Source organism: Falco punctatus, assembly GCF_963210335.1.
Source record: "Falco punctatus genome assembly, chromosome: 3".
NCBI lineage: Eukaryota > Metazoa > Chordata > Aves > Falconiformes > Falconidae > Falco > Falco punctatus.
The window spans coordinates 68,410,050-68,482,138 of record NC_137582.1 but is presented as its reverse complement, the minus strand read 5'-3'; the positions used below and the strand labels follow the sequence as shown (position 1 = coordinate 68,482,138).

The following is a 72,089-nucleotide window of genomic DNA, read 5'->3' as shown; positions in this document are numbered from 1 at the left end:
TTTTTATGTTTCTTTTTTCTTACCTTTTTGTTCTCTTCCTTGTAACCATGCACTAAGTTTCAAATACTGCATGAATTTAAACTATAGCTTCCATAATAAGCCATTATTTAAAAGTACAGTAAAATAAACCTTACAGTTTTAATGAAAATATGTTCAATGAAATGTGAATTTATTATTCAAATCCACTCATAAATTCAACCATGGAGACACCACTTGTCTAAGCAGAGCTCAGTGATTTAGAAAAGCTGTCTATTTAAAATAAAGAATGTATGGCAGGTTTATAGAAACATCACAGTGAATTTTTACATAAATTTAGAACTGCAGCTTATGCATTTTTCTACAAAAATGTTTTTAAATTTTCCACTTAAAATTAAACATAAAAATGAATTGAAAGTGTGATCAGCACAGAAACTAAATCAGATGCTACATCCCTCTGCATCATAACAGCATTACACACTACCTTCCAAAAAGGCTGACCAATTCCAATTCCCATAGCTTATTTCTATAAAAACCTCTTGCTGTTTCTTATTTAGGAATGATCTAATATAAAATGTCTATCCTGAAGCATTATGTAATGCTGAAAGTGGAACTGAATTAAAATGAAATAAACAATTTGGATATTAAACAACTGCAAGGAGGAGGAAGTTAGAACAGCTAATTGTTCTCTCAAACCACCACTGCTTCATTATATAAATTTAAGAACCAATTAGTGGTTACAATTTAGATTAAAGGGAAGGAAATTTCTCTATATGAAACAAAAAGCAGGGTGACTGCGCTTAAAATGTTCTTACATTCTCTGCCCTTTGATCACTGTATTTTCACACCCCTTTAGGTAATTTTGAATTTCACTGGGGGCTCATCAGGCAACATGAATGCCAGTTCATAAGAAATGTTAAAGAGATTAACAAGCAGAAAAAGACCAATGGTATAATTCACTCTGTTTGAAAGAGACCACTTGCAAAGACTGCATTTCCATACCTGTATGGGTACGGATGTGAGCTAGGAAGGCCATGGAATTGCTACTTCTACACATCTTCCCACAATACTTGCAGACATTGCCTTGGTTCTCTTCCCTCTCCCTGTTTATTTGCTCAGTGTCTTCCACAATGTACTTATTCACTTCCCGCAAGAGCTCTTCGTGTTGCTCTTTGATGTGGAGAAACAAGCTCTGCTCTGAATCAAAGGGCTCCGTGCACTTCACACACTTAAAGGTAGCACCTCCTTCAGGCAGCTCCTCCACGCTTGCCTGCTCATTGCGCATGTGCCCGGCACTGGCCAAGTGCTGGTGAAGGTTGCTCTCTGTGTAAAATGATTTTCCACAGAGTAAACAATGAAAATGTTTTTCTTTTGAAGGATGTTTCATGGCTATGTGAACATTTAGTCCGCTCAAACCATCTGCTAGAAAACCACAGTCATCGCAGCGAATACGTGTCGACTCCCCAAGGGAAATTCCTTCTGACTTCTTCTTTTTCCCACCACTTGGGGAAAGCTCTGCTTTCATGGTAAGCTCACTAGCTTTCACTCCACCTGACATCTGTCCTTCAGCAGAATGGTCAGTGGCCTCCCCATCTTGATGGCTTTTTAACCTCACTATAGAAGAATCAAACTTGCCAAAATTTTGCATTGCCTTTCCTTTATCATCAGCACTGATAACTGTTCCTAAAGCCTCATCACTACTTCCTTCCATGCCCTCAGCTGTTGAGCCATCTGCCTCCCAAACACTGTTATTTATAGTTACTTCTACTTCATGTTGTGCTTCCACAAGGGCTTCTTCCTCCTCCCCAGTAGGATCCTCTTTCAAACTTCTGTCACCCTCTAAACTATGTATATTTTGTACCGTTTCTCCAATGTTTCCAGTAAAATTCGATTGCTCTACTGCACTACTTGTTTCTGGAAGAGTTAGCACAAGTGGGTTATTTTTTTTCAGTGATATTTTTTTGAAAATAGATGTGTTTCTGCACTCTACTTCGGGGTTTTCTCTATTTGCATCCAAGTTTTCCTCGCCTTTTCCTGAATTCAGGTTTGTGTTGCTTGATCTATTTTGATTTTCTGCAGTGCAATCATCAGCCGAGTTGAGCAGCTCCTGCCCATGCCTACTTTGCTGCAACTTGTAAGTACCTGTTTCTTTAACTGATGCTTCCTTGTCAAGTTTAACACCTTTATCTTTCTGAAGAGTTTGCTGGAATCCTTCACAAAAAAAGTTTTCTCCTCCATTTTTAGACTCCTCTTCAAGTTCACCTTCTACTGCATTTTGGCAACTGCTGCTTTTAGGCATTCCTGGAGATGCAGTTTCATCTAATACAGTACACTCAGTTAAGCTTTTACTCATATGATCACCTTCTGCTGCATCATTGGCACATTTTGTTTCACCCAAACCAGTTTTCAATTCTCCTGCACTGGGATGGTGCTCCTCTCCAGAAAAAGCAGTGCCTTCTTTAGTGGTATTTGCTGTGCTTGCTTCCTCTCCAGAAGAAGAATAAACATAAGATTCTCTTCTAATTTTATGCTTCTCTGTCGCTGCATGCCTAATCATCTCTCTGCGAGTAACAGCATAGTAGTCACAAGCCATGCAGTAGTATTCAAATTGTTTTGTATGTTTTCGTTTCACATGCAGCTCTAAAGAAGATGAAGAATGAGCAATGAAGCTGCAGTGTATGCACTTGTTGTCATTTGCACCCATTGCTCTTCTCTGGAAACATGGGTCACCATCTGGAGTAACCCTTGCTGGTTCCAGAAATATATGTTGGTTTATATTTAATGGATTGCTAGTATGCTCTAAATCTGGCAGCCTATTGGCATTTACAATTTTTAGTTCTGCATCTCCTTGCTCAACTTCCTGATTGTCTAAGACAGAGTTTTCCAAATCTGATGACTGGCTACCATCCTCAACATGTTCACAGAAGGCAGTCATGGGGCTATTAACCTTCTTGTTCATGGATTCAGAATTACCTCCTTCAGAGCTAACGATGATCTCCGAGTTCTGTTTTCCCCGTCCTTCTATTTCAACACGACTTTTGTGTTTTTTGGTTGCACAATGGCGTTCCATATCTCCTTTGGTTACAGTGTAGTAATTGCAAATCTTACACAAATAGCTGTACTGATGACTGTGCTTTCGTCTGATGTGAACAGTCAAATTTGTGACACTGGAGGCCAAAAGACCACAATGAGTACATGTCCTAGAAATAGTGCCTTTGGGTTTTCCTCTTTTGGGTGCATTAGCTAAAACCAATTCATTTTCACCAATCCTTTGATCAAGTGGAACAAATTCCTTATTTCTCGGTATGTTTTCCACAGAAGAGGATGAAACTTGTATAATTTCTTTATCTAATTCTATATTCCCACTCCCAGAAACTGAAGGATCCACCACTGTTTTAATACCACCAACACCAACACAAACCTTTTCAATACATTCTTCAAAACGTAGTCCAATGTTGTTTTTCCTGGCATTTTCTAGGTGCTTGCTTCTTTTGATATGCTTCTCCATTCCTTCCTTACTCAATGAGTAGAGATTACATGCTTTGCAAAGGAAGTGATACTCCTGTGCATGTCGGAGTTTTATGTGCCTTGTAAGAACTGTGGAAGATCTCGTCTTATAAAAACACTTTTTACATTGAAACTGGGTTTTATTCAGAACAGAATGCTTTAGCTCATTTCTGTGATTTATGAATGAAGATTCTGGAGTTTTTGCTTTCATTGGTGCTTCCACTTCCTTCTCAAGATTTTGACTATTGTTTGATACTGGGTCAGCATAAGTTATCACTTGCAACGTCTGATCACAGTTACTCAATGGAGTAGCTTGCTGAAATAATGAACCATCATGTTTCTCATTTTTTTGATGATTTATCAGGTCTTCTTCTACATGAAAAAAGAGAATGCAAGTTGGACAGCTATGGGACATATTATGTACTTCACTCATATGACTTCGAAGGCCAATCACATTCAGGCTGGCAAATGAACAGAGCTGACAATTAAAGCTACAACCACCCATCTGGTGTTTACTGTCCTGACAGTGTTGCTTCATGTCTTCCCTGACTCCAGAGGAATAACTACACATCTGACAATGAAACTGGATCCTTTTTGTATGAAGCTTTGCAACATGAATTTCCAAACTTCTTCTGTTCTGAAAAACATAACCACAGTTAATGCAAGTATGAAGAAGACCATGATCAGCAGTAAGTTTAACATCAGAATCTTTAGTATCTGTAGTGCTTGAAGAAAGGGTATTTGGCTTATCTTCAGTAAGATCTTGAATTTCTGAAGGAGTATTATAATTACTTTCAGCATCTGCTTCTAATTCTGTATGTGACATAGGGCTTGAATCAACAGGTTCAAGCTGTGTGCTGGAGATATGCTTCATGTGTACTCTCAGAATTTCAGACTTGCCTCTCTTACCCAACAAGCTGTACCTTCTTTTAACCTGCCTTTTTAATCTAAAAGACCTACTTTGTCCAAATGAAGATCTTAACAAGACAACATTTCTTTTATGTTCTCGTCTATCAAATCTCCTTGTCGTGTTTAAACTTCTAACTAGCTTTTTGGTAGTTGGAGGTAGTTCTGTTTTCTTCAAGATATTTTCTGAGGGTCCTGGTATTTCTAGTTTTTCAGTACAAACTTCACAATTTCCTTGTACACTGGAAGAAAGCAACGCTTCTTCGGTCACAGTATCGTCTTTTTGAGTGGGAACATTTGAAGATGGTATCTTTTCAACAAGTTCAGTGCAATCGTTTTGTTTAGACAAGCTTACTTTTGAGCCTTTTGGTGCACTGCAAACACTTAATTCTTTTGCATCAACAGTTCTTGCCCTTAATTTGCTGGTCGCAGGTTTTGCTCTGACATTCCTTTCTTTGGTTGCAGTAGATTGTTGGGTTTTAAATGATTTTTTTGTCAATATCTGTACAAGTCCTCCCCGTGCAGCAAGATTTTGGCGTCGAAGGTGCGTCTTGCCAAGGAAATGAGAATTTAGGAGATTTTCTTCAGCACTCTGAAAACCACAAAGATCACAAGAAAATATCTTGGATTTCTCATGGTCTTGTTTAACATGTGTATGTAATGTTGAACTACATTCAGCTGTGCAACTACAGTGAGGGCATGTTTGCTCTTTGGATTGTTTAGAGGGGCTTTCTCGTTTATGTTTTTCTATATCAGAGCAGGAAGGTAAACAGAGATCACTTATTTTGCCTTTAAGGTCTTTCTCTGTGTTTCCAACTGTATAGCCAACACTGCTTTCTTCTGAAGATGGTAAGTTATCAGGAACAGCAGCTGGCTCCTCTTGTGAATGTTTATTTTCCTTGTGAATTTTCAATATGGCACCATCAGCACATTTGAAATCACAATGTAGGCACAGGAAATTTGCATTAAATATATCATCATCAAGACAACCAGCAAATCCTTCCTTCTTTACAGCTCCAGCTATCACACTACTTGCTTCTTCAGCTATGATTTTGTGCAATTTCCTTTCAGTATCTTTCATGTCTTCTGAAGAACTCCACTTTCTTTTTCTGGAGACATTTTCAGGCTTGCCTACTTCAACAGCATCCAGGTTTGGTGATTCATTTTCAGGCTTGCCTACTTCAACAGCATCCAGGTTTGGTGATTCTGACAGTGCTCTTTTGTTCGTGTCATTCTCTTTTCTTTTCTTTTCAAGGCCCTTGACCACTTCATCTGACATAAGCCTTGTTTTCTGCTGAAATGAAGAGTCACATCCAGCATTTTCTCCTGCTGTGTTTCTCTGGCAATCTTCTGTCAACTCAGTTTGTAAACTCTCATCAACATCATCCCTCTTCTTATTTTCCGCCCCATCCATGCTTAACATTGATATTATCAATTGTAGGTCATTTGGCTTAGTACCTATAAAAGAAAAGAGTTATTATTAGTCTTTTACACACAAGTTAAAAGACTCAAGTAAAAAAAAGAAGCAATACAGCAAATTAAAATCACAGCAGAAAGACAGACACAATGAAAGATACGAGGCTACATTTTCAGCATGGCGTCTAAACTTAAGACGTCTAAAACTCAAACCAACTGCTAGGTACTTGGTTACAGAGCTCTCTCTGTGATAAGCACCGAGTGAGTGAGCACTAGCTTCCATATTTTTCATGTAATCAAGTCATTTACTACATGCTTGAACTTGGGCAGAGAAGCCTAACCTTTGTTTCTGGAAGCGTATTTAGAACATGAAACACTAACAGCTTTCAGGGAACCAGCCATGAGATGTTCAACTCTTCCTGAACTAGAATCCTGGTTCTCAAATTTAAAAGCTCCAAGGAGGAAATGGTCATGACCACAACAACAAGGTTAAACATTGTAAGTATGAAGCTTTTTTTCCTTCCTCTGCTTAAGATTACCTGCTGAAGAGAAAGAGGGAAAACACAGATAGAGCCATGTACTAAAAGAATATGCCTCAAATATAATTCCCCATCATTATTAAAATATCCTCTAAAACTTCATTTCCCAGGTGGAGGAGGGGGGTAATGAAACAGCCACCCAGAGAAGGGCAGCATCTTTGAACCTCAGCACAAACTCTAACCATCCAAATCCAGTTACGAAAAGCTTTTGCTCAACTGCCCAGTGTGACCTTCCTGCTCCCAAAAAGATGTCACCACTAGAAAACCAATGCTCCCAACACAGTTTATAAGAGGGATGGGGGTAGGAAATCAGATCTTGACATTTATTACCTTTTCATTTTGATATGAAGCGATTGAGAATTGAGAATGCATTTCATTTTAACAGATGATTAAATACTAAATGTTTATCTATGTGCTTTAGACTATGATTTAAACATCAATTTGCTGCAGACCCAAGTATCCAGTTTTTTGTTCAGTTACCCATTGAATGAGGCCATGACCACAATTGTAAGTACTTTCTGACAAGATTAAGTAATTGCAGTGTTGATACAGACAACACAGGGTACAAAAAACTATTCAAGTACATGCTAAAAAAAAATGCTTATTTTTGAGGACAAAGTAAGAAAATATTAAATTGAGGAAATACACTCAAATCAGTTGGACTTATTACCTATGGAAGTAAAAAAAAATGCTTTTCTGCTTAATAATTTATGGAAGGCCTATAAGGAATTGAGTGCACAGTTGTTGTATATATTGAACAGTTTTTCAACTGTAGGGCTACTCATAGAGCTAAAGTACTGACCAAACTTATACCAAGCTAGCTATACCTACATAACAAGAGAATAACCACCTCCAGATCACAACAGCCCTTTGGAGGACCCAGATATTGCTTCTCTAACTGTGGTTTTCTGATTCTTATACACTACTGTTTTTCTTTGTTCACTAAACATGATAGAAACTATCACCATTAGTCAGATGTAAAACAATCGGGTCTATATTCTCAGATTGTTTAAGTCAGCATATTGTCAGTATTTTCAAAAATGCTACAGCAATTAATATCAGTGGAAGATGAAGCCTTTGAAGTGCAAGCTTACCCTGAAAAGGTTTATGAGCACTGTTTGGGATACAGAAAGAAAGATCAGATGAAAATTATGTTGTTAAAGTGCAGTACAGCCTTTTTTTATATAACTTGGAAAATATCAATAAATTACTTCTGTGATGAGTGCTATAAGTCCATCCTTAACCGACTGTGTGCAGCAGCTGTGCGTCCTTTGCCTTGCTGCACCTCCCCAGCAGGTTCCCAGCCCACCACGGAGACCTGACCACACTTCCCTTGCATGGCCTGGGGAAGAACAGCAGTTTTTTTCTTTGCTGTACAAGACAATTTTCAATCTCAAACCAGTTCTCCATCTTCTTTATAGGACACTTTCCTCTCAGGCCATCTGATTTATAAGAGAACCTGTCCAGCAGTGAACTAATACCTGCTCTGGAAATTTCCGCTATCAAAGGTTGTATCAGGATAATTAGGGGGTTTTGCATTGATAAAAATTCATACATTCAAGACATATTTATAAGTAGGGGACTGGTGGCTCCACACTATACCCTCTTCTGCCACACTTCATGCCATCCTGTCATTTGATTTAAATGTTAAAGTGCTGTCACACCTAGATCAATCTCTGACAGAAATCACAGGCTACTTCCAGCCAAAGATAAAGTACTCATAGGAGGTGGATGCTCCCCAGCTCTGAGAGGCAGGTATCAGCAGTCTCTGCCACACAAGTGCAGATTCAGCTAATCTCTGCTAGCCTTCCACACACCTCAAAAAAACATGGCTGATTATTTGCGTACAGTATCTGCAGGTTAGCCTTACTTCTCAGCATTTATTCACTAACTCTCCAATAGAAGTTCCTCCTGTTCTGTGCTCCACCAAAAATCTAGGATCACAATCTCAGCTGTGGCATCCAACCTTGTCTTCAACTCAACTGTATTGCACCAATTAGGGTTTTTTTCAAGTGCTTAGAAAAAAAAAAAAAAACTATTTCCCTTACTTTATCTTTGTAAACCATTTGTAGTCACAACTACAAGCTAGTTGCCAGGCAAGTGAAAAATACAAAACACAAATCTCATAGGTGCTGCCAATAATTTCAGTATGAAATTAAAATAGTGATACATGTAATACAAATATGCAAAGAGACCTTATGGCTCAACCTTCTAGACTAATTCCTCCAGCTCTCCAAGTCAACAGTAAATGGAGATACCTATCTCGGTCTTCATTTCATGATAAACTCCTAGCATGCAGACTGAGGATGCACTCCACTTCATTTACAGGCAGTACTCCTAATGAAGTCAACAGCCTCACATCTATCCCCACAACTGATAACAAGTATTACCAAAGCAATGGCTCCTCGGCTGCACAATGTAAGTTAGCTGTAGCAACAATTAACTATACACCTTTATAAGATTCATCTCTACCTCACACCTGAATTTTCATGAAAATCATCTCCCCCTGCAAACCCTTCCTACAGTTAGATTTGCCTCTGTCCCACCTCCATACAAACTGTCAAAATGTCACTACATGGGAGTATGCACCTTCATGAAACCATCACCCAGAAAGAATTTTCTATGCAAGAAAACAACTATGAGTCAGTTCCTGTTGTTTCTCTAAAATTATCCCTATATTAATTAATCTAAGGAATTAAATTGCCTTCAATTTCTTTTAGTTCTCTCTTGAAGTTGCCTTTAGGACAAGAGCAAATCTTCTGAGGTAAGACACTTAATGGCAACTGTCACTACTTTTTGCTGGGACCATGGTCAGCAATTTGCTGAGCTGTGGTCCATTGTCCACATCTCAGACAAGATCTAGACTGCAACATTGAACCACGTCTCTGTTTCTCCCCACTATGGTCTTTGCTCAGGTAACACAGCTGTGTCTCTAACACAATTTCAGTAGCACATGCCTCAGCTTCCTTGATGGGAGAGTACTGCCTCACACCCAAAGGGAGCTGTGGGCAGGCCTCTTCTCAGCTTCCTTGCATGGATTATTGCACAAATGACTATCACTACTTGAAGAACGCATTCAGCATACCATAAGCCTCCTCTAGGAAAAAGGAGCCTCTAGTGCTTTCTCTGCTGTAAGCCCCTTCTCAGATTTGCTATCGGACAGGAGGGCAATGGTAAAGCAACAATCTAGTCACAAATCTGGATGGTCCTAATCCTCAGCCTACATGAGCCAACTCGCCTCTGTTCTCATCAAAGCCACTAGTACTGATTAAGGGCTAGCCTACAGTTGGTATTAATACAGGAACCAATGCTTCAGAGAAGGCATCAACAGCACTCTGAGTTTGCACAGTCCCAGTGACCGCATGACACACAAAGTTAAATGAGTTCCTTTTTGCAAAATTAATCTCGGATCAAACCTTAGTCTGGCACAGGGATTGTCATCAGGAGCAAAGAATCAGCATCTGGAATTTGATTAAATCAACTGGTAACCAAAACCACATTCTAGATGCAACAAGCAACCTTCTGCAGCCACGGCAGCTTAAGCACACACTTAAGTTCAATTCCTATGTATTAGTGTGACTGAGTAAGCCTTTTGATACCAATGTAACGCTGGCAAACTCATACAGCAGCAGCAGCAGGGAAGAAGCTCTTAAACTACCGTAGTCATGGACCAACAGGACTAAAAACGATGTAAGATGCAAGCTCTCATGCCTTTTCTTGTACCTTCACCTTTTAAAGATACCGGTTACATCTTTATAACTAATATCTAAAGTGCAACAAAACCTAACCACTTAATGTATTGCGTAAATAAACACAAACAGATTTATACAGGCTCCAAGGCTTCACTGATGGTATTGCCAGGTACAACACAACAGAATGGCAGAGCCCAGGATCAAGCCCGAGCTAAGCAGACAGCCGTCAAATCTTCAGTATTTCCATAGTTTAAAACCCAATTCTGTCAAACAGCACTCTCTTAACATCATATTTGATGTTCAAAATGAAGCTGTTCTAATTCAAAAGTGGGTTGACTTTTTGTAACATAAATCTTTTGTTAATGTTCATATAAATCAAGTATAGCTGAACAGATTCTTAAAGGATATGACCAAAAATTAATTTGCCACATTAGCTTCAGGTTAACAAATTCTTCTGCTTGGAGACAGTCATACATTACCTAATGCATTTTAAGGTTCTTTGCAGCACACTGCTGTTCCTGAGTTTTGGAAAGAAACCTGTTGTGGCCTCAACATTTTTGCACAGAAAAAGCTAAGCTCAGTAATTCTACTGGAAATAGGAGCTAAGTCTTTAACATAATGCCTTTTTCTTCAATGATTTTCCAAGTATCCAAGAGGTGGAACATGTTTTTAAGATCTTTGAAAGCAAAATGTTTGTCACACGTTACATCTGCATAGGCCAAAATTAAAAATCTTTACAGAATATATGAGGAGATACACACATTTTTAAATCACAAGTGCATAATACACAATACTTCAGCTGTGTCACAGATACAAATATAACTAAAGATTCTCCTCTCTCATTCATTGGGATTTGCAAAGTTAGAATCGTGGAGCTTTTGTTTCAACATTTAATCAAATTTAAAAGATGTTCCACAGTCACAATTCAACACCATCTCACTACCTAGAAAGAAGAAAATGAATACAAAAAATGGGGAAAACACCACTTTTTGAGCTGCTACCACCAATTTTTGAATTCTTCCTGCAAAGCTTTTTTTGTACATTGATATAGTATCTGCTACAGTTCTATACAAAACATCAGTCATTTGTGGACAGATGTTTTCTTTGATGGAAAGAGAAAACATTTTAGTTTAACTTTTTTCAAGTTTTTTTCCTCTGGTCCAAAAAATAGCATAGAATTTCTCTATGCCAAAAGGTGGAGACAGTGCAGTTAAGACATTCAAAGTAAGACGTGTATTGCCCTAATCCTCAGATGAAATTTAGAAAGTAGTAATCATAAATTAAGATCAAAAGGACAAGCAGTTCAGTGATGATCCATAAACCTGTAACGAACTGCAAAGTTCCTTAACTTGATGCTCAATACAATTTTATTTACTTCTCGTTTTGTTCATACGCCAGCTCGCTAAGGGAAGGGGTAGGAATGTGTACAGAAGAACACAAAGAAAGTATATTTTCAAGTACTAAATTCTACCTTGTTTTTTATTTTTTATGCTAATTCTGGCATTAGAATTCTCAAAGTACTTCTCAGTAAGAGTAATATAGTATCCAAGTAATCAATACCTAACCTGCAGTGTTTGTAAAGGGTATGACACATGGAAAACAGAGTTTCTTCTTTTTTTCCAGTAAAAATTCCTCTTTTTCAGACAACTAATTCTTTCAGTGAAATCATGGATACAGTGAGGCAAAATAATTTTAATGAGCCCCTTAAATAGCCTGCACAAAACTGAATGTGAACAACCCATCTCAACATACGACCTTTGTGTCAAATAAACATCTTCTCATTTTCAACGGCATAACATCCTTCCTAAATCAAATCATATGTCTGTCTTATGGCCTTAGGAAGTTACCTCACTTCCTCCACAGAGACCAATCCAAGAGAACAGTCTCCTCAGCAACGGAATACAGAAGACAATACAATTATTTCTTCAAATAGAACAAAGTTAACCTTTATTTTGAGGAGTATTTGATGCTATCCATTACAAACATGTATTTTTCCCTTGCAGCTCAAGAATGCTGGAACTTCAAGCTTTGCATTGTGAGCCTGTTCTTCATACAAAACCACTCATTTTTGTAAAGCACCAGAACCTCCTTGGGAGACTTCTGAACAAGCTATAGGCTTTCAAAGACTAAAGACTGAAATTTCCATATTGATGCTTCTACAATAGTTAAAGTAACAAAATAAAAAGCCCACTGATAAGCCATCACTTGTATAACCCTGAAAACAAGTTATCTACACCCATTAACTTCATTTTCTCGCAAACAGCCAAAAGAACTGTTAACAACATCACAGGAAAACGCATTCTGCCATACTACTAACATGCTTCTTGCTTCTGCTTCCAAACCACTGAAAGTCCTTCTGGATGGGCAGAAATTGCCAACATAAAGGAAGTTCTTACGAATTCCTGATAAAGAATATATTCTTTAATTCACACCAGAAAAATGGCAAGAAGAAGGGTAGGCTCCATAGCTCATCATCCACTCACTTGACAAAGAGCCAAATTCTGCTAAATGCAGCAGTGACCACTGATTTCTTCAGCTTTGAAGAGGAAGTCAAAACGGAAAGACATGGATGCACGCTCATTTCAAGTGCTGTCAGAATCAATAGGTACATCTGTCCAAGATAGTGAATAGGAGGAAATGCACTAGTATCTCCTAAAAATTGTTGAATAACCAATCCTCAATTTTTAAAAATTTAAAAACATCCATATATTTTGAATTGTAAGTTCAAGGAATTTTGACTATTTCCAGAGCTAGCCATACATATAATAGCAATAAAAATATTCAATAGAAACTTCTGAGGATCCAAGAAAGATCGTATTCATATTAGACTGTGACATTTATGATGAAAAGCACTGTTTAAGTATTCTCAAAACACTTTAGAGTTTATCAGGTCCATGAAATAAACTTTCAGGAAAGAAAATGTTCATTTTTCACATACAGTAATGAGTCCCACAGTTTGTGGGAATTCTCAGAATGACATGGTTTCATGCAAGAAGCAATTCTCACCAACTTCACCAATTAAAATAGCGAGAAGCAAAAAGTAAATGCAATTTGAATCTCTTTTCTGCCATAGGCTGTAATACGCTCTTATGTACAGTGGACCACACTGGAGCTCATCAGAAGTACACAGGGACTATCACTGACACCTGAAAAAAAATGTTGGAAGTCTTAACTTGTTCCTGCACTTTGGCAGCAAAAGATAAAACTAAGTTGAAACTGCTGCTACTTACAAACTGGCTCTCAGGAATTTTACCCTAGAAAACCAGTCCTAGAAGTCCTGACTCTTTTCTCCTTTAAAATATAAGGAGTATGAATTTCCTAAGTGGCTATTCTGGTGTTTAACACTTGCCAGGATTTACTAAATTTCCATTAACCTGTGTTCAAAATGAAACCTAAAAGACAAAAAAAGATGGCTTTGTTGGCCCCTTGTTTTAAACTACCATATCATACAAAAAGCAACAAGAGGCCTCCATCATCACAGCCTAGGATGCATTTGTCTACTGACACTGCTTGAGAAGGCTTAAAAGCCAACACAAACAGCTAGCTCTCTGCTGGCTGGGAATCAAGAACCCATTCTTTGAGTTACTTGAACCAAGATGCAGAAGGGAAGTAGAACTAGAAAAAACTGCAATATTTTTCTTGCAGGGAAGAAGGGGGGTAAAAAAAAAGAGATTTTTAATCATTGAAATATTCTCTTCATTTCTTATAAAATAAAAAAAATTAAAATAAGATATTGAGCATTTTTCAGATAATTATTACCCAGGTATTCACTGAGCCATAGCTCACTGAATATAAGAAAAGAACCTAACCTATATCATTTTAAATTGAAGGTAGGCTGCTAAGAGATGGAATGTATTTTATCCACAATTAATGCAAGTATGCCAAAAAATTACAGCTAAATGAAATAATTAAAGTTTTATTTAAAACAACAAGAACATACACATTAAGTGTAAAATCAGGACACCAAAACTCGAGAAAAGGCATTAAGGAGGGAAGATGGTAGGAAGTAGAAAGGGAAATTTAACATATTTTAAATACTAGTATTTTCTGAGTAATCATTTTAATTGCCTTGCCTGTAGCTCTTTAATGACATCCTACTAACGTAAATCAGGCCTACATGGTTTGGTTTACTGTATATATCACCATCTTTTAACTTACTGAGGCAAAGAATGCATGTAGTGGTGCGTGTACGTATGCACATGCTTCTCAGTGTTGCACATCCTGTTTTCCTCTTGTCAGCTGCCCATCCAAGCAGCTCAGCTGAAAGGAGTTGCACGAGTTTTTGGCTGAACAGGTAACATAAGCACTTAAGATTGTGCGGTGGGTTAACAAAGTTTCCAGAGAAAAGTACAAAGTGTACACATGCTTCTACAGAAAAGGAGAAATTAATAAAAATTAAAGTATTCTGATGACACCTGGTGGCCACTTCACACAAGGAAGTAATTGCATTTCATCTGAGAAAAGCAGATCAAACAGAAAAGTGTTACATGTTCTTTTGGTAAGCATATCAACAGAAATGACAGCTGATATTATTATCAATTAGAACATAATCTCATTGGAATATACATGTTTACGTGTCTGTGTATATCAAATTATTGTATTACTGGTATAGACATAATCAAAAATTTAACTATTAAAGACAAAACCTGTTTTTCTGCACAATGAAATAGAAGAAAGCACACTGGAGGTATTTCAGCTCAATCCTACAAGACGTATGAAATCAACTTTCTTTTCAGTTTTGATTTTCCAGCTGGGTTGCTAAAATAAAGCAGAGGGTGATGGTGGAGAAGCATCCTCCTGGTGATGGTGGAACGGGAAGGCTCCTTTGCACCAGGGTGCGTTCAGAAGGGCTCTGTGTGATAGATGCTGCCCCAAATCCCTGCCACAACATGTCAGCCCTCCAGCACACTTCAGCAAAGCCTAAGAACCAGCTTTCAGTTCTTTGCATCACCAGATCTCTAACAAACAGAAATGAATATCCATCACTAGAAATTAAAAAAAGAAAAACAGTACAAAAAGGCGGTATCTGTACACAGATCTCAGCTACAGAGGATAAAGGATAAACGCTTAATATGCAGCAATAAAGCTGCATGTCAAATCACACCTTCTTTCCTTAATGGTTTCTTTTCAGATGTGCAAGCAAATCACAACAGCGCTGCCATCTCCTCCACAACACGTAGGGGGATATTTTTCCCCAATAACCTTAGGTGATCATCACTATGACTTAAAACATGCATGGCTGTGCAAAGCTTGGCTTCCTTCATAATAACTGTTATTTGCTTTCAGGTAAGCAAACCCATGCTTCAGCTGAAGTCACAGAACACCCTTTAAAGCTACATACTTCTGCACTCTGAACAGTTCAGGGGGCTAGCATTGAATTTTATTCTAATTTCTATCAATATCCATGTCAACAGATGGAAACTAATAAAAGACAGCAATGGCATCGTGAGTCCAAGCACCAGCAATATGAGGGGTGATTTCTGTGGTGGCTGATACCACTCAAGAACTACTGTTACAGCACAACATAGACCTTCTTCCCTTCCCCATCCTCAAGCCCTTCACCACACCTAAGCCATGTAGCTACAAAAGGTGCCTTCACTCCAGCCAAAGACAGAAGAGAGGCTGAAGGCTGAGCAGGCTCCCACTTCTCCCCAGCAAAACACATTTTTGGTCAGCAGATGGACAGCGGAGGTGAATGAGGAAGGAGGCAGTGCTATAGCAAAGGGCTCTGTACACCTGGGAGAGAAGGACCAGAGCATGCCACAGCAGCATCTACTTTGTACCACAGCCTGTACAGTGAAACCACATCTCCCCAGAACGGGTCCTAGCCAGCCAGAATTCAAGAGGGGAAGGAACTGAGAAGGGACAGTCCCTTGCTGATACCACTATCACCTATAAAAACCCCATTTACCTCTTGTCCAAAGCATTCACAGTACTGATACTTCGGGAGCAAATACCATGAAGGTTTCAAATGCCACTGCTTATCAATAGCATCCACCTCCCCCCATGTCTATTTGTTTCAATGCAAAAAATGTTGTGCCTACCTAAATCAGTTCTTGAAATTCAGCTACCTTCCAGAACTAGCAATATGCTTAAGCATGTGCACAGTGTCAGCAGGATTCCTCTTAGGCTTGACATGAGACACCTGTCTTCAAGTGCACTCCCAAACAAGGACTCATCTGGCAATTACAATTTTCGTTTTTCCTGCAGGAATGGTTGCAGCAGTGCAACATCAGGAGCAGTTGTACTGTGGGGCTGACCACTCCCATAATACCAACAAAAATTATGCAGCTTCATTCTGTTATAGCTAAGCTTACTAGTTATATCTTGCTTACTAGTTTTCTGTTACTTGGGTATCTAGTGTGCAAAATCCTGTCATTATTTGGAAGCACACCGTGTAGCAGATACATAACGCTACAGTGTATTTCCTTCAGCTGTTGTTTATCACAAACTCAGATTTCTGGTCAGCACCCACACTATCAAACATCTCCCTGGCAAATACCAGCGACAGAGCCCAAGGTGAGGGGAGTCTCCTCCTCCCCTTGGAACCCAGCAGTCACACAGAGCCACTGCTAACCTGGCTGTTGGCTGGTGTGATCAGGGTGGCACCACAGCCCTCCTCGCCCTCCTCCTCCTCCTCCTCCGCAGGCAGGGAAGACATGTGCTGGCCAGCTTGGTGGCCCCAGGTGTTGCCTCCCGCTCCCCAAATCCCTCCTGGGCAGGGAGTGCAGCATGCCGCCAGACCCTTCCCAGATGCAGCTCCTGACATCTAAGAGGGTGGCAGCAGGACCACGTGGCACCTCCTCAGGTGAGGGGACCTCGGGATTTGGGTCAGGGCTGCAACTTGTGCTCGTGTCCTCTGTGTCTCCTCAATACATCACGCTCTCTTGGGAGCACGTTAGGAGAGTGTTATTGCTAAAAGTACTGCTAATTCCCTGAAAAGCACTGAGTTATAATCAATCCCACAAACTTTCCTGAGATCAATAGGTTTTAATGAACACAGAAAACATACTCAGTGGCAACCACGGGCAGGTACCCGGAGACCAAGCTAGAGTAAGAAATTACACCTGCTCCAATGCTTTCCTGGTGGAAAAATTGACATATTACTAAGTAGGCTGCTATTCAGCTCAAACACCCCGAGGATCTGAGGGACCGCAAGCTTACTCTTACGGGTGACCTGCATGGTGATTTCCCCACTCTGGACAGGACAGTTTTGGCACTGCACTCTCAGCTGACCAAGCAACCCAAATCACAGATGCAGCCCACTCTGATGGAGCAATGCGGGCATGGAAAGAGGACTGCAAGCCAAATGGGCTGCTTCCTACAGAAAAGGGTGCAAGCATAGCTTGTTTTACTCTCAGGTGGTAAAAAGATTTAGTGCTGTGTTTCAGTCATCGATAGTCATTTTCCTGGTATTCATCCTGGGAAAACACTTTTAACAAGTGCTACGGGACTTCTTTTCCTAGTTGTAATCATCAATGGAAAAGAGACAATGGTCTAAAATTAAAGCTTACAGATAACAGGAGCAAAAATGTTGTTTTATATCTTTTACAGTGAAACCTAATATTAAGTGTGCTGTGCCATCTTGTATTTTCCGGAAGACTCGAGCATTACATTCTATTTTTCCCAAGCACTATTATTCAGATTTTCACTTTCCAGTAAATTCCATCAGTATTTGATAATCAAATGCAACTTCTGTTTTGTCAGCTCTGCAGTCTTCCTTATTCTAAAGCACAAAATTCTTTTGCTTTTTATGTGAAGCAGGAAAGGAATTCACTTCTAACACAGGCCCTGTAATTCCATTTTGCAATTTAAAATATTGTTTTCTAGTATATGCACCATTTTTCCTGAATCCAATATCTGATATTATTTCTATAAACTAAACAATACAGAAGATTTTACTGGTTAAACCCCTGTAACAGCACAAATCACATATAAATATGCAAAGGTTCTTATTACAACCATTACACTATTCTCATCAAACTCATTCTGAGCTACTGTGCTAAGGAGATCTAAGTATTCTTAGATGTATGTACAATGGAAAAAGTAAATAAACAACCCTTTAATGGCTATGAATTCCTCAAAAAATCCTCTTCCTCCTCCAAATAATAGACCAATAGAATTGTTTAGGTTGGAAAAGACCCTTAGGATCATTGAGTTCAACCATTAACTGCCAAGTCCAGCACCAAGCTATGTCCCTAAGCACCACATCTTTTAAGTATCTCCAGGGATGGTGACTCAATCACCGCCCTGGGCAGCTTCTTCCAATGCTTGACAACCCTTTCAGTGAAGAAAGTTTTTCTAACTTGCAATATAAACCTCCCCTGGTACAACTTGAGGCCATTTCCTCTTGTCCTGTCACTAGTTACCTGGGAGAAGAGACTGACTGCCACCTGCCTACACCCTCCTTTCAGGCAGCTGTAGGCAGCAATAAGGTCCCCCCTGAGCCTCCCTTTCTCCAGGCTGAACAACTCCAGTTCCCTCAGCCGCTTCTCATAAGACTTGTGCTCCAGACCATTCACCAGCCTCATTGCCCTACCGTGGACACACTCCAGCCCCTCAGTGTCCCTCTTGCAGTGAGGGGCCCAGAACTGAACACAGGATACGAAGTGGAGCCTCACCAGTGCCCAGTACAGGGGGACGATCACTGCCCTTGCCCTGCTGGCCACACTGTTTTGGATACAAGCCAGGGTGCTATCGGCCACCTTGGCCACCCGGGCACTCTGCTGGCTCAATTCAGCTGGCTGTCAACTATCAACACCCCCAGGTCCTTTCCCCCCAGGCAGCTTTCCAGCCACCCTTCCCCAAGCCCATAGTGCTGTGCGGGGTTGCTGTGACCCAAGTGCAGGACCCAGCACTTCTTGTTGAACCTCACACAACTGGTCTTGGCCCATTGGTCCAGCCTGTCCAGATCCCTCTGCAGAGCCTTCACGCCCTCCAGCAGATCAGCACTCCTGCCCAACTTGGTGTCACCTGCAAACTTACTGAAGGTGCGTTCGATCCCCTCGTCCAGGTCATTGATAAAGATACTAGACACAACTGGCCCCAGTACTGAGCCCCGGTGAACACCACTTGTGACCAGCTGTCAGCTGGGTTTAACTCCATTCACCACCACTCTTTGGGCCCAGCCAGCCAGGCAGCCAGTTTTTTACCCAAACATTCTAATGCCACTATCTGTATTTTAAATTACTCAAATACCTACAAACATCTAAATCCAACTGAAGTCACTGGGAACAGGGCATTTGAAAGTCAAGATATTTCCTTAGGTGCTTAAAAAGGATTTGGAAAGTAATATCAGATATACAGATTTCACTATTTTATGCCCAAAATTTGTTATTCAGAATTGAATAAAATGACATAAAAACACATTTTTGTAGTTAAAATTAGGGGGTTTTATTTTGAAAGCTCAACAATTAAGAACAGTTAGCTCTATCAATAACACCTTCTCCAGAATGCTTCAAAAGGAAAATTAATTTATATTTGACTATTTTTAATAACTTGTAGATTTTAAAAGTGCTTAATTATAAATGAAAAAAGGGCTACAGAATAAAGGTAGCAAATGCACAAATTCAATGCCATTAAAAGGCAGACACATGAGATCTCATGTATCTTGTGCCATTTGTAAAAAGGTTGTTTTATTATCAGTGTAACTAATCACAATGAAGCCATCTCTTACAATCAAAGACATTATAATGAATTTTCTTTACAGCTACAGAGAAATGGGATTTGCTGTTCCATATCAAACCAGAACAGGCTGTATAAATTCTTCTTCATATTTATTGTTAAATGTAATTTTTATCTATAAAATCAGCCATGAAATATTAAAAACTGAAACAACAGAATTTATATCCTTTACTTAATTTGGTTTAAACGGTCTATTCACTAAAGAGGGGGGAAAAAAGGTTACATATGTATTATAGCACGCCCTCCCCTCTCCCCCCTAACTGTTTCCATTATAAAGCCCCTGGTTTTTGGAATTTATAACTTGGCTGTAAAAATTCACTTCATACTTAGAGTTGGTATACTTTTCCTTTTACAAAAAAAAAAAAATCTGTTCCAGGAGGATGGCAAGAAAGAATGTGAGAAAAGGAGAAAAGCAATCAAACTAAAAACTTAACATAGACACTTAATTCGGTAAACAAGGACCATGCACTGTAACTCAGATCCATCTTCCTCCCCAAGGAATGGGTGGGAGATAGTCAGCTGGCTGCACCGCAGCCCCGGGGCCGATGGGCATCAGGTACTGACCTCCAGCTGCTGCTGACCTGGGCCAAGTCCATGCTGGCCAACTGGGGAAGAAAACCTCCCTATCCTGCTGCTGTTTCCTGGAGTAATCGGTACAACTGGGAATTGGACGAACTGAAAATGAGTAACGGCAAAAAGCATTGAAATCACCTGCATCAGAGAAAAGACAAGACAAAAGAAACCAGCACATCTTAGAAATTAACAACAGACAAAACAACATGTAAAAAAGGGCTTCTCCCAATTAAAAGACCTAAGACTTGAGAGTTCAGGAACTGGAGACTGGACGACAGATAGTGAAATGAAAAATGCAACAGAAAGATAAAGGCAGCCAAAAAACCATCATAAGTTCACAGAAGCCAAAGGATTAAAGGTTATAAAAAGAGCTTTATTTAATACAGCATGGAAAACAATTTATACATAAAAAGGTAAATTCCAAAATGAAGCAAGAAATAAGGCAACAAGACAAGCAACCTATGACCTTAAGGTGCAGGCCACAACCTAGGCTACTGCCTACTACCAATATTTTATTTTCAGCTTTCCCCTAAAGCACAAAAAAAAGCACAAAAGCAAAATGTACCTTAATTTTCAGTGTGTCCATTTTATGGTCTGAAAACAAGAGAAAGAAGTCACAAGGGAGCAAAACCCTGCTTTGGTTCTCATAGTGCAGCTGGTGAGCTGGTGTGGGTGGCAGAAGCAACAACCAAGCTATATTGCATGGCTGCCTGCAGTCACTGTCTCAGGGGTGCAAGGGAAGCTGGCAAAGACCTGAAGTCCAGAGATGCTCACAGCTGCCCCAGGTGATACTGCACTCCTTCGTTTAGAGGAAACCACCATGGCTATGTGTTCAAACAGAGCCTTTATTTACTCTGTAACTATTCATCAGAAAAGGCGCTCTCAGCAATTCTTTAACTGCAGTCCATGAGGCCAACGTACATAGTTTGCAACCCATTCCCAGAACAATACAAATGAGTAGTGTTTACAAATTCATTCATTCTCTACAGTGATTCAGGTTTGGAAGTTGTCATTGTTGAAAAAACAGCCATGAAGATCTCTTGCTGAACTAAATTAATCTGGCATACACAGACAGCGGAGGATACTGATGAAATACACATAAACAAAAAACATGGTAGAAAGATATTCTACACACCCTCCTGCCACACACTCAAAAAAGGTATGTGAGCAAAAAGAACTACAAAGTACAAAAGTTAAGGATCTAGTAGATATTGATTTCATAATTATATCGATATCATAATTTGATTTGCAGCAGAGATGAACAGTGAGGAACAAGAGAAAGAATGAGGAAGGCAGTCCTCTATGAAAAACATATCCTTAAAACAACCATACTCAACATCAAAGGCTGCAACTGTAAAAGAAGTTACCAGTTTAGAAAATTTATGCCAGATCACAAACAGGAAAAAGATGAAGGGGAAGGGAAGGCTGAACCAGGCAACAAGTATGCTCTAAGGGTTTGGGTGGTCCCATGAAACAAAAATCTACACTCTATTCTCAAAACTCAACAGTTCAAAATCACTTAAGCCTGTATCTACCAAGGATGTCGGGCACTACTGAACTGCTCAAAGCCAGGCTTTAAAATGTCTGGATCAGAAAGTGAGATCTGGAGTCCTCGGTTAGGTACTGGTATCTCAGACACAATACACAGACAGGAGGAAAAACCACCAGCTCCTGCTCAACCCACGTGGGACAGCCTCCTCAGTTAAAGGAGAAAGACAAGCAAGCACAAGTCCCAGAAAAGTAGAGCTGCTACACCTAGCAACCTGGAGAAAAGAAAGACGATTCCGACTCCGCAGAGCTCCGACTGTACCATTTACCTCTCACAAATCTGAGAAGGCTTGTTCTTGCACCTACAGCATACCAGCTGTCCCAGCATCCTGAAGCAACCACCTAAGTGCCAGACCCACTGGAACCACTTGATAATGTCATGTCCCCTACTTCTGAAAACAGAGCAGAGCTTCAAGGCTGCATATCTCTTGCGGGGATTAGTAAATTTTCACAATTCAGTAAAATCCTCATTCACTCTAAGAATATTTTTATTTTTCATTTTTAAAAGTGCATACACAATAAGATTATTTCTATTTGAATTCACTATATTTATTAGAAATTATGGTTAAAATATATGAGTTACAAAAACACATACTGAACAAACATGAGCAAACATTTACTAGTTGTTCTAATGGAAGGACACAGAAGTATTCAAACAAGTATCTAAAAGCAAAACCTCAACAATATGGCATTTAATAATAAAGCATATTTTACAAAGTACTGAAATTTGAGGCAGTACTAGTTTTGAAAATGTGCCTTTAAATTACCCCTATTTGGAATGACCAGCATGACTGCATACATTTTTACATTGGCTTTATCCAGCCAGCTCACTAAATCATTAAAAATATACACAGCTGAGCTTCAGTTTGACCTGCAGTGACTCCTATATGTATTCTCAAAATTAACACAAGCACTGAATGCTACTAATCTTCAACTTGTAATAACTGATCAAAGAATACTGCCCTGTAATTCACTACAAGCTAAAATCATAGTGCTGAACTGTGCATTTTCAAACAAGTGGTTTATAGCTCTAGATTTAAAATGCAAAGTTTCCATTATATTTAATAATTAAAATGCATGCTGTGTTATGGTTACATTTGGTGACTGGATTAGTAGTACCCCAACCGAGTTAAACAATGCCTTTTTCCTATTAGAGTTCATATTACCATATTATCTATTTGTTTAAGAAAAGGGAGAAAAAAAGCACAGCAAGGAAGAAGGAATAAAAAAGAAATATGAATATCAAACATACAAGCCAGTGAGGACCAAGACAGTAAGAACACCTGGTATCAGCAAAATCTATGCTAACTGAAAGCAGAAAAACTGAAGTATCTGTGCATTTAAAGTATGAAAACTTTTTAAAGAAGTATATTCTCCCTTTGTCAGGTTCTCGTTCAGAGTCAAGGGTTTAAAGCTCAGTTTGTTTTCCTAGATACAGTCTCTACAAATTTAGGGAATACAGGCATCACTCTCAAAGAGCAGGCTCTCTCAGGCTGTCAACTTCTTAATCAAGGTCTGACTTCACTAGAAAGTGTGAAATTATGTAATTATTTATGCTTGGCAATTCTGGTGGTTTAGACAATTACAGCACTATGAACATCATCTTTTATAAAGCAAAATTCCTACTGCTATTTTATTTTACGGAATATACCATTCTTCTGTGCTTTCTAAGTGGTTTATTCAAACAAATTAAGTATTATGTTAAGTATTTCTCTCCTCCCAAAACAGATACCACTGAGCTTAGAAACATAACTTACAAGGATGAAAAATAATTGAAAAATAGAATCAAAATTAAACTATGGCCAAGGTGACATCAACTGAAGTTTTCTCAGCACTGTCAGTTAGATTTGGTGTCACACCAAACTCTGTAATTACCAGTCTAATGACCTTGGAGTAATATAATATTAGACCCCATAAAAAGACACACTCCTTACATTCCTGCACTTCCATGCAACATTTAAGTATGAACTTCAGAGATTAACTTTGTTTTCATTCCTAGTGTATTTTAATTATCTTGGCATCAGTAGCAGATTTGAAGACAGGCTTGTGTGCCTTAATGCTTGCCTACTGCATCTGTGGTAGCTGGAATGTATCAGCTCTGCCTGTATGCCACCTCCTCAGGTATCTATCACCCGATAGGTTATATACCCTTTGCATACAAAATACAAAGGTACCCATTCTCTGACAAAAAAACAGTTCATTCAGCACTGCACCTCAAAATACAATTTATTGCACACAGCAACACCGAAAATCATGATGATGTCAATGAAGAAAGAGAGAAGGCAACCTCCACATGCAAAGCTCAGCATGCTTCTTACCTAGAAACAGAAACTGAGCAGCCCGCACAGAGCTAGCAAAATGCATTGTCAGGTTTTCACTTGCCCTCTCCAAACAACCTCTACTGCACCTAATAACCTTGTGCCCTGGAAGGATTCTTGGGTTTTGAGAAAAGGAGCTCTTTATATCTCATCAGATGTCCAAGGACGCGCAAAAGGGACACCTCCAACATCAGACCTACATCAGCTTTCTCTTCAGTCTCTTCCTCTCCTTCCTTCCTCAAGTTGCCATCCCTATTGCAAACCCCTTGGGCAACACAAAGAAAATCAGACAGGCAACAGAGCCTACATACACCGTCTGCAGCTATCATCAAAGGCACACACAAAGAAGTAAAAGAAATACTTGTCAAGAATTTTCAAGCTACCCAGATTTAGAATGGCTCTCAAATTCACAAGTCAGTAGTTTTGACAATTAAAATCCAATCAGAAACAACAACAACAAAAGTATGCTTTTTCATACAGCTCACTGCAAAGTTCCTCGTACCAACAACACTGTATTACAAAACTTCTGCTCCTAAACCAACCTCTGTTTTGGGGGGTAAGGTTTGGAAAAAAAATATTAAAAATCTGATTTTATTTCTTTGGGTTTATATGCACAAATTATGAGATGGAGAGCTTGTGTCAGGTTCTGATTTTGATCATTTTGACACAAATTGCAAAAATTCTGTTAAACGAAATGGAGATATTCCAATTTATAGTCAGATAAACAACATCAAATCCTACTCCCAGGTTTTCTTTCCTTCCTGATTAAATTACATTAATGTACACTCAAAACAAAGCAACTACTGCTAGTCCTACTATTCTTTTTTTCAGCAGAATAACTTAACTGTTAGCGAAACACCACATAGACACATACATAAAGTCATAGGGGTTCTTTCATGTGTCTGCCATCTATCTGAAGCCTCACAGCAATGGGGCTTATAGAAACATTACAGTATGTGGGCACCAGCTTACCATCCTACATGTAGGACAGAAGAGAACCTGCTTCCTGTAAGGACCTATAGGCCGCTGGTTTTCCCTGAAATATTTCTTATTAATTTGGTAAGTGTATGAGATATTAAAACCACAACACTCTGTATTCTTACATGGAATGCACCAAGAAAAGATCCAAAAACTAAATATTGTGTCTTCTCATTGTTAAAAGGTTTGACATAGTATTTATTGCCATATTACCCCTAATTAGCTGTTTAAGCTTGTTAACAAAACCAGTTCATTTAAGGTAAACAGGAATTATCCTCCCATTGTATAGGTAAAACTTGTAAACAGGACAGCTCATAAATTCTATGATGAGAGTAACTAGGAAACTATTCATTAAGTCTTGGGTTATAAATTCAAAACATGAAGGATAACATGCTTAAAGAAGGTTTTATTTTTAAAAGCATTCATTAGGCTCTCATCTCCAAGCCTCAGACTTGTGAATAATTTAAAATGAAAATGCGAACAACAGGGAGAAAAGAAACAAATGCAATTCAAATCAGTCCATTGTTGTACAATAAAACTCAAAACAATAGCGAAGAAGTTGGCAGATTTTGAAGACAACATCCAGAAAACATTTTTATGTATAGTATCTTTGAACTTAGACATAATGCTAGCGCTGGATCCAATCCAAAAAAAATTAGCTCTGACTTACAACAATCAGGCTGTGCCCAGTAAAGGATACACATACTAAACTAGTAATTTCTAGTATTCATTGCACTTTATTCTGGAGCTGTCAAAACAAAAACAACAAAAAAAAAAAAAACACAAAAAAAACCCCACAAAAACCAACAAGCTGCAGCTTATTGATGCTTTTAGAATTTTTATTTTTCCATTTTGACTTTTCAGAAATGTAATCCTATTAACAATTTATATGGCATAGGTGAGCACCCTCTTTCCTTTAAAATGTAAGATAAATCTAGGTTTGCCTCACATGGGGACCATGACAAAAACAGCCTTTACTTCACCAGCACTGAAAAACAGCAAGTGAAGAAGACAAAAGTGAAAAATCGAACAAAAAAACAAAACACAAGGATCACTGCTGTCCTTGCTGCATATCCAGTGTCCCAAATCCAGTGTCAATACACCCCTGCAGAACGTGTGTTACACAGCAAGGAACTGGGAGAGAGCAACATTTTGCCTTTGTTGAATTTCTGGAGTTTGCTGTCCTTTTCCCAAGCATTGGAACAATCCAACTTTAACACAAGTCATGATTTCACTTAAACTTTCAGTTGAAGGCAAGCACACAACAGGCATTTCTTTCCCTCTGTTACAACAGACCACATGGAACTGCAAAATGCAGAAGTGCTTTATTTCTATGCCATGGTTCTTTGGAAGATGGGCATGTATGCTGAACATCACATTAATGTCTAGACGTGCTCCTCAGAAGCTTTGAGCTTACCGTCCATCCCCCACATACCAGGAAATACGACACCTTGAGCCACACAGAATTTCCTTTGTGAGTGCAGAATGTGAGCAGTAAACCTGGCAGTTCCAGCGAGCTCTGAGCATACAGCAGGCGTGAGATTCGGCTGCAGCACACACATTACAGCCAGTGAAGTGCTTTCCACAGCCACCAACCCCCCGAGGCAGTACAAGAGCAGCAAAACTGATGTTTCCTCATGTGAACTAGGTCACCCCGGTTCACGGTCCTCCCTCAAGCACGGAAGTGGGTGATGCCAATACGCTACATACCACTGGTACAGGTAAAGTAAGCAAGCCGCCTCCTGCTAATGCATGTCTTAAAACCAGCTCTGGGTGGACTCTCTCATATGTTTATAGCAAATGTTTCTAGCAAACGTGTTCTACTAACTTACCAAAACCACACAAACCATCCACCAACCCACCAAATTGGAAACAGGCACAGGCCACAAGCTCTTCCAGAGCAAGCCCAAGCTTGAAAACCTGCCCTATGAGAGAACTCACAGTACAGAAGTATAAAGCTATACCAGAGCTCTTAAGGCCATCCAAATGGCACCAGAACAGTCTGTTTCTGTCTTTGTTTAAATTAGAATTCTTGTCAGGACCTTCACGCTTGTCATGGTTTAACCCTGGCCAGTAACTAAGCCCCACACAGCCGCTCACTCACTCCCCCAACAGTGGGATAGGGGAGCGAACTGGAAGAGTGAAAGTGAGAAAACTCACTGCAAAAGCTGTGCATGCAAGTAAAGCAAAACAAGGAATTCACCCACCACTTCCCATCGGCAGGGAGGTGTTCAGCCACTCCAGGAAGGCAGGGCTCCATTACACGTAACGATTACTTGGGAAGACAAATGCTGTATCACCGAACATCCCCCCACCCCTTCTTCTTCCCCCAGCTTTATACTCAGTATGCCGTTCAATGGTATGGAATATCCTCCTGGATAGTTTGGATCAGCTGTCCTAGCTGTGTGTTGTCCCCCAGATTCCCACACCTTTCCATTCCTCCCACTGGCAGGGCACGAGAAACCAAGAAGTCCTTGACCTAATAAAAACATTCCCCAGCAACAACCAAACCCATCAGTGTGCTGTCAATATTGTTCTCACACCAAATCCAAAACACAGTGCTGCACCAGCTACTAAGAACAAAACCAACTATATCCCAGCCAAACCAGGACAACACTTTTCAAACTTTTTACTGGAATGTTTTCTACAGAAATATTTGTATACCACACAACTGTATGGATTCCATCATAAAAATATTACATGAAACAATGATTTTCTATAAAATGATGACTTAGTATTTGGGTGAGTTTTGTTATACCTTGTAATTGCAGTGAATTTTAACATTTATATGTATTTTTTACATCTTTGTACCTTTATTTCCAAGACTTTTGAAACACCAAAGATTGAGCTAAGGACAGCAAGAAACTTCAACTACAATGAGACAAATAAATACCAGACAGGAAAGCATCTATGCATGTTCGTAGCAAAACAGTAATCTATAGAGATACATACATCCCGATCTAGACACTGAAATATGCATACCCTAACTACTCTGAATGCCTCCTCCCTGGCTATGACGTGCCACACACACATACAACAGCTTGAATTTGTAGACTCAGGAGAGCAGAGGCATTTAAAATTTATGCCTGTACCACAAAGGACCAACAAAAACTAAGAACATTCACAGCCTCCCAGCCCAGTTAAATATAACCCACACTGTTATTGACAGTAGTTCAGTAGTAGGCCAGGCTACTCAGAAGAAAGGTCAGCCTGCTGTTTAACAAGCAAACAAACCAAAGCAAAGCAAAACATCAGCAATCAACAACTCTGTTAATGCAGGACTGGAAAGCAATCATGAGTCATGCAAACAAGCATTTTACTTTTGGATCACTATTGCCTGTTTCTAAATGGCACTCAGGTTATTTCTTTGCAAAGAAGCATGTGAATTGGCTAGCACTTACTGTAATTTTCCTTTTCATGTAGAGGAAAGAAAGCAACTAGACTTCTTTCTGCTCTAAAGCTATAGATTGCCGCTGGTTTAAGTTTGGGACACAACCTTCTTTCATCTTCACATGTTGAAGTACTGAAATTAAGTAAAATAAGAAAACTTCCACATATATTTAACATAAACGCCCAGAATGTGCTATAGACTCATTTGTAACTACAAACCCTTCACTGGCAGATGGCAGAAACAGGTTCACCAGAATTCATAGCTGCAAGGCAGGAAGGTGGGTATGGTTCTCCTGGAATTTTTGCAGGTAAAAAATTAGAGATTACAAGAACGTCTTTACATTTTTTGCTTCTTCAGTTTTTGTACACATAGGCTAATAAACACTTTGAGCTTATGTCTTAGTACAGGCCAAATGCCAGAAAAAAAAACCAAACTACCCAGTTTAGAAGAAAAGTCAGTATAGGTATATTTCATTTAAACTTTCATACATCTTTGTGTAACATCATAAGAATGTCCACTGCAAAGGCAGACAGGCCAAAGATTAAACCACTCTTATGTTATGGGGGAAATCTTACATTAACTTTGATACCTGGGCCAGGCAACATTTCAGTAGTTTGCAATGCCACCTCCCATGCAGCCCTACGCCTCATTCATTCATTCCAAGACATCCATGGTTAATCCTGTGCCTCTTACTAGCATTAAGCATCAGCAGTGAGACATATTGCCCATTTCCTACAAGCATTTGTGTCTACCAAGAACTGCTATCATTCGTTCTGCTCACTCAAGTTGCTTCCTGGGGAGAAGTAGCACTTCCATGCCTGTGCTGCTGCCAGCCAGGCACTGTATGCAGCCACACCTTGGGCAGCAGTGGCAGCACTGGGCAGCTGTGCTACTACAAGTTAGCAATGCCAACACAAAACAGTACCTTTCTGGAGTAGAAGAATAATCAAGAGTGCTCTGCTAGCCAACTACCATTAATCTGTCAAAATGAAAGTACCGTTTCTGTTTGACTCCTTATATAACACAGAGCATAAAGAACAGAGACCACTACATCTAGTATCCAGTTTTGTGAACAGAGCAGCTATTCTTTCCCCATCACCACAACCTTCGTTAAAAAAAAAAAAAAGTCACTGAAAGAATAGCAGCCACTACATCTGTTAAACCATGTCATCTTGCCTTATGCCCCGCCAAGCCCCTTTTTTTCGTTGTGCTTTCAGAAGAATAATCCATCCTCCAGGATGTGCAATCTAAAAAGTGAACATGGTGATTTTAACATGCACTGGAATACTGCAGCATTAATTTGCATTAATTAGACCAGGCATATCTTAAACCAATGTTTTTATTTGAGTGATGAGATCAGCCATCTACCACAGCCTTTTTGTTTCCCCAATAAAGAGAATATTTAAATTGTAAACCATCTTAGGAAATTTAGATGTAGGATCCACTCAACAATTCCTGTTCAACCACATTTCATATGCCAATCTGTCTGTAAATTTTAGCTCATGCACAAAACCACAATTCTGTATACATTCAAAGGATTTAAAAAAAAATATTAGGCAAAGCAAAGCTATAGTTTTCTTAATGTTGTGCACACTAACACAACAATGCTGTTCTTCATTACAGAAGGGCGGTTTTAATGGAGTATTGTGACTGTCATCTGCTTCACACACATTTTTTCTCCAAGTAATGTACTTCTATAAAAGGAGACAACGCAGCTTAAGCTTTAAAAAAGTTTCTAACAAAGAAAACTTTTGTGCAAGTAAATTAGAAATCTGTGATGCAGTTACTACACAATACTTCCTACAGAAGAATGATAGTAAAGGATTTAACTCAGGTCGTTTGAATTACATTTCCCAAAATCCTAATAAAACTGACATGTTTAAACATACTGAAAAAGTCACAGTCCATCACCATGCTGTCACATCAGTGCATTTGACTTTTTTTAAAATGTATGGATTATACAATTACTGCCAGGCTCCATATTTTATATATAAAAGCTACAATCTGATGCTGAAATAATTTATGAAATAAGGATGGAATGACTGTAATGTTACTTCTATGATGAATGTAACTTGCTGTGAATAGGCTAGGAGATTGCAAGGGAGACCAAACTGAAGCCTGTAATTGTCTTCATCTTTCATGAAGAGGTGTGACATGGGAAAAATATACATCCCAACATCCAAAGCTCCAGCCACATGCAAACATCTTGATTACGATGTTCTGATATAGGTATGGAAAAAGAAAATCTATAGTCTTCATAGGCCACACCTTTAGATTATTAAAGTAAGAATCACAGCAAATTACATCCGATGTTTAAATTAGTTAGTCTGCTATTGTTTTGCACCATCAGGAATTCACTCCTGCCACTGTTACCCTTGCACTTTTGTATTCTCATTATTTATTACTCCTTAGATGTTACCATCATGCTTAGTGTATGATACACGACAAAATCAAGGCCTTGCAAGTCTGCATCAGGACAACTACACAAAGAAGAAAAGAGGGCACAGAAAAACAAGAATTAAAACTGTAACTATATAAATTCTGACATCACCAATAGCTACAGAATACAGATCACAAACTAAATGCTTTTCCCTCTTCTTTCTCCTTAACTAACACATTTAAGATGACAATTTAGTTCACAGGTCACATTATTTCAATGAGCAACAGCAAACTTGTCATAACAAGTCATACGAAACAAGATGATAACTTATCCCTCAAAGGCCACCTGAAAGAGTTATTTTGGTTTAATGATCTTTTCCACTGAAGATGCACACCTCTTGAAAAAAGTATTTTTAAATTGCTACACTATTTATAGGAGCTCGCTTTCCTCACTGCAACCTGGCAGGTCCCCCAAAATTCTGCTAAATCCCTGGAGACCACAAAACCACGCTGAAAATCACAAGATCGTGAGAGTGCACAAGTTGATGGTAACTCGGAGACGGCTATGTTCAGTGATTGAAGCAAAGGGCAAACGGCTACAATTGTTTCTTTACTTGTAAGAACTGGTTACAAAGGAGCTGCGGTCACACGCCTTGTCAGTGACAACGGCACAACTTCTCAAGCCCATCCACACTTACGCTAGTGACCTTCGGCAAAGGAGGGGAAAGTATGAAAAAGTGGCTTTTGAGCAGCAGAAAGCATTGAGGGCAGAACTGAATCACGCCGAAAGTTACGTATTCCGGGCCGCCCGGGGCCAGACCGAGCCCCGGCCCCGCGGGTACGGCACCGTCACACGACGGCGCCCCCGCCCCAGCTCGCCACCGCCCCCCCCCCCCCCCCCACCCCCCCGCTGCGCCTGCGCACATGCCGCAGTGGCGGCAGATCACGCACGCGCACGACTGCCGCGGCGCAGCGGTTAAGGGGCGCTGCCCGGTGCCGTCCCCGCGGGGCTCCGGTTGACCAGACCACTCTCCCCCGCCGCCGTCCCCTCATTGTCCCACCCGCTGAGGGAGGTGCGGGCGGCGGGCGGCGGGCGCCGCAGCCAGCCCCGCCCGGGCTCCCGCAGCGCATGCGCAGCGGCCCCGGCGAGCCCCGCTGGCGCGGGGGTGCCCACAGCACGCGCCAGCCGGAGCCGCAGCCGGCCGCTGTAGCGCGCCCGCGCCCCGCCCGGCCCGGCTCCCCCGGCCCGTCCCGCCGCTCTCCGCTCCTCCTTCCCCCCCCACCCACCCCCCCGGCCGCCTCCGGGAGAAACGGAAGGGAACAGCTGCGGCCCGGCCGGCTGAGGCAGCCAATGGGCGCGCGGGGCGTTCTTCCCGCCCTGGGCGCCCCGGCCACTCGGCGGGCAGCGGGGGAGGAACAAGGGACGGGATTGGCTCGGCGGAGCGCCGCTGGCCGCCCGCCCACCACGACCAAAAAAACGACGGTAGCACAGAGGCCCAAAAAGCCCGAGGGGAGCCGCCGGCCCGGCCGCCGGCGATCCGCGGCCCCGCGGCCCCAAAAGCCTCCCCCGCCAGGGCCCGAAGCGGCAGCCTGCCCCGCGCCGCTGAGAGCGGGGGCGAAGCGGCCGCGGCCCGTGCGGCAATGCTTACCGCGCGGGGGGAGCCGTCCGCCTCCGCTTGTGATGATCTTGGTCACAAGTGGCGCGCCGTAGATTTCGCCGTTTTGCGTCACGCCCGGCGCGGGGAGGGGGGCGGGCGAGGCCCCCTCACGTGACGCGACGCCGGGGCGGGAGCCGGTGAGGCGCTGCTGGAGCGCCCAGCCTCGCGTGCCGCCGCCGGCGCGAGGGGCAGCGCCCAACGGCCGCCGCGCGGGGCGGGCGTGCGCGCGCACGCGGCCGCCATTTTCCCGTGTCCGGGCCTGGCGGCGGCGCCAAAAACCCTGGCACCTCCGGGAGCACCTGTGCCCCGCTGCCGCCCGGTTCTTTCTTCGGGAGGGGCCCAGGGGACGGGCTTTGTGGTGATGAGGGGAGCCTGGAGCCCCGCGGGGTTACCCGGGGTTGGCGCTGACCCTCCCGGCTGAGGGTGAGGGGGCCGGTAAGGCCACAGCTCCGCGTCCCGGGCGGAGCAAGGGCAGCGGTGCTGGCAGGAGCATACACATGCAGTGTTCGATGTGCTCCAATTGCACCTGCCAAAGCCTCTGCCACGGTAGTTCCTGGTGCTGGGTTGCACTATTATAACTCGTGCCATGCAGGGGTGTACGTAAAATAAACTTGTGTTTTACAGTCCTGCTCGGCACGGGCAGTGTAGTGAGAATAGGCTCTAACTCACGGGATAGGTGTTTTGAAGGAGTGTGAAAGAAAGTGGGTGAGGTGAGACCCTGCACAGCACTTCACTAAGGCTGTCATTCGAAGGTGATACAAACTTTCCGAGCTGTGCTTAAAATACTCTTCAGACCATGCAGTTTGGAAGGGAGACTGCTGAACCATGCGAGGGGAGCCACTTTGTAAAACATCTTGTGTGTTACCTTGTGAAGAAACCACAAGTAAAAAAACACTTCCATGTTCTTTCCCCCTTTCTTGAGCTAAATCACATAATTACTATAATACCAGAGGCATAATCTAAAGTCCTTTGACATCTGTGGTGATTGTTAAAATGCAGGTTTACCATATATGTTCTGATTGCACAGTAATTTTTTAGTACACAGTATCTTAATTAAACAACATTTAGCATTCTTCAAGGCTGCTGTGTGGAGATGTTGGAAGAACACCTCATTGTGATTATCTTTGGAGTTCACTGACTGTTTTCCAGTCATACAATGTATATGAGGCAGTGTCAGGCTTCCTAATTACGCCCAACAACTTATGGTTTCATTTAGTCAATTAGTCATTGGCTAGTCTGTTAGCCTTATGTGGGAAAATCACTTTGGGGGCGAATTAGAGAAAACTGGGACATAATAGAAGCATAGTGTTACAGAAAGCTTTTTAGGGTAAAATACAGCTATCACCTTCACAGTGACTGACGTGCACAGAATCTGCCACGGCTCCCTAAGCAACACCCCCTGCCATCTCAGCACCTGCTGGTAGGAGTAACAGAGGGTGGAGCGGAGTGGAGACCCCACAGCCAGGCTCCGTTTTGCTCCCTGCAGGAATGGGAACTTGATGGTACCACACAGCTGGTAAGCCGCATAGCAGTTGTCACATGAAGAACATATGAGAAGATTGCTGCTGAGCCAAGCATTGTGGTGAAATTACTTCCCTCAGATTAAATAATCTCATAATAATACTGATGCACAACTCCATCCCAAAGTTACCTGCCTCCAAGGTGCTACTACACGTCACTGGGCACATGATACCAATCAGTAACAAAAATTGGTATGACTAGAGTCACCCAAGCTCCACCTAAATGCAGAGAAAACGGACTGCTCCTGGACTGAAATAAGTCCAAAGTGGTGGGGGGTAGGGGCAGGACTGTTATCTAAACTCCCGAGTTACCACACACAGATTTAGTGTATATGTGTGCATGAAGTTAGGTCAAGCTGACTCACTCTCTAAAGCTGTTATGAAGGGACTTCCAATCAAGGGAGTCAGCCTGGGAAGGATGAGTGACAAAGAACTGATGATGAAAAGAACACCGTTATCTAAGAAAGGAGTATTCAAGGGAGGAATTTCTGGCTGCAAGAGAAGACAAGCTGATAAGGTGGTGTAATTCCCATACATCAACAGAAAATTGAAATTAGGACAAATTGTGGTAGTGGGAGATCACAACCTCCAACTCAAATAGCCCCTCAAAAGAGGGCAAACCCCCACTTGGGGAGCATGTGTCCTTAGTGAAAAACTTCAGCAGTGCTATCTGAGGGCGCGTGCTCATTTACATTGGAAGCCAGAAACTGGTAACCTCTCCTGTGTATGATAAATGTGCAGTGTACTGTAAAGTATAAAAAGTGGACAACTGAGGGGAGAAGTTAGGGGAGACTCCATCGTAACTCCTGGGATCAGTGGAGGGGCTGAACCTGCCTTCTCCCCCACAGGGACACCTGTTGGGTGAGAACTTTATTCTGTGACTAATCCACGCTAGCTGTTACTAAGTGTAAGTTTGCTTTGCAATCAGTGTATTACCACTGGCAATCTTTGAACCTTACTCTGTCGCAAACCTGTATTTTGTATAATAAAACTCTTCAGCATTTTGTATAAGTCTCAGGAGATTTGAGTAGTTGTGATAAGGGATGTGACTCAGTGACGCTGTCAGCGGGGGTCCCTGGATCGGTCAGTGGAATCGCCCTCCGACACAGTGGGCTGTCAAAACGCACGTAGCGGACAGGCTGGTCAGACACGGGGGTCTCCTCTTTCTTGGTAAACTGACAGGCTGGTCAAATATAAAATGACACCTTATGACACCAAGTTGCGGATGCTGAAGTGGGTTGTAAAGACTAAGAATGTTTTGAGGGTGGAGCAGTCACTACAGCCTGAGCCATTCATTGAATGAAAATGGAGAACTCAGATGAACCAGACTAGAGTATTGGTAAAGACTGACATGAATGAACAATGTTTAAAACATATAAATGTTAGTAGATAAAGTACCACAGAACATAGGTAGGAGAAGAATATCTCTGTCTAGTACCTAAGGGTACTGGACATATTTCAATTGTTCTCTGTATAATAACAAATCTACACAGAGGAAGACTCCTTAATTTGTAGTAAAGATATCTTCACTTTTATATATGTTTACCTTTATAAGGACATTGAAGAACTTTAATAGCATATTGAAAGTCTACAGAAACCATTGGCAGTTTTAAGAACAATCTGATTAAGAACAATCTAATTGTTCTTGGTATTTTTCAGCATGGGAATATAGGTAAAAAAACCTTTTGATGCCTCTCAAGCTCGGTTTCTCTGAGGTTTACAAATGCCTTTCATTTGCCTAAAAATTTTTGTAATTGGGGCCTCAAGTACCACCTGTATTTGAATATTTGTAGTATCCAAGTTAGCATGCCTGGCCCATCAGTTATTTCATCATCTGCTAACTGGGGGGGTAAACATACTGAGGGAGAAGGCATGATCATGACAGCCTGGGTTTTGTGAATTGAAATATTTCTAACACAAAATGGTGAGGCAACATTTTTTAGGAATAGCCTGAAGAGGGAGCCATTGGTATAGGAGAAGCAACAACTGAGGCAGAATCGCCATTAATAGGAGAAAATGTATCTGTAACAAAAATAAATTTTGTAATTTAGCTGTATTTATTAAATGTTTACAGACATACCTACATTTGGTTTTCTGGTTTAGGTAATAATTCTAAAGTCATGCTGAAAAGTTAAATACTTGTTCTTTGTTCTGAAATATTTATACTGATCAAAATATATTAAAATGCAAACTAAATCAATGTTTAATTAGTAAAGCATTAATTAGTTAATAGAATCATTTGTAAAGGGATTGTAAATATGTAATATTTTTATTTTCTAACAGAATATGACATTGGGAATGATTCTGCAGTTGCTTCCACACCAAGATACTGATTTTACTAGAAATGTTGCTCATTTAAAGAGTAGTACCAGCTCTTTACTTAACTGTGTAACTTAAAACTCTGCCTACCTTTCCTAATTAATATTCCATGTTTGTTCACAGGTTTGTGATCATTATTACCAGAAATCAGTCATTTTGCAGGACAAGGGCAGTCACGATAGTCATACTTGCCAACTCTGAATTGCAGGTTTTATTGCACATTAAATTTGTTGAGAAAAATAACCCCATGACTTGCCGATGGTCATGTAGGTAATGTCTCTCACAGGCCCTCCAAAGGGCACTGCATAGCGTCTATAGGATAGTTAAGTAGTCAGCAGTATTGTCCATAGGAGTTTCTTAACTGCCATTATTTTTTCCCAGAGTAGCAAGCTTTTGAAGAAAAGCAGCATATATCTTTATTCTGACAATGCAACTACACCCATAAGAAAACATGAAACAGAATAATTAGGATATAAACACTGAGAACTTTTTTAATATCAATTACCCACGCATATATACAGACATATACCTTCCCATTTTAGTGCAAAATATTTTTTCCCCATTGAAAAGACAATTAACCTTTGAAAAGACTAATCAAGTGGTGGCTTTTCTTTCCATTGAAAAGTGGGACTAAATGTTTTCCTCTCTCTTTAAAAAAAAAAAATGCAGTGCATTAATTATTGGGTGAAATATGTGGTGTATATTGGTGACTCAACAAAAGGGCCTCACTCTTCCCTCCTGGTTCCTGTAAGCGAACACTCTAATAAGTTAATGAGTTAAATGTATGCATTCTTAGATAATCAAACTGAAGGACATGCTAGTCTGAACCACCTACTACTGTGTCACACAAAAAAATCACAGATAGGCCTTGAAAAGTAGAACACTGTTCTCAGGGGCTTTTTTTTTAGGTGCTTGGGCAATGACTGCTGGAAGTGTGGAGGTCTGTGATTTAGGGAGCAAAATGCAATATCCCAGTTTGATCTGCTCGTGCATACCAATGAAACTGATGCAATCTGCCACAGCCTTGTGATCCCGCTCCCTCGTGTACCACCAGCACACCGCTGGTGTGAGTCATGGCTGAGCCGATTCTGGCACTGCCTCGGCAGAAAGGCAACCTGGGGAAAAAAACGGGTGGCTTTGTGGCTGGTGGGGCAGACTCACAAGGGCCACAAAGCCACCAGCATCATTAAGAGTACTGTTTATAGCAGTTAAGTTTATGTGTAGAAGTATTTGAAAAAAATGAGGTAATGCCTCAAGTTCCACCCCTTATCATAAAGCTAATGCTTAGTCGTGAATTCTAACAAAAGAGGGTAGCAGTGCCCGCAAAACCTTTCCTTTGACCCACCAGACACACCACCAGGGCCTGCTCTTCCCAGTAATACCACAAGCTTTCTATTCAGCTCTTGAAGAAATGAAACAACTGGCATTGTTCCACCTTGGTGGATCATGCCAGCCTCTCTTCCAAATGCAAGGAACACAATGTGTGCCTTAGCAGAATTAAAGCCTTAACATTTATCCTTTCTGCTTTTATATTTGGATATCTGAAGACATAATTGTAGCTAAATAAAACATTTCCTATTTCAAAGCAAAGCCAATATTTATGTGGACTTCTCAAGGTCTTTTTTTTTTTCCTAGCAAAATTATGATCTGATGTTATGAGGCTTGGACTGACAACTTACGAAGTTACCAGTGGTGTGTAATTATCTTTGAAGTGCTGATCCTGCAAATGGCCACACAACAAATCCCTGAAGCCTGCAATACAGAAGCACAGGAGCCATGAATATCTACATGTGCACTCAGAGGTGTCTTCACAGAGGCGCTTGAGGAGTCAGACATGATTTTAATTAGATACTGAATAAACTTGAGTTATGTTTCTCTAAAGCCAAGTTACAGTATAGCTGAGAAATGGTAAGAGAAGTGTGTAACAACTGAGATGTAAAAGTCCAGATCAGTAGTCAACTGGCTATCTACTCAGTATCACAGTAGTCAATACCCCCAAAATAAATAGTAATAAATGGCCATATAAAGCAATTGTATACAAGCACAAACAATTAAAATGTTTTGTGTACACAATGCAAAACATGCAAATGAGTGACATCACTTATGTTTCTGTGCATACGGTTTTCTAGGTAAAAACATCAAAGTGTACCAATAAATCAGATCTCATCTTTTCTTTTTTTTTTTTCCCTTGTTGCCAAATATTGAGGTTACTTGAATCAGACAACTGGATTTTTGACCCGTGGACTGTGTCTTTTAAGTCTTCAGGCTGTTCTGTTATGAAAATCCCATTTAAAGATAGACCACTACCTAGAGAGAACTGCAGGGAAAGATCAGTTTATCTTTCCTGGGCCCAACAAGTGTCTGCACTTTATAGTGGCAACTTGGCAAAGGCACTACAGACTGTCATTGCTAGCATTTCACCAGTAATGAAGCTGGCACAACATCTCTTCACCATGGTTTTGTGTGTTTGTTTAAAATATATTTTCTTTCATTCCACTGTTTTTCAATAAAAACTGGTCTATATATAACTAACTTCCAGTATCCAGAACCCCCAAAAAACGTCTTGAGAAAGGATGTACTTGCCAGACCTTATTGGTCCTTCCACTGTGACTAAATGAAACTATCATTTGAAGCAGTCACGGGAATGTCAGGGTTGCTGCCAAAATGGTGGTTAACCCTGCGTACAGAATTTGGTGTCTTGTCAGGAAGGCAATAATGCACAGAAGACAAGTAAAGCACTACCAACACTTGAATTTCTGTAAATGTGAAAAGAGTGATACAAACTTACATGAAATTTGTATGAGAGCTCTGCTATCACTTCTTTCCTCACACCAGGAAGCCTGTGTGTCATGAACAGAAATATTTTCCAGTTTCTGTTATACAAATTACAATTTCAGTTCTAAGTTCAGAGGGAAAAATGTCCCCTTCAGCTCCACAAAAAAAAAAGACAAACCAACAAACAAAAAACACGGCTAACATGATCTTTGAATTATTCTTACAGATATCAAAAGATAATTTAAAAAATTAAAGAAAATTGTAAGTGCATCTAAAGAATGGGAAACATGCAAATGGAAGGCTCTTCATGTTATTTCACAAGAAGAGACCACTGAAATGATCCTGAGACAGGTAGCAACACCAGTATTATTCACACATATGTACAAAATGTCTGTTTTCTTTTAACTACAGCTATATGCAAGCCAGTCTGGAGGCTGACAATGACAAAACTCCAAGGATTTGGTTTTGTTGTACTGTGTTTTTTCAGTAAAAAGGTAATTCATTGCAGTAGAATGAGAGAGATTCATTTATTACCCTCTATTATCTGTTATCTGTGAAGATGTCCAGCTTGCCAGTATTTACAGCTGTGCCACTGTATAATGAATCTCTCACAAATAAAACAAGTTCGTGAAAGACATATATCTCAAATATAAACATCATCTGGTACATTAGTCATCAATACATTAACTTTACGATTTAATGTGGTATCATACCAAATCAGAAAAGAACTTGCAAAGAAAATCACGCTGCATGAAATACAGATTTAATCCTTATTTTTCATCTTCACTAAGTCAGCAGCTTATCCACCTGGCACATGCATCCAAGTCATGTTACAGCTACATCCACTGAAATAAGAACGTGTAAACTGTCAACTTTATGGGAAGAATTTCATAGTTATACACTGAAGTTCTCGATGCTCATTGGTTAAGGAACATGACCATTTTTCTTTGCTGTCAGGATGCACCTTGTACAGTGTGTACTTTGAAGCTGAAGCAAGGTGTTGTTTGGGTTTCCCCCCCCTCCCAAGGGTACAGTTTCTTAGCAAATAGAATCTAAATTCAATGCCCTGTTATGTTTTTGCAAGCACTTTTACTTTTTAATTTGGTTTACTATTTAATTTAAGTCCACAAAGAAGCACAGCCTGCCTTGAGGAGTAAGTGAACATGGCAAGTTTCATGCGAAGAACCTAAGAGGAATTATATAACAAAATGCAAGCATGCTTTCAAGTAGTATTTGCAATTTTTAAAACTCTGTGAGAGCAGATAAACTAGGAACCGCCTCCACCATCCTCCATCTCAAACAACTTATTCCATGCGGGTTGCAGAATCAGCTGAAAAGCTTTGCAGGAACTGCTGATCCTCAGGCAGGACTGGAAGGCCCCGTTACAAGTCAGTGGCTCTTTCGCTTACCTCCTTAGGCAGTAGTGGAGGTACCCTAATGACTTCTAAGTTACCTGAGAAAGAAGATTCACACATGGTGCAATCTCATACCTCAGCTGAAAAAAAGTCTGTAAAGAGCTTGCAAAACTGTATACCACCACATTGCATTGTTAGCAAGTCAGTTTTAATTTTCTGCTCTATTTTTATGTAATTTAATACAGCAGTATTACAGGAAAAACATTTACTACATATTTGTCAAAATGACCTGTAATGTGAAGACATTCTTCAGACATGTTTTCAAACAATGCAATCAAGAAGATCACTGAAATATTTAGCAGTAGAGCTAAGCAGACAAAAATTAACAAAGAACTGTTCATACTTTTATATTGATATATTTCTGTTTAAAATATTTATCTAATGATTTACCTCTTTAAGGACCTGCAGCTCAAAATACAGACATACATGGATGTGTAAGGATTTGGACTTGATGATCCATATGGGTCCCTTACAACTCTAAATATTCTACGATACAAGTTATATCAATTCAATTAATCAATTATCAATTGAAAATCAATTAAGCTTCACCTTGGGGCAATAAGTATTGGCAAAGAACCACACTTTTTCCCTGTAAGAAAGTAACTTGCACCAAAACTATGGTAACATCTGCAGTTCTGACCAATTTCAGTGACAGTATCTTTCTAAAGGAGGAGTCTTCTAAAAAAGGATGTATTGGAGAAAGCAAGTGAAAAGGAGTGAGAAGGGGTGAGAAACCACAAATGTTTTTTTAGGATCTTAGAAAATCCTGTGGTGGAAAATAGCTGGCAGTGAGCGTTTTGGTTAGCAGAGGGGACAGACTCTGGAGGTAGGTGAGGACAAGGGCACAGTTACATACACTTACCCATATGCGAGCTTTGCACACACAGGCACCCCCTCACACCCTAGCAATGAGCAACATGGAGATGAGCCAGGGACACTAAACAACATCCACAAAATGAGAAGATTGTGTTCAGGACTTTTACCATGCATCACTATTTTAACTATACGTGTTACTTGCAGGTGGAAGTTTACAGCAGAAACAAGGGGACTGTAGCTTCTCGCTGACACCAGCTACTGTGGCACAAGCTCCTGTGTCACTGGTAAAGGCACCGTTGCGCAATGCTCCCTGTCCAAACATGGACTATGGACATCCTTAACTAGCAAGGCATTTTATAACATTTTGCCAAACAAGCTAAATGCCGTATTCTGAGAGGAATAATTAGCAGGAGTCAAAGTCAAGCTTCTTGGAGAGTAATGTTACCAAAAAGGAAAACCGTAACTACATGAGTAAGTCCAATCTTCCACTTTCACAAGCTAAGCAGGTGGTGACCTGATTAGTTCTTAGTCTCAGGAGGCTGCTCATCTGTCTATGCTTTCAGGTCCTATTGTCAGCATCTTATTGTTTTACTCATTCTCCATGATTTCAGCTGACTGCCACATTTTTTAGTCTTCTGAGGTGTTACTTAAGGATGAAAAACTGTATTTATCTAATGTAAAAAAGCAACTTTCAGACTTAAGCCCACCGATTTTAAACAAAAATTACAATGGTCTGATTTCTTCTTTCACATTAAAAATCAGTAGGAAAATAGGATCCCACCCTTGAGCATTTGATTCCCCACAACATGGATGTGCAGCCTACAGGAGGGAAGACCTGGGACAATGCACCAGGGAGGCAGGCAGACCTTGAACTGCTATGTATAGGCACCTAGTGCTGTTCGAGGTGCTCTGGGCTGCTGCATTTGGCCAGCTGCCACTCCACTGGCAGTGTTTGTATAGAGCTTGAGCTGTGTATGCCATCCTTGAGGCATATTTCTCAGGAGCTGTTAGGACATCCCCAGTGACATTAAGCATCCAAGTCTTGATATCTGAATCAAGCTCTCACAGGTATAGATTTTGCTGTTAGACATCCCCATGAAGTTGTTTTCTTACTACCTGGGTAGGTTTAATCAGCAAAGAATCCTCTTGTATGATTATGCAGAATACGATATGTGAAACAAACAGTACTTTAGGTTTCACTGTGAAGAAGCACCCTGAAGTAAACACAAACTGACAACAGACATTTATCACAGTGTAAAAATTAGTTTAGAATAAAGTTTAACCCTTCCAATTGACACTGAAAAGTCACCTCTTTTTGGTGTCCCTTTTCAGTGTAAACTGATAATAAACATATTGTAGCATTTGTAGTTTTGCACATAAATTGGCCAAAACCAAACCCCATTTTTCAACTCTTCATAACAAAAACCTGAATCAGTATGAAAAAGAATTTTTTTTTAATAACAATGTCAGGATTAGATCTCGTAAGTGTACTTATATATATACATACCACACTCAAAGTGCACATAAGGTTTCTGCAGTTGCTTAGGATTTGAGAAGATCTAATATGCTCTGACATGGGATATGGCATATCTCAAATAAGGCTAACAGAAGCAAACTTTAATCCTATTTCTAACACTATTATTTTAGAGTTATCTCTAATTTACTGTGGCAACAAATAAGCTGTTAACACAACCAATAACTGACATTGCTAGAAATGGTGTATAACAGTACAGCCCTTAGAAAAATGCACACCTTTTTTTTTTCTTTTTTTTTTTTCCCAAAAGCCTGTTAAGATGCTGTACATAAAAAATGGAAAAGGCAGGGTGTCTGGTAGATACCCTGTCTTCATCTAAAAGCGAAAGGGTAGCTCTGGGTACACCTGTGGGTGGTAGTCACTTCCCTAGTGCTTGCTTTCATGGTCATGAGAATCTGAAATTGAAGTTTTCTGCTATTACTCTCTTCTGGAACTGAAGGAGATGTGAAGATGTTCTGCATAATTCATTGATCACACTGCTTCACACACATGGCTTTAACTTGACAGTAAGTGGCTATTTCAGAGCAGAACCCTATTTCAGTGCACTGCTCTGATAGTGCTTGTACTTATAAAATTATACTGTCCTTGTTGACCATATTCCATTCGGTGTTTCAGAGAACAAGAGAAAAAAATGTGTATAGCATAAGCCCACACTGAGTTGCACTTTTTAATATTGTAGAACCTATAGACAGCATGGATTATAGTGATAATCAGAGCAGTTATGTTTCTAGAAACACAGCCTCCATAGCCCCTTCACGAGGAATTCTGCCATCTTCACCATCTCACGAAGCTTTCTACTGCTCTCTTCTGCCAGCTGTCATAATCCAATCATGGATTAATCTGCCCCAAGTCCTGCGCAGGCGCTGGAGTGCTCATCCCTGTAGCGTTCCTTACCATGCTGATTCCTAAATGGTAGAAATGGGTGAAGGGAGATGACAGACTGCAGAAGACCTGTCAAGCAAGTTGGTGATGCGGAAACCAGAGTCTTCTGACCCTGAAGGCTTGGTCCTTGTCTTGGAGTCTTCTCTCTTGACACAGGTGCCAAAAGCTACACTGCAGCTTATGCAAGTCTGCAGAGCCAACACCAGTAAGAGACTGATCTGGATCTTCCTTTTCCCCTGGAATGCCATCAGCAGCTGTTCTCGTTTCAGCTGGGACAGAGTTAATTTTCTTCGTAGTAGTTGGTGCAGCACTGTGGTTTGGATTTGGTGTGAGAACAATGTTGACAGCACACTGATGGGTTTGGTTGTTGCTGGGTGATGTTTATACTAAATCAAGGACTTTTCGGTTTCTTGGGCCCTGCCAGCCAGAGGGCTGGGGGGGCACAGGAAATTGGGAGGGGACACAGCCAGGACAGCTGGCCTGAACTAGCCAAAGGGATATTCCATACCATGGGACATCATTCTGAGGATGTAAGCTGGAAGAAGAAGGAGGAGAGGGACATTTGGCTTTATGCTGTTTGGAGATGGCTGAACACCTGCCTGCCGACGGGAAGTGGTGGACAAATTCCTTGTTTTGCTTTGCTTGTGTGCACAGCTTTTGCTTTGCCTATTAAACTGTCTTTATTTCAGCCCACAAGTTTTCTTACTTTTACTTTTCTGATCCACTCCTCCATCCCGCTGTGGGGGGAGCAAGCAGGTGGCCACATGGGGCTTGGTTGCTGGCCGGGGTTAAACCACAACAGCAACCAGCATCCTTACTCAGTGAGCCTCACAGCCCTGGGCAAGTCTGAAAATGGGTGTTTGTTGCAAACCCAATTTGAAACCTAAGAATCCCAGATTATTACTATTCCCAGACCTCTTAAAAGGCCAGCTACTTTCATGTGAAGTTCCTAGGATTTTCAGAGGAGCTACTAAAAAGCAGAAGCTTATTTATTTATGTTTTTTTAATTCAGCTAAGGCTTTTATCCTGACAGCTTTCCACATCAGCTGTTCATACAAGCTATCTGTGATACAATATTCCTGCCTATAGACTCCTTAATCATCTTTATTCTTCCAGGTTTTTGCAGGCATGTAGCAGTAGAGAAAGGAAAGATACCAATTACTTTTTGTAATTTAATGTCATTTGGTTTAGGATACACTACTAAGTTTTTGTTTAAATCTGGTTCAGTTCTTTTGGTTGTGTGGGAATTAACTACATGTTATAGTAAAAAAAAATGAAATTAAATAAGGTATATATATTGTGTGATTTGTGCTGGGTGTTTTGCCTAAACAGCAAACAGAGGTCTCAACTATTGTTTTCATTTCAAAATTATCATTTGCCTTTGACTTAATTATCAATGTAAACTGATGCTTTAAAAGGAATTAAAAACAACCAGATGATAATTGGGTGGTAAAACGCCCTTCTGATGACAAATTTTGGCCAGAACGGAGGCCATTTTCTATTGTACAAAAAGAAAGGTACATGAAAAAATCTTTATATAGTGATTTTTGAAAGTGCACTCACAGTGCAATAAGAGGAAAATTGGATTAAATGAGGGGGAAAGGCAGAATCCAGACCTGGAAATGTTTATTTACTGTTGCAGTTCTATTATCTCAGTGATTATTCCCATAAATAGATGTTCATAGGCAAGTCTTCCCATCAAATTCACCAAGCTAATTGTATTGCATTTCCTATTTACAGCTTCTGTAAAGGAGTGGAAAGAGATTAACTTGGTAGTGGATCTTTCTTCAAACAGTTACATAATGAGATTTTGTATATCGTTAGGAGGAAATGACAGTATTGTGTATTGCTCATATTCAGAAACTGAATATGAGCTAGGCAGCATGGACATGGTGATACTACAAAACAGAAGTAAAGTAATTTTAATAAAATAAATGTAAAAATTCCCTTTGCCTTTAATTTTAAAAATGAAAATGGAACATACTCCGCTCAGCAAGAATGAATTACCCCAAACCCTATTTTGTAGCATTAGGAATAAGATCACTCGATTAACTGTATCACAAATGCATGCTATTTAGTAGCATTCCAAGTAATAGCATGTTATTTATTTTTCTCACCAATTCAGACCCACTAGATATGTTATTTATATGTTTTTCCAGATCAGGAAGTTAGAAGGCTCAAGAATAAAAAAGTGCTTTGTTGATTTTCTTGTGATGGTCTACCAGTTGTTAGTCTCCATGTTGGAGGTTTCATGTAAGTGCCGATGTAGCTTTGATATCTCCAGGAAAAAGGCTGCGAACACTTTGGTTCCTTCAATGTAGTTGTGTCTGTGAAGAAGAAAAGAAACTGAATGAAGCCCTGTCAGGCTGTTCTGCTCTTCAAATTAGCAGCATAGTCCAGTAAAGTTTTTAGACTCTTCAGAGGAATTTGAAAGATTGGTCACCCCAAAAAAAGGACCCAGTGCACAGAAATTCTGGACATCTTTCAATTGGCATTCCTCTGAAGGTTCAGTGGGAAAACTTTTCCTAGTGTTACATCGCCCAGTTACTGTTGTCTGTTACCATAAGGTCTGAGGCTATGCTGAGGAGAAACAAAAATAACTTGACAATTATTGTAGGGTTCTCCAGTTCCTTGAGCTCAGCATGAGCTGGCTCAGAACTTGCACAAGATGTTTGGGCAAAACATTGAACACTGTCTTGCCATGGCACCTCAAAATATGAACACAAGTGGCAAGTTTAAGCTGATTTTGATATAATTGCACTACTTTTGGTCCCGGTAGTATAAATGTACCTTTATATCCATTTATACTGAAAACCATAAAAATTTTTACTTAACCATTAGCCTGCATACCCCTGACTGGCATACTTCAAAATGGATGCTGTGACAGAAGGGTGCCCATCTACATCTGTCTTTCAGACCAGAGGCAAATTTCATTGGCAGTAAAATGAAAATTACCAGTGTGACATATTTAAAGACTGAGTTGACACTCCATGAAAAGTGTACAGCAGTATGTGGTAGATTGGGAATTTTGCTCTCTGCTTGGCCCCGGGTTTTCCGGACACAGTTGTTTAGGACTGTCCAGTGCAGAGCAAAGCTTCCCATCTGGCCATAGTTATTTGTGGATACCAAGGGGCTTCTCCCCGCTTCTTTTATAAAGCAAATGGACAAATAAAAGAAACCTGCTTATTTTCTCATTCTGAGAGTGTTCCCCATCATCAGCTGCTCCAATTGGAAACATTATCACACTTTTCTGTGTTATACTCTGAAACATTCTGGCAATGGGAACTGTTGAGCCATCCCGAATATAATCTGGATCTTCTCCAAAAACTGAAATACATAGGAAGAATGAATTTATTATTATGTGAAATAAACACGCACTCTTCTGCTACCATGTATTTAAGCAGGTAGCCTATATTAAGAGCTTCTGAGTAGAAAATGTTTTGAATGCATAGCCAATTGATTTCATGAATCAGCTGCACTCTACAAACCTCTGGCTTCACAGCAGTACACAAAGAAACTAAATCAGGTCTTCAGGCTCCTCCTATGAAGTATACCCCAATTCAACAAGGTATGGAAGAAGATGTGGCTGAGTTGTTCTATCAAAACCCATGAGATTCGCAGTAGTAAGTGGCTGTAGCGCTGAACTAGGAAATCCCTTTTGCTCTGTGGATGAGCATAATTCCCCTGCACACTTGCAGACACATTGAGAACTGAAAGAAAGAAGGAACTTACCTGTTTTAATTGCCCTCCTTGCTGCTTTATATAGTGGGTCATTAACATCAGCGAGCCAGGGCTTTGCACCCAAAGGCATGGACACTCTCAGTTTGTTTGGACTGTTCCTTTTGGAAAAGACACTCTCCAAGTGCTCCACCACCTGTGGGGGAAGCACTTTGCAGTCAGAAGCATTCATCTTGCAGCTCAAGCTTACACCCACATTCCCACTCCTGCTCTCAGGAACAAATAAATGCTAGAAACATGCAGTTTACTACTTCAGGTGTAAATTTGTGAGGTGCTAAGAGGGATTTAGTTTACACAGTAGAGGCCAAAGAAAAGGTTTACCTCTTACCTGTTTTTTCACAACCGAAAGGTCCATGTGAGGGACCTGGCGGATTGAGAATTTGCCAACGACTTTTGCTGGAATGACTGTTTTAATTCCTGGTTCATGAAAAGCTCCTTCAATCCCATGAATAGAGAGAGAAGGGTAACGCCACAGGTGTAGAAGTATTTCTTCCTTAAAAAAACAAACACCCAAACACTGAAAATATAAGGGATGACACTGGAGCCATTCACAATTGACATAAATTGATGTGAAGAAACAAGCTTTTTCCATCCTAAAATTTGAATTTGGAGACCTCTGTATTTTTAAGATGTTTGATTTGTAAATTAAACTCATGTGTATATCTCTGCATTTTAAAAAGTACTACTTCTTTCAGTCAAAATTTGTTTACCTTTAGAAGCATTTGGATGAGAACAGCTTTTCACGCACAACAGGAAAAGTGAAGCATTGTTTAAAAATGCCTTGGAAGTATATTTTTCTATTGCAAAGTAAAATCGGAACAATTTCTGATCTGACCATCGGTTGGAACTTCTCACAGGAGAAACTTGTGACCAGTTCAGCCAGAGCCCTCCAAGGTGATACAAGGGAAGAAATTATACTTATGAGCATAAAATAATAGAATAGATAAGATTATATTCAGTAACCAAGTTGATCTGTTTTTCTGGAAAAGAAGGGTAAAAAAAAGAGAGGGAAGAAATAAAAAAATAAAATGTTTATTCTGAGGGAGAAAGGAGAAAAATATAAATTGGTCTTCTTGCAGAACCCCAGGACGCTGCTCCTTTCCTTCTACTCCAGTTTTACGAGACTAGAGCTTTATGTACACATAAAATGTGCACTGTTTCATCTTCATAAAGGTAAAGCATCAAAACTTATATAGTGTAGTTACATTATGCTTCTGTTATTACTGATTATTACAGTCAAGCTTAGGCTAATTTGGAAGCTTTTTCATGGAAATAAAAGCATCCATGTTAGAGCCTATACCAGTATAATTACGTTAGTGATAGAGAAAAGAAATTACTCCTTTCCTTTCTCCCAGCTGCCACTCTTGTGCAGAGAGATCGTTTGGAGCCAGCCCTTACCTGCTCTTTTTTATTGAGGATATATTTTTTAAATGATGGCAAAGAGAGGCTTAATAGTTTTGGCTGTTTTTTTTGGCATACTCAACAAACATCAAAACCTGAATGAAAGAAATAAAAAACACCTGAAACACATCTGCCTAAAGCTGTCTTCCATTTTCCAGCGCTGAATACAACTTCTTTCCTGCTATGTAACCTGTATGCAGGGGTTGTAATGCTTATTTGGTTTGGCTGGTTAGGCATGGGGGGAGAGAAGGGGTAGTGCAAGGATGGGGGAGCAATACTGTTAGTTTTGCATTATTCATTTTTCATTGATTATTCATATTGTGGGTTACTTTCCCCAGATAAAGTAGCTTACATTTTCAGCAAATTAATTTTATTTACCTTTTAATGCTCTGTGCTCCTTTTTTTTTATTTTGAGTTTGCCATTAACTGAAAATATCTTTCAGTTTGGATTTAAATTCTTTCTGCTGACCATTTATACACATTTTATGTTACCTTGGTGCCATAGAGGAATTTTTTCACACCACTATTATTTTTATGTTCCTCTAGATCAAATGCAATCGATTCATATAACTTCCTCTCCTCCTCTGTCAGGGCAGCAACACTGTCGTAGATTCCAGGGATCTGAATATGACCTGTGGGATCCACAAGGCTGTCTACAAAATAAGACAGATGCATCAGTACAAGTGGGACCTATTTCTTTCACCTGGCAATCACACCACCTTTTCCCTTCTACCTCACTCTACTGAACAAGTAAGCCTAACAACTAACTACTAACGACGGTTTGCATCCATCAAGTTGTGGCACCTAACCTGATGTATTTTCATATTTATTAAGAAAACCATTGAGCTGCTGTTTGTGTGTAATGTGTGGTGTGTCAGCCCAGCTACTGACATCAAAACATCATCCTACTGAGATACAACTCTGCGTTAAAAAGTCAGATTTCACTACGTGTGTATGTATTCAAGTTGCCAGCAATCCTCACAAGTTCTTGATTGACGCATCACTGACATCAGCTTAACAGGCACATGTCTGAGGCCCTGGCCTTACTGGGGACATGCCCTCTCCTCAGCTGCTACCACCATAGCTGTGCTGAGATTTGGAAACGTGGGAATCTTGCTTTAATTAGACTTGCCTTAGTCTGGTCAATTAAACATGGCACTGATCTTTGTTAGGCTGATTGCTAGCCCTTGCTCCCCAGTTACTCCTGAGCAATGATGTGTGTTATTACCCAGCAGAGCTATCAGGTCCGTCAGCGGCTCATGAATGATGCCTCCAAAAGTTCCAGAGTGAAGGTCCTTCCCACCACATTCAACCTGTACCAAAACCACTGGTTACACATAAACACTCCCTTTATTCTTCTGCCAGTATTTCTCTTCCACAGCAACTGGTGGCTTCAGTTTTTTAAATGAGGCCACAAATGAACAGAAAATTATTATTTGTTTCTACTCACAAAATGGAAAACTTTGTGTCAGGAACAATCTGCTTTGGTAAAAAGAAGACAGGGCTCTGTTGTTAACCACTAGAGAGAAATTCAGCTGTCTATAGCACTTAGAGGCATTTCAGGGCAAGGGCCCCTCTCCATCTCCATTCCCTCTTTTGCTTCAGTAAGATTAAATACATTGTAAGTGAAACACTTGCATATTACTGTTTCTAACATGGCAGAATAAATTCTTCAAGTTCTCTATCTTTTTTATTTAATGCAAAACCTTCATAACAAAACCAAGAAAGAACCTTACTTGATTTGCATTGAGGAAATACTTGTCCAACCTTAATTCCAGGTTGCAATAAATAAGAATTTAGAGGTCTCTTGAATCATATGGCTTTAGAATAGAGGCATTTGGTTTATGAAATGGGTTCTTTTTCCAGACACATTTTCATACTCAGGTTTATCATGAACTATTTTCCTGCAACAGACTTGTTTATTCTTCTCAAAACCTCGTTACAGCCAACTGTCTGGTAGCAGGCAGAGATCATTTTTGATGTTTTAATAGCATCATTTTTCTTAACCAAGACTTAGAAGAATTGAATCAAGGCTGACGAGGCTCTTCTGTTTAAAAACAAATTTCATTCTTTTTCAGACATAAAGGTTAATGCAGATTTTTTTTTTTTTGTTTAGTTTGAGTTCTTTAATCTTCTCTGAATTCCTTTTATGCTTCATCAGGAAGTTTCCAGATGAGAAATTTCTGCTCTTCATTTCACAGTAGCTCATGTTGCCTGCTAAATATACTACAGTGCACTGTTACTTGCTTCTTCTGCCAATGGTTACAAATACTTTCTGTGGCTTTTAAACCCAGGGATCCAACTAAATTGTGTCCCTTTAGGCAGATACATTGTACTAAAAGCAGTATCTGCTGCAAAATGGCAGAGCAGCAGAAGAAATGGGTTTGGAGTGAGCGAGTTGCGGGGTATAGGGATGATGCTCCAAGGGAACGGAGCTGATGTGCGGAGGGTGCAGTAAGAAAAGACTGGGAGAGTGGCAGGAGAGTAATGGGATAGGAAAGGAATCAAGAGGAGAGGGGTAAGTGGAGAAAAGATGACTGAAGAGAAGTTAATGAAGGTAAATAAAGCTAATTGAACTGAAATGAGGAACAAAATCTCTACAAGCCAAAAAGGATAAGGAAGAAGGCTCTGTATTTGTAAATATTGAGCTTGCTCTCAGTCTTTCTCTGCATATAGATGTAGATTTGGTTACAGGTACATCATTGCTCTCTGGTCAGGGGCCCAGTTCAAATGAACCTTGTGTCTTTTACCTCCACAAAGAAGCAGGCATTTCCCCGACTCCCATACGTAAGGGCAGGCTTCTTGTTGCTGAGCCAGAGGTTGTCCGAAATCACAATATAATCAACATCAGAGAAAAAGCGCTGGTTTTCTTCTTCAAGTAACTTTTCTAGCCCCAAGGACCCTGCTTCTTCCATGCCTTCAATTACAAACTTGAAATTCACTGGCATGGCCTAAATGAACATTAGAGAAGTCTGAGTAAGGAACAAGCATTTTCAAAAATAAAACAGAATCTTTAAAATCAGAAGCAGGCTGGCTTGCAGTACACATTATGTTAAGAAAAGAAGGATGTAGCATATATGTCTTGCTTCAGTAGAAAGGGAAATGATAAACAGGGACATATAGTTTCCAAGAAAAATTTGGTTTTCCTCATGTTTTTATCTACTTATAATTTTTGAAAAAGAATAAGTGATATCTTTTTTCCGTCTTTGTGTTTTCAGAAAACTTGCTGGACTGTCTCATTGAATGGCCTTTCTCTCAGTGCTACTAAATATTCTAATTGCTTTAGAAATTCTAACTGTGTAATAACAGTTGCATCTTCACAGAAAATTTCCTGCCTCTCATATATCCACTGTTAGTGCCCATGCGGGAGCTGCCAGCAGAGGTCCACTGCTGTGGCTTTTCCCAACATGTTATCTGTCACCAGAGTTACTCACATGGTGGTAAAAGTGCTGCTGGTGATTCTACTATAACTGTCCTTTTAGCACTCATGAATTCGTTTGCCTGCTAGTTCATAAGGATGTATTTCCAAGGGTAATTAAGAGAACTTTTATTGTGGAATAATAGTGCAAGTTAGAAATGCTGACATATCCCATAGGAGAAATAACTTTGAGCTTGGTTTTCCATTCCAATTCATTTTCTCATTACAGGTTTTTAAGATGTGTTCTCTTTTGATTCAATGCTCAGATTAAATGCAAGAACAAATGTGTAGAATTAAATGAACTTGCATTATGGATGAGTTCACCAGTTGTTCATCAGGTGACCGCAAAAAATTTAGAAACAAACTGCTCATGAATATTGTTTGGTGGTATGTGCTGTTTTCTAGGGAAAGGCTTCAAATGACAAAGATTTCTATTTGCTTGCTTGTTAAAGTGCCAAAATAGCTATTAGTGATTTGAAAAACTGGAAAGATGCAGAAAGACAGCAGCATGACCATATCCAGTTACAACAGCTAATCTGTTGGCAAATAATGTGTGTGTTTCTAGCACTTAAGAGACACTGAGGTCAGTTAGTACTATTGATTGAAGGAAAACATCAGTTTTCCAGAAGGCTGCAAAAGGACTTTAGAAGTCAAGATTTAATGCTCAGTTTATGCCATAATGTAATAAAAGAGGCACAAAACTGTTTCTTATCAATCTAACAAAATATGTTTTGCAAATTCACTTTAAAGGCTGCTTGCTAACCAAGTTATAAACTTAGACTATATGTTCACTTATACAACTAGTCCAAAACTAGCAAATATGCAGGCTGATTTGAAGGTAACTGTGTTGGTCATTACAGTAATTTAGGCAAGGTTTGACACAGAGATATGTTGAGTGAGGATATTTGTACTTGGTTAATGCACCCATTCAAAGCATTTGGTTTGATACATCTAATATGTTGTTTAAGGGACAGCCCACTACATATGGCCATTTTAAGATACTTATTCTCATACATAACATACATAAATTGAAGGTAACTTGTAGGAATACAAAACCAAAGATCAGCAGAGTGTAACAGCAGAGATGAGTCTTCATGGCTAATCTGTGATGTATGTTACTTCATCATTTTAAAAGCTCTCAAGAGAATAGAGGTTCAAAGCTGTTTAATATATATAATTATATATACTTCTAATATATATTGAATGCTTCCCCCAGTGTGTCTTCCTCTGCAGGGCAATGGCTGCTATACCATATTTATACTGCATACAGACTGTTCAAAATAGAAATGCTCAAGGACAGATTCTTATTGGAGTGGGACTAGTGCCCAGGATAAAGCATTAGAAATAAGCTAATATTTCAAAATGTATGTAGTCTATTGGGTCTGAGACGATCATTTAACTCACAGGAATGTAAATACATCCCTCCAGAAATACAATAATAATAAGAATAGTAAAAATAGTAACGGTAATCCTATTACTACTACTGCTACTATTACTACTACTACTACTACTAATAATAATAAAGTCCTCATTGATACATACTAATTTCAAGGCTTTAAACGTTTCCACTGCATTTATCCAGGCTAGGACAGGTCCTTTATTATCTGTTGCTCCACGTCCATAGAGATTTCCTTAAAAAGAAAAGAGGAAAGTTTTTAAGTCATCTTTGAAACTTCTGTCGTCACTTGCCGCAGAAGCTGTAGTAGTGTGTCAACTAAAGTGTCAAGAGCCAGGATTTCATTGACTTCTTTTTCAATAAGGTGATGGGTGTTTCCCAATGTACTGGTACACTTTTTTTTCTGTCTTTCCTTTTATATGCATCATATTGTAGCATACATCTACTACAGGCTGATTTCTGAGCTTCATTTTTGTTCTTATGAGCTGTTTGTTCACACCAGAGATGCCTGAAGAGTTTGCACAGTATGCAGCTGCTGCACACATCAGCCAGCCCAGGTAACAAGCAGCAAAAACCCCACAGATAAATACCACAGTAGAAGCATGAAGCTGCAAGTCTAGGTACATAACTTTTTTTTTTTTTTTTTTTCCCAAGCATTCAACTGTACAGTTATATACAGGGGCAGATTTCATTCTCATGTACAATGCTAAATTTTGGTGGCAGTCCCCATGGGAGGTGGAAGAGTTACCCCAGTAAGAGTGTTTGGAACCAGTCCCAGCCGATGGAAAAGGACAACTTAATGCTTATAGCGCAGGTCTAGGAATCAGTATTTCTGGGTTCTTGGGGTCTTACTCATCTGCTGACCCTCCACCCATCGTTTTTGTTCCTTCAGTGAATGGAGCTTTTCATGCTCAGCTGGCTGTAGTGGAAGGATGGTTACATTAAGAAGTGGCCTCAAGTTCTTCCACCAAAAATGCTCCTTAGCTGCAGCACGGCAGGTGGAAGTAAGTGGAGGTACTAAAGGATCATAAAGCGACAACAGGAAGTGCTAGGGTGGATAATGGTTCATGCAACAACCCAAGAAGAATTTTAAAGCAGGAAAGGATTATCTGTTGAATAAAGCAGCATTAATCTCACGTGGCTTTTCCACACCGAATATTAGGCAATCACTGATGGGTCTCACTAGTCACAGCACTGTCATCAAGACTCAAAGCTGCTGGATTTGTGCCATAGATTTCCATGGAAGGAGTCCTCATGATTTAGTTATATATACAGGGAGCCTGCTTCCACTCAGAATCTCAGTCATCTATTCAAATAATGATACAGAACTCATGACCAGGCACATACCATCAATTTCAGTCAATGTGTAAGGGTCAGTTTTCCAGCCATCTTCCTTTTTGGCAGGCTGCACATCCGTGTGACCATAGAAACATACAGTGGGGTTTTGTGGATCCTTCCCCAGTTCCCCAAGAATCACAGGAGGCAGTGGGAGGTCCTGGCCATCAGGCAACTGTGGACAAATGTAAAAAAAAAAAAAAGGCAACTAAATAAAAACAAACCTTTGAAAACTTATAAATGTTATAAAAAACCCCCGGGAATTCTCAGTATTGAAAGTAGTTCTACATACTTAGCTGGCTCTGATTTGATCAGGTGCAAAATCTGACTTTGAATCCAGCTCTAACGTACCCAGAGAAACTAAGATTTTTCTCCCCACTTGCTTAGGTTCTTCGGGAACTTTACAGAGCTCTTCTAACATTTTACTGTCATAAACACCCTCATTACTAAACTCTTACTTCCCAGCACTGGAAAGGATGAAGCTGACTGTATGCTGTAGTGATAAAAGCATATGTTGTGACACTGAAATAGTCAAAAGCCACACAAACTAATTTGGGGTTTAATTTCTCCACAGACAGATGGCAGGAGGTCCGTAACCTCAAACACAGAAATAAAATAATTTTAGCTGGCAGGAGAAGCAGCAGCAGCTATTTCGGACTGTTTTGAAAACAGGTTAAAGCTCTGAACAAATCCTGTAACGTACCACTGTGCAGAACAGTGGCTAAGAGAGGCTGGATGTCTCACGGGAAAGAAAAATTGGTAGTAAAGGAATGTGTATTCTCCATTGCATGCACTAGTAATAGCGGTCTGCATTGCCCTGTTGCAACCCAAAAGTGCAGCTGCTTCTTGCCAGGCGATCAAAGGAAAACCCATGTTGTGAAACAATACTTTAGCCCTAGGCAGAGCAAAGTATCTCTGGTCTCTGCTCCAACAACAGGTAATCCATTCCCCACTGTCATCGACAGAGACTGTTGCTATATATTTTGGCAATCATAACTGCATGCCAAGTGCATGCTGTGTCTTTATTTTTAAATGCATTCATTACAACTATTAAGTGACATAACCTGAAATACTAAAGTGTTGCTGTGCTGCAGGGTTCTTGTGCTAAGGCTCTCACAATCCTTCCCAGAAGCCTCAGAAGGAAAAGGGAATCATTATTAATGAACCTTTGAATTCCTGTTAGAATAGAAATCTAACATCCCAGGGCAGGAAAGAGCCCCCGGCTACAGTAAGGTAAGTAAATTAGAAACAAAATTTTCTCAGATATTAACTCTTCCATGTTGCTTTCCAACTATCATTAAGAAAATGGCTTGGAACTTTTTGTCAGAAGGTCCCAAAACCAAATTGGACGCTCAAGATAGCTAGTCCTTTCTGTCTGGCAACATTGTAAAAGCTACCTCCCTCATGTCGAGGTTTTGGTGATGAATGATGCATTAACTATCATGCTTCATTACTCAAAAGAATGTAAAAACAAGCCCTGGTAAAAAACTCAGGCCTTTCACTTTTGCATACTGCTTCCCTCCAGTTAAAAGCACCAAACTGTCCCTGCTATGCAGAGAACGTCTATTTGCATTTGGATTGTCTGTGTGGTCTCCAAAGTCTGTTCTCAGACAGTCTGAGGAAGGACTGATTTCAGCAGGTATCACATAGCTATGGGACTATTGATAAATTGTTATCTAGCTATCAAAAATATATGCACATGCATAGTACTGAATGTAATAGGTAGACCACATATGCAAATATGATGTTTTACATGCAAGAATCAGACAAGCACCTGATGTGATCCCAGGCTTACTAAAGTAACAGTGGCTCCCAGCGCAGCGAGTCTGTCTGCTGCCAACGTCATCATTCGTATTACTTCTTTCCTCAGAACTGGTTGAACAGAGTCGCTTTTCACAGCCACCCATTCCTTAAGATCCTGTGCAGGAAGGAGAGAAGCGCAACTAAATCACCCGGGTTGCTGTGGTGTTTGGCCCTTGAACAGGAGAAGTGTCACAATGGAAGCTGATTTCATTTCTACCCCACCACAGCAATGTCTCAGATACTTAAGGCTTTGGAATTGAGAGCAATTGCTTAGATGAGTCCCCAGGGTTGAGAGTACTGATTTTCTGAACAGGGAGGGTGCCCACACTTAGGCATTCATGCTGTCACCCATGGATCTAAAATCTGATGGAAGTGGAGGTAGGCTAGATGCTGACCAGTCTGCACTACAGAAATTGCATTGTGTATGAATTACCTTGGTGATCCTCATGAGGATTCAGAAGTGCTCATAGATTTAAAGCATAACTGATACTGACTGGACTAATTATGTTTCTGCCTTTTCACATGGAACTGACAAAAACAAAAGCACAAACCAGCATGGGACCAAGATTCCTCTCCTCATCAAGAGCAAACCAGCAAAAATCCATTGTGATGTAAAGCAAGTGAGAGAGCATCCTATCTGGCTTGCTTCTCCCACGCAGGTACGTTTTGGCTCAGTGGAACCACTCTGCACACAAAGGATTCCAGCCACTTAGCTTGTGACAGTCCATGCTAATCCCTCTTCTACCTAACAGGTCCCCAGTACAGACTGTCCCCTTGCAGCCTTGCTTTGTCAAGCAGGTGGCACATCTGATGCCAGGCCTGGAACCCTGCTTGTCACCATAGTGGCAAACACTCTGGCACGTAGAGCACAGGCCTACGGGGCACCAGTTCTGAACTCGTCATTTCACTGCAGTACAGTTCCTACCTTGATGAAATCACTTTGATGTACATCAATGTACTGGAAGATCTCAGTCTCCAGTGCTGAAGAGGTTGAGGAGGACATTACTGGCTTAGGAAAGAGTAACACAGCGCTGAGATAGCATCTATCTGAAAGTTAAGGATAAAATTCAACAAGTTAGAGACATCCTGCAACATGAACTTACTTCTCAGTGCTAGAAAGCACAGACAATTGCAAAGTGCTGAGCCTGTTTAAGTCTCATTTAAGTTCTTCAAGCCAGGAGAAAGTATACCTGAATTATTTTATCACATAAAACCTTTAATCAATTACAGTCCAGTTTCTGAAAGACAAAAAGTGGGAAAAATGACCAAAGAGCGAGCAGCTTTACAATTTCTGCTTTATATGTAAATTGAAGTGTTTAATTTACATATAAAGCAGAAATATGTAAGCAAGCGTTTAATTGGGGAAGCATTTTCTGAAGAAACATTCATTGCATCAATTTGCAATGTACAAACCTCAAATTGTATGTTCTGGGAACTAGGGGGGTTCCCTGTTCTTTCCTGAACTCCAGGGGAAGATTTGCAAACACTAACACACACCAACAGCCCAGGGGACTTGTTCTTCTTCTTCGTTTCCAGAAGGAAGGACAAAAATGGATTCACTGACACACTTTGCCTATTTTACGTGAACAAGGGAGAACAATTCTGACATCGGAGAGTATTGGACAACAGGTAGCTTTTGTGGCTGAATAAGAACAGTGTCAATACTGAAACACCTCATAAATGCAGACGTCATTTAGTACCTGCAAACCTCTCTGACATCTTTTTTTTTTATAAGATAAGAGAAGATTTTAAAACCATAAGATTTTTAAAAGTGTGTATCTTCCTTCCTTCAGTTTTCCCTTCCTGTTTCCTTGAAGTTCTTGCTGCAGTCTTTTGAATTGGTGTTAGCAGAGTAATACTTGGATGTCTAAATACTTGGCTGGGCTACATTCAGCATACCTGCTGTATCAGGCTGTGTGACAGGGTGGACTCCAAGGTCAAACCCCAACACTTCAATTCTGAAAATATTTTATACTGATAACAAAATGTGCATTTGCAGGTCCATCCATAATTCCTTAACTTTAATGCATAGCTAAGGTGATAGGCTATGGTAATATTAATAATTTCAATTACGTTTCTCTGACAGAGGAGAAAGATTGAAAACCCAAGCATGATGAATAAGAGGAGGGAAACATTGTTCATTTCAGCTGAAGACCCTGGCTGTATGAAGAATGGGCCCCATTTTCCAACCTTCCCTTAGAAACAGGGTCGCATCTACATTGCCTGTGACACAGGTCACTCTCTGAAGTAAAGCTTTGAGAAAGCCTGTGACACTCATGTGATCCCCAGTGTCCAGTTCCTGACATCTGTTGACACTGGAAGCGACCAAATGTCAATTTTGCAGGACAGCGAAGCTGCAGAGCACTGCTATGGAGATGACTTGTTAACTGAGACAAGAAAATCCAAATTTGGGTGAGAATTGGAGGATGGAGAGATTAAATAGAAGCATATTATATAAATGTAGGAATATTATTTAAATGCTAATACTTGCTGGGAGAAAGCCTTAAGTGATGATCAAAGTACCATTTTCTCCTCACATTATTTTCTCCATGAAAAGGTAAACTCTGCCTCCAAGAGGTGGATCTAATCAATCATCACCTTCAAATATTCACATCACCAGTCACAGCAGTAGCAATTTGGCCTAAACCAGAAAGGATTATTATAGGAATTTTTGAAGAGAGCATGAAAAAAAATTCAGGAGGTTTCAGAAGAGACAAAGCAGCTTCTGGGATTTAGCAACAAAGCTGTGGCAGAGTATGAGGGCTCGGGTTTGGTAGCTTGGGTTATAGTCGTCTTTGGACAGAGCTTCAGCAGGTGAGGCTTCAGAACAGGACTTTTGCAACGCACACCCCAGACTTAAAATCCCCAGTCTGGCTATTCCTTCCAGCCTTGGACTCTACAAGTGGCTGTGAATATTTGGCAACCAAAGTCCATTTTACATAGCACGTAGGAGTGCAACCACAGACATGGTCAGGAGGGCCTCCCAGGCTGCACTGGGCAGGCAAGACTGGGAGTCCTGGGCTGGAGTGGTGGTACCTGTCCCCAATGAACAGAGTTTCCTGACACGGATGAGACACTTGCACTTGCTGGGGCAGTGCTTGTGCAGACACAGGAGGGCACCTGTGCTGAGACACTGCAGGCCATGTCCGAAAGGGGCCCAAGGTACAAGGAGATGATCAGTATTAGGTAAAAGCCAAACATGGTGGCCATTTATGTTGTTTTCTTCTCTTTTTTTTGTGTGGCTGTGTGCTTTTGGGGGACCAGGCAATGGCTCTGCTGGCATGATGTTGCTCGGTGTCACTTCAGCCAGCAGTGGGTCTCAGGAGAGCCAAGTTTACCTTCACACTGGCCTACAGGCATAGTGTCTTCCCCCTCCCCGCTGGGTATCACAGAGGGGAGCTGGTTCCCACACAGGCTGAGGAGAGGACAGGAGGCCCAGTGAGTACATTTGTGAGGGGCTCCAAGAAAGCGCAAGGCACTACACCTCCAGAAGAAAGTGATAGGAGCAGGCATTGTACAGCATGGTCATTCATTTAAAAGTAGGATAAATTCTAGTCTTGCCATGGGCATTGCCAACAGACAGGTTGAGAAATCCCAGCATATGAGGATCTTAATCAGATGTTCATTTAGAGAGACTTTAGGACTGTACGTTACGTTCATTTACCATGAAGCCTGCTAGGTGCCTCAGTTTCACACATGCTTCACTCATTCTTTCTACCTTACCATTTCCAAACCTTAATTTGGAAAATACTTGCAACAGAGGCTGCTGAATGTGCCCTCATTTAACCTTACCATAGAAAACCAGACAGGCTTCTCTGTCTTCAGTACTTAAAAAAAAATACCTTTGGGCTATGCCACGCTTGAGCAAGGAGGGTCGTAACACAGTCACAAACATGGCTGCTAAAGTAACCACGCTCAGGCGATGGGTCACTATCACTGCCTCCATCATATATGATTTTCCCTCTTTCTGAACAGAACTTTCAATGACACTGATTTCTATGCATTTTCACTCTAAAAAGAATGAGTATGTATTTAGCTAGCACCTTATGGTGACTTGAAGGAACACGTATCTTTTAGTATTACATGCAGGTCAGAACCACAAAAGGGCTGCCTATACAGGGGAGGTGTGCTGCCGTGATGGTATCTTCCTCTTTTTATCTGCATTACGCACAAATGACCTGGAAAGATGCAGACAAGAGACGTACATCTTCAAGTCATGTTTCATTAGCTTTTAATGGTTCAAGAAAATGAAACGAGGAAACTAAAATGCTGTGAAGGAAAAAAAGCAAAATCTGCATTCAAACAAGCAAAACATCCTAGAAATACTTGAGATAATTGTGTGATGTTTTCAAAACAGAGACAGACTTCAGGAAAAGTTTATAGAATATCACAAAAATAGTTGCATTCGCAAACAAAAGTAAGCATGAACAGTGGCAAAGTTGGGAAAATGAACACAAGGAGAGACTTACACAGTCCTGCAGATCTGCAGATTGCACCAATTTCCAGTAATTCAAACAAGAAATTAGGTAGCAGCTATGATGTGTGGTACTTGAGGTGGAGGAGTAGCAGACAGAACTTCATGTTATTGCACTACTAATATACAGACAATGTTGCTCAGAAGCATTTGGATCACGACTGGGAAAGCTTGTGTAGAAAAGGGAGTCAGTTTAATAAAGCAGTGGAAAGGTTTCAGGCAAGGCTAAAATAGCTCAGTGTTACGAGGAGGTGAAAAATTATTTGAAAGGATGATAAAGCCAGGGGGCGGGGAGGAGGGGGGCATATCAAACAAAGACTTCAGTGTTCAATTTCAAGTGTAGTTTATTTGATCTCATTTTAAAGAGCAGTTGCTGCTTTAAAGCAAATTGTAGTATGACTATTTTTAGAAATAATGCATGACAGTCATGCAGTTTCTCTTCCTTAGTTCCTTAGTAGTAAGAACATTTTGTGTCTCACTTCCTCCCATCTCGTTAAGTACTGTTAAAAGAAAACGTAGTGTTCCTAGGTGGTGATTTAACGAGCAGTCCAAGCTGATTCTTTAACTAGGATGACTCCCTGATAAAATATCAACTAAACTTACAAACATTTCAGAAGCAGCTCCTGAATGTTTTTCTGCTCTCTTCACTGTTTCTGAGGTGCTTGCGTCACATGTTTTTCTCACTGAGATGCAGCATTGGAGGGGGTGTGGGGGGTGATGCCAATGAAGACTGAACGTTTTGCAACCAACCCAGAGGAAAACACAGTCAGAGGTTGCCTGGTTTTCAAATAAACGAAGAACATTTGACATGAGAGAGATAAAGATGCATATGGCAGTAGGAGCTAATTTACCAAAACTACTGTGGGTCCATTGAAAGGAACATTCCCGTTAAGCAATTGCCAACAGAGAAGGTGACTCAGATAACAGGGGGATGGTTTAACTTCCTTGAACAACCTCCACTGATAAGTGGCCCACCTTTGGTGGAAAAGGCCTCTCCAGCTGACTAGGTGAGACACTTGGAGGAGGAGGACAATGATTTTTCACGTGGCAGTTCTTGAGCACAGCCCTGACCATGCGCAGCCACCGTCGCAATGCCCAGGAGCTGCAGAGATCCAGACACCTGCCGGGGGGTGAGCACCCACTCACAGAGCCTGGGTGCATTTGGAGATGATTAAAGAAATGGCATCAAATGCAATGAATGGTGTGACAGCAACAAGAACCTTTGGTGGAAAGCACGGGTGAGACCTGGCACTTGCTGGCAGGTGACGCTGCAATGCCCAGTGCTGTTTCCAGCAACCAGCTCTTAAAAAGTGTTGCAATATAAGCTGCCTTAAGGACGTTTCAGAGAATGGCAATGACTAGCCCTGGCCTTGCTCAAGCCAACCCCTTAGAGGAAAAAGTAAGACCTTGTCTGTCAGTTTTGCTTTGCTGTAACACAAATGATATTAAAAAATAAAGTTCTTACCTATTTGTGCTCTTGTTTTGCAGCTACCTTTATGGCCCGTGATGAAAGCTTGAACTGGAGAGATCTCCTCTTCCACCTGCTGAACAGGGACATTTTATCTCAGTTCACTGATACATCCTGCAGTTATTAAGGGTGACTTTTGAGTTACAGATTAACTTTTGGTTTAGATGCTTAAGTCTGTTTCTGTATCGTATAATAATCCAAGCAGGATATCCAAATCACTACCACAACAAGCAATGAGGAATTTTCCCATGTCCTTTTCCTTCTCCTTTTCTCCCTGGAAGTCCTGGATCCTAGCAGGAATCTCAACATCTGAAAGTACTTCAGCATTGCTGATAAGTGTTGCTGCTTTACGACAATATTTTGGAGGACTTAGAGAAAAGAGGTGGCTTTTGTTGCTGTGATTTGAAAACTGGAAAAGAAAAAATACATTTCTACTAAGGAAAATAATTTCTCCCAGAAAGTAGGAAGTAGTATTTCATGCTGTGCTCACTGAGAAGTAATCCACTCACTATTTAACTAAGAAAATTTTTGGCGCTTGACTGCTCATTCATTTGCAATCAGACAAACACTGGTATAAAAAGATCCTTCTTTTTATAAAAGACAGCTGTACTGTCTTTTGCTTTTTTCATAGCCAAAATGTTAATAGGAAAGAACTGTGGGCGGTACAGCTAAGTACCAAACTACGTGCACTAGCACGTAAGGCTGAGCTACTAATCTGGTTCGTAACGCCCTTAAAATGCAGTGAGCACCAAAAAGAAAATTAGAGTATACATTCAGAATATTTACCATATTCTAAATTGCTGGGATGGCATTTGACATCCACAGCTAAGTGTGTTGTACTCACTGGGACATAGATAGGCTCACTATCTTCTTGCTGCCAGTTCTTCCATTCCAGAAGGCCTCTGATCTTGTAGTACATTTTAGGTGCTTGTGTTTGCATACAAGTTCATATCCTTATGGTCCACTGTCCATTTTGAAAGAACCACTATTCACATGATCAGATTCAGTAACAAGCATCAGACTTCAAAGGGAGGTCAAGGTCCTGTCTCAGAGCCTTACATTTTCTTCTTTTAAGTACTTGTTCTTCATTTGATTAATATATAAAAACTCCTTTGCAAATAAAATGCAAAAGTTGGGGGGGGGGGGGATCAAATATTTCCATTTAGTTAAAACAATTCTATTTTTAGGTGAATCCTACCTTCCTTTATCCTAACTTTAAACGTTTCACATTTGAGTTACTCCTGAATGAAAATAGTACAAGTGAGATTAGAAATAGGTCTACTAAATTTAGTTGTTCAACTATTTGCTTATTTATCACTTTATACTACTGAGAAATATACCATTGTGGGGAAAAAAGAGCAATTATTACTTTGTAGCTTATTATTTCATTACTAATTGCTCCTTATTTTATAACCTATAACTTGGAACAAGGTTTAGAGTCCACAGTGTAAGAGTTTTATTTTTTTATGGTCATTATTCCATTTATGGAGTATCATAAACATTGCCAACATTGTTTAGGTTTATTAAATGCAGGCAGCTTTATCTCCTTAATTAAAAAAAAAAAAAACAAAAACCCAAAACCAACACTCTTTGATGGTAGCTTAGTAGCTACAAGAAATTAAAGAACCAGCTTGAATAGTTTGGCTGAGTGCTGGCATAGACAACTCTGCTTTGGAATACAGTAAGTTTTAAGCAGGAGGAAACAGATTAATTACAGGAAAATAAGAGCAGAACTAAAACAATAGGATAAAGAAAAAAAGCACCAATATCTCTGTTTCTCTTGTCCTTTGAAAATGTAAGCTATCCAGTGCAGACATGGTCTCCTACTTTGTGTTTCTATTACTACATGAGGGCAGCACGCTCAGTTGGTTACGAAGTAATGGTACAAACAGGAGTAACTTAATGTCATTGGCACTTCAGCAGAATTAACAGTCCTTAATTGTTGTCTTAATTTTTACCTTAATTAAAAAGCTGTCTTAAGGAAGTACAGTATTAATTTTAAGCAAGCAAATATATAAGAAATATGCTGTTAAGAGCCATGTTTCATTGACAGATAAATGACATGATGGTTTTCAACGCCACCTGTCACTATAAGCAGTTACCTCTAGTTCAAGCTGGCTGTTTTCATTTCTTGAAGGTCTGTTGTAGGAAAACAGGAAAGATACTGTAATGTCATAATCAGCGGTACCTGGTTATTATTGCAGCTCACTGTATTTTCTCAATAAACTGCCTTCATATAACTTAGGTTGTATGGAGAAGCCCCTTCACACAATTGCAGAAACATCTCTGCCCTACAAGGATTTCTACTTCTACTCTCTGTGCAGCCGCAGCAACAAGCCCTTCCACCTCCTCCCACTTCACACTGCAGTTCAGAAATTATTTCCCAGCCATCATCTTCCAAGATAATCATAGCTGATGCCAAAACCTGGAACCACAAGTTGAGCAACATTTCCTGCTGCGAGAACCTGTCAGATGGTGGAGATTGCTCTGGCAGAAAGGTAAAGACCCCCAAGACCCTGAATTAATAACTAGTTACCTGAGCATCAGTAATCACACCTGGATGTGTCAGTAGAAGGAGACTGATTTAGAAAAGACCCCCCTCACCCAGCCAAGAGATCACATGGTGCTTCACAAGGGCTAGTGGTTACAGACTGTCCTCTGGAGCAATGATACTCAGCACTTTCCAGCAGCAGGGCCACAAACATTAGATACTCTGTAAAGGAAGAGCAGTAACACAAAGGTTTCTCACAGGCTAGTGGCTAATTCCATGAGCTCTCTGTATGCAAATCTCTAAGCATGTATTCTCATCTTGATACCCTTCAGACAGCTTTGTTAAGCCAAATTTTAGTAGCATTCCCTTCAGGGTGATTAATGGTCTCCATGCAGGTGAGGTTTTTATCCACCTGATAACTCACAGTCATTCCCAAACAGACACTGGGGACTGGCTTCATGAGTTCACAGGGTGACATTGATGCTAACCATGCAGTGCTTTGTTTATTTAGCTCTTCATGCTGCCTCCTCCCAACTTGCTGTTGCCCAGGGAGCAGCAGCAGCAGGGCACAAGGCACTGAGGTGGTGGTATGCATGGTGTCCCTCAAGGCACACATCTGGAGTACCACAAGGTTAACTCAGTTTGACACTTCGCTGACTTCTGCATCTTGGCTGGGTGTCCCAGGAGCAACAGCCTCTGAAACAGCTTACAAGTATTTTTCCATTGCAGCCCTCCTCTCACCAAAGTGTATTTGGGAGAAGGCCAAGTCAAGCAGAGAGGTTCTTCTCTTGATAAATATGAATTGCTCTTAAATAGCTTAAAAATTAAGGAAACTGCTGTTTATACATATATGAATATGTATAAACTATATATATACACACACACACACAATACTGTCACACCTCATAGCAATGGGTGTTACTATTTCAAGGTCTTTGTGATTGTGACCTCCTTAAGGAGGGGGGAGAGATACTCCTTAGCACATCTCTTCTATCAAAGTGCCACTGACTCGATGATCAAGGGTAAAGCACATTCTGAAGAGCCCAGAGCAGATGCTCATTAAACTAAGGCTCTGCACCATTCCCGTGCTATGCAAGCCATGCCATCAACGGGTCACTGTGTGAAAGATACGGTAGCATCTCAATAAAAACAGAAAGGCAGATAATTACAAGACTGAGACCTTCGATTAGAAAACTAATTGATATCTGGACATCTTGCTAAATGCTTGCACGTAGGCATTAAGCCTGCTAAAATCTGAAGTGAACCTGTGACTAGTGGATCAGGCTCTTTGGCTGAGATGCTATACGTTTAATTACAACATCAGCGGAAAATAGTTCCCTACTCGTTGCACAAGGGTTTAGACTTTAAATACTTTCCCTACAGACAAGTATTTTTGCTCTCTTTGTTACAGTCTTTTCAAGCAGAGAAGTTTCTTGTATGTTCAAAGGCCCCTCAACAGAAGCATGTGCCTTGACATGGCTTAGAAGGCAATGATGGCTTCACAGTTTTTGTACCATAGGAACCTGAACATTTAGAACTAATGTTTTTATAGCTTTTAATTTCTAAGCAAATGACAGTTCTGCAAATCACTGGTTTGGATATAAGCCATTAATCCCACACGCCGAGTGCCTAAATCCTTATGCAAGTTATGAAATTTTGGTTGAAGTATTTGCGATAGCTCATGAAGATGCATAAAGGTTGTATCCCCTCACACACTGCACTTCAGAGGGAATTACGTTTCAGGGTGAACTGAAAAAGAGAAACAGGGGAAATGCCATGATAATGATATCATTTATAAATGCATTTAAGCCATTAGCTATGAAAGATCAAACGCAGACACAGCTGTTAGAGGATCAGTTCCACCACGTGCTCCTCTCCTCTTGCTTGGAAGCCACTCTAAGGGGATTGAGCAGGAAGGAAAGTACCTTCTCCCCATTTGCAATAAACTATGCACCCTTTCCTGCAGGATGGGAAATGGGAAGGCTGAGGAGGGAATCACATCTCAGATACACATTACCTGGATGCATGCTTGACCCACAAGACTCTTGCACTTCAGATGAGCAACACTATCACTGGCTTCGGTCTTCATCTGTTTTGAATGAGGTTTTCTTGCTGAGGCCCACAAACACAAGGTTATCGTCACCTACCTTTGAGAGGAGGTGCTGGGCTTTCCCTGCCATGCTGAGCTGAATGGTAAGGCAGCCTTCAGCTTGCTCCCAATAGCTTGCACAGCTGCCTGACAGCATGGATCCATGTCCAATGCATTGCTACCAGCACTGTTCCCCACCGCATGGCTCCAGGCTCATCCCAAACTGATCATCATCCAAACTCCCTAGCAGCAGAGTGCTGCTGGCAGCCTAACCAAACAGCTCCATGTTTTCAAAATCTGACTCCTAGTCACAAACCACACCAGTCTGACACACCAATAGCTTTGGTTTCACATCTATTTGCATGATCACATTCTATTCTTTGGTCCTGTCCTATACATTGGAACAGACATAGTCGATGGTACAGCTGCATATCCTTGAATCACAGAATCATTTAGGTCAGAAAAGACCTTTAAGATTGAATCAAACCATAAATCTCAATCCATGACATGCCATTACACAGAAACTACCCATAAAGAAAAAATCTGAAAATTCAGAGGTAGCATTTTTTTAACTTCTCTGCATGGAAACCCCACAGTACCTGTGCCTTTTGCTATGTCTTTATCAGAATACAAGCAAGCTTTTTTGTTTAGCTGGTTTTTTGTATTTCTCTACACCAGAGGTCAATAGCTTAAACTACAGAAAAGCACATAGGAACCAGAACACATATTCTGATGTCCCCTTACTTTCCCATCGTGCCTTCCCTCGTTAAGGCTATAGATGTTAGGATAGTTTGTTTTCATGTTGATACCTACAGGAAAACTGGGTAGGCAAGCAGATTCCCACAACAAAAAGCTACCTGAGGAGCTTACACAACAACATGTGCAGGTAATTTAGCATAAGAAAATGGGGACTGAAGATAATGGCATAGTGAAATGGACCCAGTTTTCCTGTCACATTTAGAGAAGTACATTTGTCACGTCAGCCTTAGTTTCTCTACTTGCCATGTCTGCTTTCGCCTGTCTGATCATTCACTGCTGGGGTAGAGGTGAAGTTATTAAAAGTATTGCTAGAGGCAGCACATACCTCCATTTCCAAAGCAGTAATTACATGAAGAACTCACATAGAAGAATCTGACTTGGGAATATGATGGACTTCAGGAGTCCAAACCACCCATTTAGTACCCTGTGAGTGATCTCAGCTGCATACGAAGGTGTCAGAAATGTCAGATCCTTCATCAGTGTGCAGCCTTCCCAGCCCAGAGTAAACATGTCTCATCTACCTACACTTGCTCTTTCTTAGCTGGGAGGAGAGAAAATGTTTTGTGGAAATATTAGAAAGATAATACAAATCAGTTCTGGCTTTAGGTGAATCCTGCAAGCAAAGGAGAAAAAAAAAGTGCTTTTTCTTCATAAATAGTCAGCTTTCGAAGAGCCACATCTCAAGAAAAAAAAAAAAAGAAAGCATCAGTTTGAAGTCGTGTCACTGATTCCTTTTGAATTATCTCAGCATGGTGTCATTTTATCTGGAGATTTCATTTATTCCTGTGACTAGTAATTGGGACTTAAACTGGCTAACAGATTTAGTAGGATCAAGCTATCAAATTCAGAGCACTGAAAACAGACAGAATTTTTGATCTTTCAACTGAAAGATAAATGGATTTTATCCAGGTGACATGTGCCAGTGAGTACTGAAATAAGGGATTTAGAGAGAGAGCTTCTTGGTGTTTGGTGTGTTCCTTTGCTAGTAGGAAAATCTTAAGTCACTGTGCTTCAGCCAGCCTTGAAAACTCTCTGAACATTGATAAAACTGTGAAAAATGAGTGACAGACCGAGCATATAAGTTTATGCATCATTTGCTAATATACTTGTCAACCTGAAGTAACCAATTCTCCCTAATCACAGACTACAAGAAAGAGGCTTTTATGCCATTTTGCTATTTGTCAGTTTTGAGTTGTAGAATAACTTAGTAGGTTTAAAGGACTCAGGATAACACATTAATTTATATCAACACAAAATTGTGTTTGGAACAGATTAATTACAATCCTTATTTTTGCATTATAATCTTACTCAAAGTATGGAGATTAAAATTCACTGTCTTGCTCTATTCTAAAGCAAACAAGCTTCTGAACATTTCACAGTTCAAAATCACAACATGCTCTACTTTTGATTTAGATCCGACTTAAAGCAGGCTTTCAGACTCATAGAGTGCTTTGTCATTTTGTCCCCCCAAATTCTTACATTCAGTAATCGAAAAACACTAACAAACTGTCCCAGAAGGTTAATTATTTTCATTGGTCATAGACTCTAGATACTCAAATTCAAAAGCGAACAGGTGCTTACACTAAGTTTATGAACAGATTACCATGCGCTCCTGGATATATTAGCCTTACTTCTGTATTAATGTCTGTGAATATAAGTGGATGAAAAGGCTATTGTATTGCAGACTGTGTGCTATTAAAGAAACCCAAAACATTTTCCTATTCCAGCTTCCTTTTTAATTCTAGTGAAAAGTAAAATTATTCTCAGAATCTTTCCTTTACATCCTTAACAACTACTTGTCTGTTAGTGGCAGGGATTGTGTCATTAAAACTTTCTTCCATATAAATCAAATTATTGGAGGGAGCTAAAGGAGCATTTATTACTGAGACACTCTCAGCTCCCTCTAATGAGGTCAGAGAAGCTGAACTTGTTTTACATTTGGAACAGATAACGCTAATCAGCTGTTACTGAGCAAGCTTCAAGGTGACTGCTGTGTCCCAGTAAATCTGTGTCATATTTGCACATAGATAGATGTGGAAGTACAAGGCATTAAGAAAATGGAATGTATCATCTTTAATATTAATATTTTATGTTGATGACTTAATTACCTGTCATATCCTATAGGAACATTTTCACAGAATGGGCAGCGTAATACAGCATAGTCTTCTATTAATTTAATAGCCAGTAAATCCAGTGTTTCCTTTTTCCATAAAAAAACCCCACCCAACCTTGAGATGTGTTTGCTACTTTTTAGTGTATTTCTATTTTAAACTAATCAATGCATGAATTTATCTGCAGTTACAGACAACATATTATTCTCCCATTTCTCAAATCCCTTCCTCAAAACTTCTAATAACTTTAAAATATAAGGACTTCTGAACTGGTCTCAAGGTATTTAAGTTTCATCTACAAGTCTCAGACAACTCCCAGATAGTTTCCAAAAACTATATGCAGCTCTACAAACTTACAGAAGTTCACAACCAGCCAAATTCCATTAATCATCATTTCCAGATCAATGCAAAGGAACATGAGCAGACTAAAGCCTGGAAGCTAAGAAACTTTGGCTTTCCATACTCTAGGAACATGTATTTATACATTAACTCACAGCTTTCTCATGAAGCCTTTTCTTTTGTTTCTGAAACCTGCTCTCTACCTGTCCTTCTCCCCAGTCTCTCCACATTCAAGCTATCTTTATTCACATATCTTTATTCACATATCTTTATATTTAAATTCTCTTGCCAGACAACAGAATTGGTAACCAATGCATGCCCAAGCTCCTGATGCAGTCTTCCCCCTTCTTGATTTGTACTTCTGAATCCATCCAGTCAGAATTTAAACTGCTTTAAAATAATCAAGAGCAGCACTGTGCCTTTTTGTACAAAACTTCAGAATACAGCTGACAATGCATTACAGGGTATTTCTGAAATGCAAACAAGATTCAAAGTTGTGCAGAAATAAATCTTTTATTTTCTTTTTATTAATTCTGTTTGACAACCGATTCCTGAAAACGATGACATGCAGCCTATACTGTGTTTTTTAATTTATATTGTATCCTTACAGCTTTGAGCTTGAGTCCTCCAGCTAAGTGTTCAACACATACAATAGAAAAACAAAGAGATTTGCCTGAAACCATTTCTGAGCCTATTTTGTCCAATGCCTGTAACTTCTGGCATTTCCACAAATTAAAAAGAAGTATGTTCCAGTGCACTTGCAGAAATAGCTGCCCTTCTGCCAGAATTTTTACAGGTTGCTATTCACTCCAGTAGTAAAGAGGTTAATGGAAAGGAATTTGGGAGAAAAAAAAAAAAGGTACCTTCCTTCATTCTGTTTAGTGTTGTTATACTGTTGTGCCAACTTCCAAAACCTGAGAAATACTACAGTGGCAGCTACAGAGTAAAGCTGAAATTAAAGGTCATTGCCTGCTAGAGTTTTCCACATTAGCGTCAGAAGAACTACAGTCTTAACAGAAAAAGTAGAAGACACTAAGTCCAGTCCACATATAACTATCACATTATAAAGTGAAAGCCTGGTTGCATTCCTGGGAAAGTCCGTGGGTCCCCCCCCGGTAGGATTAGCTCCCTGCATGTGAATGGTTGGAAAAAATAGCTGAGAGGGGGAGCAGAAAGAACAGCAGTAGCAGAGAACACGGGAGGCAAAGGCCAGATACACTGTACTCTGTGTGTACTAGTAAAAAGTCCATCAAAAGAAACACGATTTTTGCATTTAAAAGGTTTCTAATGAGGCACCAGTACACAGCTGATAATGGAAAATACGTCAGTCAACCCATTACTAATACAGCAAGACAGTCTAAACCAGCACTTTATCAAAGATATATTCATAAATAAACAAATACACAGCATTCTAGCTTGCAAAAGTCTTTTGCAGCTATTC

At 40.3% G+C, this 72,089-nt stretch overlaps 2 protein-coding genes across 4 annotated transcripts in view; both read right to left on the bottom strand.

Moving 5' to 3' along the window:
• Window positions 1–37,580, bottom strand: part of ZNF407 (zinc finger protein 407) — a 355,347-nt gene extending 317,767 nt beyond the window's left edge. The window contains exons 1-2 of one of the 3 annotated variants that reach the window (XM_080381215.1): window positions 32,557–37,580; window positions 979–5,847 (exon numbers count right to left, since the gene is read on the bottom strand). In XM_080381215.1, the coding sequence (XP_080237341.1) occupies window positions 979–5,812 (4,834 nt within the window). In that variant the 5' untranslated portion in view covers window positions 5,813–5,847; window positions 32,557–37,580. Of the gene's footprint in view, window positions 1–978; window positions 6,183–32,556 lie in introns of those variants that run through there. The other 2 variants (XM_080381213.1, XM_080381214.1) reach the window with 2 other exon arrangements.
• A 6,605-nt stretch (window positions 37,581–44,185) lies between these two features.
• CNDP1 (carnosine dipeptidase 1) lies at window positions 44,186–61,399 on the bottom strand. The gene is made up of 12 exons (XM_080381211.1): window positions 61,387–61,399; window positions 57,843–57,964; window positions 56,889–57,032; window positions 55,127–55,289; window positions 53,926–54,014; window positions 51,716–51,916; window positions 50,194–50,278; window positions 49,458–49,618; window positions 47,893–48,057; window positions 47,559–47,700; window positions 47,006–47,153; window positions 44,186–46,153 (listed from the first exon to the last, which is right to left on the bottom strand). The coding sequence occupies exons 2-12, from the start codon at window positions 57,918–57,920 to the stop codon at window positions 46,045–46,047; spliced, it is 1,485 nt and encodes a 494-aa protein (XP_080237337.1). The 5' UTR covers window positions 57,921–57,964; window positions 61,387–61,399; the 3' UTR covers window positions 44,186–46,044.
• Between the last annotated feature and the right edge of the window lie 10,690 nt (window positions 61,400–72,089).

Bases quoted from the DNA above. Each gene is read 5' to 3' on its own strand.
- CNDP1 (XM_080381211.1), bottom strand. From the start codon at position 57,920: ATGTCCTCCTCAACCTCTTCAGCACTGGAGACTGAGATCTTCCAGTAC. The intron at 47,701-47,892 runs GTAAGAGGTAAA...CTTCCCCCACAG, and splicing joins TTTCGGTTGTGAAAAAACAG to GTGGTGGAGCACTTGGAGAG. The intron at 47,154-47,558 runs GTAAGTTCCTTC...TATGTATTTCAG, and splicing joins AAGGAGGGCAATTAAAACAG to TTTTTGGAGAAGATCCAGAT.